Genomic DNA, 71100 nt, shown 5'->3' on the forward strand with positions numbered 1-71100 from the left:
CTTGCCCCCAACACTCTGTTAACTGGTGTGTAACGTCAAGCACATGCAGCCAGCAATTATCCTGTAATTTAGACTGCAATCATGAGCTTTACTGTGAACATTGCTTTCAAAGGCACCATTAACCTGAGCACATACAAGCACATGCTCAGCAGCCTGCTGCTGTGGTTTGCTAAATATGCTAGTGAATTCTCACCCACGCTGGACACAAAGGACAGCGTTACAGACAGGGGAGGCGACCAAGGAAACGGTAGAAGCAGAACAAGCACCTGCCTTCACCGTGGCTCACAGACCCTGGAGGCGGGATGGCAGCGGAACGTCCTCCCAGAGCGGAGCAATGGCCTGGAAATCCAGAGCTGCCGTCCCCACCGTTGGACAGTGCACAAGGCGCAGAGCTCTCCCCAGCCCCTGCGCACTGGGCAGTTTTAAGCTGAATTATGCCTCGAGTAATGGTTGTTTATACTCCCCTTGCACAGTCCTTTTCTATTATAAATATCTCCAATCTGTTTTTAATCTCAGACTTCTAGCATACATATTTCTCTCAGACAGTAACCTATAGCAGTTTCATCAAACCTCAGTTTGTTGGCTTTTTGGAAGAAACAGGCTGATTTTACCTTCTCCAGCTCTTTCATGCAGAAAAAGAACAAGACAAACATTTAGAGATCCATTTTCTCCACTCTTTCATTAGATGGTATTTTCCATCCTTTTATGTTATCTGAACCATATATTTTAGAACCCATTTTTTCAATACTTTTTGGAAATAAACCACCACGCTTTCAAAAAGTGACTTCAGAAACAAAATCATTCCTGTTTGTGAGACACGAGCATCTAAGAGCATGTACGGAGATGGACAAAGCCAAACCAGTGCTCCTCTGCCCATCCGCCAAGGTTGGCAGGGTCACTTTGATCCACAAGACACTTAACACCATTAGCATTATAATCCAGCTGATAAACCCAACCCCACCACAAGTCATCACACACAGCAGGTCACTAGGCTGCAAGATGAGTAGAGGTTAAACAGTCATTATTTTTTGTTTAGAAAGGAGAGGAAATTGCAAAGCCACGCTTGACTGCCAGGGGAAGAAGGTGGGACACACAAGAAAACCTGAAGGAACTGGCAAAACAGTTCATTCTCTGCACACAGCCAACATTGCACCTGAAAATGATCCAGCTCTGTGATGGACACAGTTCACTTGCAGCAGAACAACAGCAGTTGTCAGCTTTGTAAGCTTATCTTCCACCCTCCCTTTTCAATCACTCGGAGCTGAGCAGCAGTGTATGAAGCAACTCTGGTTCCAGAGGAAGTGGTAAATTTAGTCATTGGGGTTTTTTTAAGACACTTCTGCATTTTCAACAGAAATGACAAAGACTTAAACCTTGTAAAGCAATGCTGTGAGCCAGATGATCCCCTCCAGAGCACAGCCTGCCTCAAGGCAGCAACACAGTTAATCTTACCTAGACCATGAGAATAAAATAAGTTACGTGCAAACGCCTCTGTGAGCTACCAAGGCTCAGAACTGAACTTCAAAAGATACAGTCACCTGGAGACAAAGGATCTGCACAAAAGCCAGACCACGCTGATACTTCTGTTAAGCGTGCTTCATTTCTCCACCAGTCATTATAAACACAGAATTTCACAGGCCGAGCACTCACCGCTAACACAACATACAGGCCTGTGTAGCTTCATGGACTTACAAAGTGATTTGCTTTTAATTTGTCCTCTTAAGATCTGGCTCAGCAGATTTTTGCCTCACTTTCCATGTGCAGCTTTCCACCCCGTAAACCAGGCACTGCACTGTGAGAAGTCTTCATACAAATCCTAAAAGGTAACTCCAAATAATTCTGGTCATTCGCCTTTGGAAAACTATGACCCACTGAACAGGCAATAAAAAAAGACATTCAGGTTAATTTGCTATTATTACTGGATTAAATGCCAGGCAGACAGAACTAAGAGTCAGCAGGACAAAATCATTCATCCTCAGAATCATCACCTCAAAGGAACAATTCCCCTGAAAGAAGCCCAGCTGAATCTTCACATCCAGTTCATCAGAACTCGAGGTCTTCATCTGTCAACTTTATGAAACTTTCAGTTAAGATGAACTCTTCCTGTTTTAAGGCCATAAAATATCAGTGCAGGGTTTTCCTGCCCTCTCCCTCAGAGTTAATCCCCTTAATATCCCTTTTTTAATCACTGCTAATGAGCACCAAAACAAAGAATCAATTTTTCTTTTTTTTTTATTATTATTATTTCTAGCAGACAATTTACATAAAATTCCCCTTTTAAGTTAGTGATTCATAACTTCCTGCAATAAACTACTTAAGGAGCAGCTTTGGTAAAGAATGGAATGAAACAACCAACCAAAAAAAAAAAAAAAGAACAATCACAGCTGATTTTGAAACCAACACAATTCACCAAATTTAGATTCAAAAGAAAATCTGCCAAGCTGTATTTTCTCAGTGTTTCCAAATATTCCAACTTTCTCCTCCCTTTTCGGGTTTGTGCAGATGTGGGAGCTGCATTGTCAAGCAGTTTGTCCTGCTAGATCACGGAAATCCATCTTTACATGATTCGTAGACCTTGAATAGAGGACTCTAAGGTCTTGAAAGACAAAAAAAATCTTAATCACAGTCTGCTACAGTATCCTGTGTTAAATAATTCAGTGTAAATGCTGATGTTAAGAAAAAAAGAGTAAAACCCTGAATACTTGAGATTAGACTCTTATTCAAGAGCCAGAGACCACTACAATCATTCATTTCAAACTCATGCATGCATAGACCAATGATTCCACCCCTCTCTCCTGAAACTGCATTAAAGCAGCTTATACATCACCTCAATTTCTTATTTGGCTCCTGTCCCCACCAGAGTTTTCTGGCATTGTGGAATACAGACAAACTATTCTTCGCCTAAAAGGCAGTGCACAGCTCTCAGCAGCCTGGGGAGGCCAGCAGAGACCTCTGTGGGCCAGGCCTCAGCAAAGCAAGCACTTCCATTATTAAATCCTTTTAGGGTTTTCAATACAGCGCTGACTGTCTTTCCTAACTGTTTGAGGTAACTTCTTACTACTTTGATAAGTTAATTATGAGAGGGCAGGACCACATTCTACAGAAAGACAGTGAGCAGAGTCCAGAGGGATGGGCGCAAGAAGAGGCAGCAGGCCATGTCGTACCAATGACCGTTCCAGCCCAATTCTGGCTGAGGTAGAGGTCGGAGAAGGAAAGAATTAGTGGGATTCCTACAGGGACATTAAGCAATTCCATTAAGAAATTAAGTCTGGATTAGCATCATCTGCTAAGCAAAGTATATCTGCATTTATGCTGAATCTTGGATCTGTCTTCCTTATGGAGTTCACTAATGGTCTTGAATATTCCAGTCTGGATTTCCTACTTCTAATAAAACCTGCATTAGGGCTGAGCCCCAGAAGTGGATGGTAGAGTTCAAAAAACCCACCACCGCACCCAGCTCACACAAAGATGGTAGTAAAAGCGTACCTTGAAATCCCAGATGGTCATTGCTCCATCAATGCCAGTGGTGCAGAATTTACGACAATCTCGTTTGTCTATCTCATAAATAGACACTTGGCTGAAAACAGAGAGTGATAGCTGTAACACAGACACCCATTCCAGAGAGCCAAAAAGCTGGGAAATTTGGGCTGAATTCAACTCCTACTCCCTCAAATGGAGACATGAGTATAGCAGAACTTATGCTAGATTTTTGGTACAATGCTTCAGAAAAATAAGCAAAGAAAAAGGATGCTGAAAGCGCTTTTATCGCTTGGTGGCTGTAGCCTGAACATTTTCCTTGAACACAAATTGCTTCAGCAATGTTAGCATCCTCTAGGCTCACATACTTTTTTAAATGCAAGGATATTTTACTTGATTAACCTGAATCAATACTTTTGATGAATAAATACACATGGAAATAACATCTGAAATAGGAAGCTGGTATGCGAATTCCTGTTTCAGGTGAATTTTGCTGACTAGATTTTGCACAGTGCTACCAATCTCTTGTGAGCTATCTACATATTTGATAAGATAAACTGTGTCAAGTTACAAAACACATTAAACACAAGCAAACAGAAGTAGCATGCATGCCATGTTAATGATTAACTTTACCAGCTTCCATATAAGTCCCAGAAATTGACAGCTGTTAGTGAAAGGCAAAAATGGAAATGGGATACCAGCTACACCCATCTGGTATGGCAAATTTGAGCTCCCATAGGTTTGCGGTATATCCTGGGAAACCAAAGTGATGCTGAGGGCAATTCCTTCCCCTCGTATCGGTGGCCAAGACACTCACGTTATACTGTTTTGGTGCAGTGTCTCCAGGGTAGTGTTACGATCTTCTGTAGTGGCTCTTTTATCCATGTTTCGGAAGCGTTCCATAGCGGAAATATTGCGCTGGATGCTCTGTTTTGGAATGTCTAATTTGGAAACGAAGGTCAACAAGCCACGGTCATCACAGTTAAAGAGCATCGGGCAGCAGTCATGGCCCTGCAACCAGACATCATGAAAGCATGTCAAGAAACATAACCAACATAAATCACCATTTCGTTTTTCTGCTGCTGTTAATTGCAGAAATGTGAAGACTGACACTATGGAAAAGCTTGCTTATTACTAACTTCATAATGTATACTGTTTCTCCCTCTCCAAAACACTACAATGCTCTACAAGGAGAAAATAATAGACACTTACAGCTGCCACCACACTGTTCTCAGAGACAAATGACACGCTCAGGAGTGGGAGGAACTCTGTTTTCAGCTGCGAAACCCTGAACACAAGAACATTTGTTAGAGGACTTCACTGAAACCTCTCATCTTTGGCTCCAACAAAAAATAGAGACCGTTCCGACAGAAGGCTTATTGGAAAAGAAGTCAGTGTAGCTCAGTTGTCCTGAGGTGACACCAGAAGGTTATAATTTCAAATAAAAAGTTTTAACCTAATGAAAGTGTCCTGGAAGATCTCAAACAAACATGAAGTTTTCCAGGTGAAACACTGAAATTATCCAGCATCATGTGTAAACAGCAACAAGAGTTTACAAAGAATACACCCCAAAAAAGGTTCAAATTGATCAAGCTATTCATTTCATTTGCAATATAAAACCATTTGAAGTTTTAGTGCTTGACATCATCTTTCCAGGAGGAATAAGCCTGCATGTTAAATTAAGCCAAATTTTGTGATTCTGTAATAAATGAGAAAGGAATTCTAGAACACTTCATACTTGGCCATATCCCCAGCCAGGTACTTATACACCTAATAACTAGCAGAAAAAGCATACTCACATCATATTTTTTGAGGCATCAGCAACTGACACAGTACTATCGTGACTGACCCAGGCTAGGCGGTTACCGCTGGCAGAAAAACTGACGCTATGCACCCATCCGCCACTTCCAGCACCCCCAAATTCTGACATCAGCTGCCCAAAAGGCATTTTGGAGCCCCATGGTGTACTGGCTGGTTTTTCATCCACCTCCTTAATGTAAGCAGAAAACACCCTGCAAATAAAAGATTTCAGCATGAGCAAAGACAGAAAAAACCTCCTGGGAGCTGCATACACATTTCATATTGGAAACAACTAGATGCATTCTAATTCTATCAAAATAAAATACTACAGTATCTTTAGACAAGCCACTAGCAGCTGGGAAGCTTCAGTATACAGAGAGAAAGCAATACTACAAAGGGTGTAATGCATATAGGTTTCTCATAGATGTCGTGTCTTGTATCTTTCTCCTTTTTTCCAGAAGATGGCACAAAAACATACATTGTCATTCTATTTTCCACTGTGCTAAGATTTCCCTTTCATCCTTTTGCGGTGCTAATAACTCCCAGAGTCAATTCTTCAGTTAGAGAAAAAACACGAATTGCACTGTATAATTAGAAGCTAAGACAAACACCTACAAAATTACCTACTTTTTAAGAACATTCACTTTTTAGCAGGATTTCAAAGAAAGAAAACCAATGTTCAAATGCCAGCAAAGGGGCTCTGAGCTGTCTTGTTCTGGCTCATTATTGAAAGAATGCCTTGAAAACCTGAGTTACCACAATGTTTTTATAGTTTTTTTCCCAGCACTACAATTTTCAAGATATGTTTAAATAGAAAGCCTCCCCCTTTCATCAAATTCCTTCTGCATGATTCAGACATGCCACAATATGGTGTTCTTGACTGTTACCATGGCAGTTACCGGGACGTCACAAACATAGGATTAGAGTCCATTGAACAGGAGGAGCAAGTGAGCTATGCCATACTACTACCAGAGAAACATCTCAATATAAAAGAAAAACCATGATCAAATATTCACGGTTGTAGTCAAACACAAAAAGGAATTATTTTATAGACCATTTAAGGAAATGTTGCTCCCCCCTCCCTGTTTTTTAAATCTTTTACATGTGTGGGGTATGCACTTCAAAAGGTACCTATATTCAGCTTATTCAAATAAAGCTGTTCATTTGGAACAAGAAGGGTTTAACTGCAGCTATATTAGGTACAGATTCTCAGAGAATTAAGTATGAATTTATACTCTGCTCTATCAGTTTAAATATAATCTAATGATAATCCTTCAACAAACTTAATTTTATAGAGACATTTGAAAGGACGGTTCTCTTAATGTATGGAAATAGGACAAGATGTTTAAAGCAACAGCCTTTGACACAAGGCAGAAAAATCATTCCTAAGTAGTGAAAGACCTTGAAGATAACTGTTAGTTTAAAAAAAAAAAGTCTTTTCCCTTACTAAAGTCATCCTCTCTTTTAAAACCAAAACCATCTCAGCTTGAAGGCCCCAGCCTTCAAAGAAACTGGGAAATTACTTTCATTCCCACAGCAACATTGTTCCAGCCAGAATACAAAATCACCTATGCGGTGCTGTTAGCTATATATATATATATATATATTTCTAAAGACAAATGTAAGAGAAGCTCATCTAGGCCAGCCACCAGAAAAACTCTGCTGAATACCCATCAACTTGGAGCCTCTTCTGCCCTCCATTCTTTTTCAAAAACCTCTCCCACTTAGCTGCTTATTAGTTGGCAGTGGCTCTGGCAGGTGCATGTCCTAATTTTCTTCAGAACCACCTATCAGAACAGATGCATATTTCAGGCCCAGTTAATATGTAACTAAACGTTCCCTAGAACTGGAATTCTAGAGATCGATGTTAATCAATTAGCAAAGAGAATTCTCTTTCATGGTTTTTGGGAAGAAATAGAGACATAAACCCAGTACCAATCTCCACTACTTTTCCTTTCTTCCTTTAATGTTTCTGTGTGGAGATTTCTATGACAAAAGCAGCAAAATTATTAAATGATTCATCTCAAAGTACTATGTTAAGCAAGAGCAGAAAGTTTCCCAAATGTTTTAAACCAAGATCTGTTTTTTTTCCAAATACACCCTATTTTCAGAGAAATAAGATGCAGGACAAAATGAGTTTTCTGATGGGAAACAAAAGACTAAGCAAGTCTTCTAGAGAACACCCCTAGGAAATCGACTGAACCACATCTTGACTTTCTTAAAAAAAAAAATCCAACCCAAAACCTATACTGCACAGAAAATAATTCAAGTCTAACTTCTCAACCAAAACGGGAAAGAGGAGATAATCAGGAATGCAATGTACATACAACAAGCACCAAAGAAAGCCTGTAGCTGAAGTCCAAAGTAAGAGAGATATATTTATCAGCTGACCTAATGTCAGAGTCCTGAGATGCTTCATGAACACAGATGAAAAAATTTCCACATGTGAAAAGCAGCTGTTTCTGGAAGATGAATGGGTACGTTTTACATCACATTTTTTGTGAAAGGAAGTGAACACGTATAGTTTATCTAATTAAAACTGGAGATAAGGCACGGAAGGAAGAAAACTCTCTTCTTCCCAGCTTCGATTTAACATCTCTCCTTACATAAAAAGGTATCAAAGGATCGAATTTAGATGCACAGGTTTCATTCTGAAATAAGGAATGTAATAGTCAGTCCCACCTCCCCCCTCCCACTCCTTCTTAGTCATTTTTAGTACACACTTTGAAGCTTAAAAATTGCCCTATTACATAAATAATTTAAGAAAAGAACCTTTCATTATTATTCAAGGTACAAGTGATTAAGTAAAACATGAATTAAAGCCAACCACTCTGCAGACAGTTTCCCATGCAGACTTCGTTGCAGTGACCCCAGTCGCTCAGCACAGAGCAACCTGCAGGACCCATCCCTCATGGTGTGATTTCACAGTCAGTTTGAAAGACTACACCATCCATCTCATATGGCAATCTGTTTTAACCAGGCTTTTTTTTAATGCTCTTCAAAAACGTGTTTTGTTGCGTTGAGTTTCAGCTGGATCAATTCCTTGACCCTGCTCACCATAGGGCTGCAAGAACATTAAGGCCAGTACAGGTGAAGGGGAGAGAACAAGTGACTCAGGGAAGAAAAAGATGAGATACTGCCTTTGGAAGTGCCAAGTTACTCTGAATTTTGGAACTGCACCATTAGCGTAACTAGCAATGTTGGTGGTCTGTAAGATAGCACCTGCAAGCCTAATTTCAGCCTAACAACTAGATCTCAGCACTCAGCGCATGCATAGTAGTACTACTTCTGTGTACCGCTAGTAAAGAAACCCACCAGTTCATTAAATTCAGGCATGTCCCTCGACAGATAAATGTTAGTAGTCCAAAGTCTGCATGCAGTAGCACCAAAGCCAAAGTCTCTTAAGCTGGATATTTTATTTTGGTAACAACAACAGTATGCAACGAGCCACCTCCTATTCTGATCGCAAATGCGTGATCAACAAGCTCATACTACTGACTAACTTGAACCAGTAATCCAAATTGATTTACAGATGCTTTTTCTCTCACCTGCACTTGAAGTCACAGGATCCAGCAGCCAGCAAAACATTGTTGGGATGCCAGTCCAGGCTAAGGACAGTGGAACGAATGGGCTTTTTAATGTGTTTGCTCACCCACCTAAATGAAAAAGAGAAAGAAAATTTATATGAAAATATTTTACCGGACTCCCCCAAACTCCTGAAATACTCCTCAAAAAGATCACCCCTTGCCAATGACTAAACACATCAGTTTTGCAACAAAACTCACATTCTGCCCAAATCTTTCATATTCCCTTCTACAGTCTGTGAAGCCTATATGGTTATCTTAGCTAAAATTTTAAATATTACAAACAAATTCACGATAAATATATATGTCTTCACCTGAATTCTACTCCCCTTCTAACTCATTTTTATAAAGCGTCGGATTGAACTCCTTAATGTGAATTTTGCACAGTAATTGCCTGGTCCCTTACATTCTATGAACAAGAGCTCAGCTTTGACAATGATATTGAGCCAAGAAGTACTATTTTCTTAGATCACTAAGTACGCTTCCTCTCCAGCTCCTTCCAATTTGTTTTACAGTCGTGTCTCTTGCCTATCAACTTTTCTACTGTTTAATAATACAATAACTATAAAACGCAACAAGTAAATGGGTAAACTGCCAATGATATGACTGACGTATACATCTCAACTATGTGAAGTACAGTGAAAAGTGGTCCTGATGTTCAATGCATCAATATCAGCCTAAATACGTCTCAGCAGATTTAGTTTGTTTGATCTATTTACAAAGTAGTAATGAAATCTGTTATTCACTTGATGGCCTTTGGGATGATGGTGCTTTTTCTTTGAATTTACTTCTACCAGGCACAAGCAGTTTTAAGGATTGCATGAAATTATTTGTCTTCAACATATGGGGTTTTGATTCTTCTGCAGACAAGTAAGGCAGAGAAAATGTTAATAACTGAGTATGTTGGAAAGCACAGAAGTCCAAAACAATCTTTAAAATGTATTTCGCAGATGCTGTCATTGTTTACCATCTCCATGTGGAACACTGCATACGGAACGGCAGGCACAGACGCCTGTGTTTTTATGCACATTTATGCAGCGCAAAATAATAGATACTCAACATACTGATTTCACCTACAGGTGATATGGTAAATGTGGCTCTAACACATACAGCTACAAATGTATATCCATTAAAGATCAGAAGCACTAAGTTTAGATGCCAAAGAGAAAAAAAAAACCGTTAATGGTGGAAAGATTTGTGATAATCCTGTCTGAAATCTAGAACTGTGACAAGAATATATGACAGAATATAGAACAGGTATATGACAAGCTTGAACATCTTCTAATAGACTACCCTGGAGATAAGTGGCAGACTTCAATTCTTTAATGACAAGAAACAGCCCAAAATAATCTATACGGAAGAAAGAGTCAAGTTGAGATTTCTTCATTCATTCTGGAAGGAGGTGTGGGGAGGTAACATTTCTCTTTTTTCAACCATACAGTTGTGGTAAAGAAATTTTTACTCTGCAGAAATTCTTGCACTTTCAGTAAAGCAACATGTGTTTATGGAGTCAGCTGGAACACATCCACGACAACCTGTCTAACCTGAAAATAGGCTAAGTCAAAGGCCTTTAGGTGCTATACCAGAATAAAGTAGTAAAAGAGGGAATCTTTTCCCCAAGATGTAAAAATATCCATGAAAGAACTGATGAGGCCTATCTCTCTACAATTCCTGAAGATTTTAGGAATTGGGAAAATAGTAACCTAGTTACCACCATCAAACTCCAGGCTTTAGCTTTCCTGTGCAGGCGTTAGGGGTATAAATGGAAATTAAACCCAAACAGCTCACCAGTCATTTTCAGATTCAAAGTAGCACACAGATATAAGCCGAGCTCCACTTCCCACAGCAAATTTATTCTCCAAGGGAGACCATTTCACAAAGGTGGCTGCACGATTAATTCTCAGGATCACAAGGGTTGGTTTCCACACGCCATCTTTCTGACTCCAGACATAGGCATTACGGTCTGCACCGCAAGTTACAATGCGATCGCTTTTGGGAGCCCAGTCAATACCTGCAATTTAGAGTTCACATTAATAAAATTTCCTCTTTATACTGTTTGCTTTACAGTAAGCCAAAACAGAGACAATCTCACAGCTTACTACCACAGAGACAATTATTACTGTTACGTTAGCATTCCCCTTGTTCACTTATTCTCCAGGCACCATTTCAAACTGTCAGGGATATCAGTTTGTACCTCTAGCTTTCATCAAAACTGCAGATCCCAAATTCCCAGATTCCAGAGGGAATTTGTCTGCTGAGGAAGCCCGCTCTGAGCGCTGGCCAACAGGTGGAGCTCTGCAGACCGGCTACAGCCCCTCCGCCCGCTGACTTCTGCAACAGCTGAAACCCAGCGATTCTAGAACTATGCACAAACCTCTAACATAGCTGCCTGCTTGCTGCCAGACTGCAGTCGTGATCTAAAAGTTTAGATGGCAGGGGGTTTTTTTGGTTAGAAGTTATCAATCTTTATGTACTGATACAATCCTTACATTTTTTCCACGCCTATTTAAGCTGCCATGAGAAAGAAACATTTACCAAGCAAAAATAACAAATTCAAAGAATAAAATGAAGCCTTTGATAAGCCTGCCATTGATTCTTTCCCCTCCTATGCAATGAAGGATGTTCTCAACTGCAAAGTCTTATGGCAATATTATTTTTCATCTTTTCTTTAACATCCTTCTTTGAGATGCAGACTGCAATCCTGAACTCTCCTGCCACAAAACTGTATTTCAATAGTTTTCCATAACTGCATTCAGTATTAAAAACATTCCTTAAGCAGACAAACTGAAAAAAGAACAAAAGATACTGAAAGAGTTTGTACTCATTTTACCATATTATTCATATATGGTCTACTTCAAAATAGGCTCATGCTTAAGAAGTTCAATTTTGAAGAGGTTGGTAGACTGAAACCAGTTACACAAGACAATCTAGCACTGCCTTTGAAAAGGGGACCATCCTGCCTCTCTTTACTTCTCTTGCCCACCACCACACACCAGCACCGGTGTTATTCTGACCCATGGCAAGTTCAGCTTTTTAGCTTAGCAGAAAACTAAGGCAGCAAAAAGAGCTAATAATGCTCTTCCTGTAAGTGAACAGAAGCAGCTCACCACAAATCTCTGAATCAAGACACACAAAAGGCAAGAGAAGGGACCTTGTCCCTTGTGATCAGAAGCTGGAGCGGCAGCAGTTGAATCACTCCTCTCAGAGGCCACAAGTGGTTTGATCAGTCTACCTCCTGCGTCTAACCACAGTTTAAGTCTACTCTTTATGACAACCACAGCATTTACTATTCCAAAGGTATACGCTATGCAGGAAAGCGGAGAGAGCTCTTTTCCCAAGTCATGAATATTTGGCTTCTAACACTAACAGGTACAAGTAAAATGCAGAGAAATGGCTTTGGGGAACAGCATGTCATTTGTAAATTCAGCCCAAGTGACTCTTCACAAAAGAGTACGTACAGTTGTGCTCTTTGACAGCAAGAATCAGATAAATTGAATAAAGTTCCTGCAAAATGCTGTTGGGCAGATAGTTCTGCCCGTTAGTGTGCTGAGAACAGAATAAAGGATATTGCTGTTTTGGGCAAGTGCTTGTATTAATTGCTTTCATTTCCTTAGAGAATAAAGCCCTTATAAAAATATCACCATGAAAAAAAATAGTAATAGAAAAGACTACCGCAGGACAATCACATTTTAAAAATAACACCTTGTGACTCATCGTGGCAGCTCTTCTTAAACTTTCATTGTGGAGCTACAGATACTCTGGGCCTGCAGTAAAATGCAGTCACTGATGGTCTGTCACAAGGCCAGGACTGACCACTTCAAGTGTTTAGACAGTCGGTAAGAGGATATTTATTGCTGTCAGAAACCACAAACCAACGCAACAGTTGTATACCTGATAAGTTTTAATACTAGCACTTGAAAGGGAGCAGCATGTATCACCAGGAGGGTTTGTGACACAACCAGATTACTTCAGAAGACTGAAAATTTATTCTTATTATGTCATTATGGATGAAAAATAAGCAACAGATAAGAAAGGAAGGCTCAGTTACTCTACCAAAATGTCTGGAAATGAAATAGGGCTTCTCCTGCTAACATTCATTGCATGCAGTCCAGAAAAATGCTGCAAAGCTCTCTGTAAGCGGGAATGCCAACCTATAAAAAGATCTATTTACTCAACACTTGCAGATTTCCTGTTCAGATTCTCAGCTGGGGAAAACAGGGGGCGGACAAACTTAATGTCTGGCACAGCACAATCTTCTCGTACCTGTAATGTGTCCATTGTGTTCCTTTAGCTCATGAGCCTTTACCCACTGGTTCCCGCTCTTCTTGTAGATGTGGACTTCATGATTATTAGGGCTAATGGCAATCTCTTCAAGAAGAAATAAAACAATCCAATAGTACAGAAGACTTTTTAATACCAAATGCTTTACTTGGAAAGACTTTGCAATCTAAAACTTGTATTTTCAAATTTCAGAGCATTACATGGGTTTTGTAAACAAAGGGCGAACATCCCTGAATAATCTCAAATAATTACGGTCATAACACAGTCATGAGTATACTGCACAGAAAGACAACACATTTTGAACATGACAATCCATGTTCTAGTACAAAACTAGGCTATTAAATGAGAGGGCTAGTTTGGGGGTATGGAAATAGTGTCAAAGAGGGTAAGGGCCAGGTCATATTCTCACGAGGTGCAGACAGAGAGGCGAAGTTTTCTACAACACTAACGGGTTTAGAAAAGTTCCAATTTAGGTGATGTCTGTTTTTTGGATCATAAGTGGAATATTTAACATGCAGCACCATGTATTTGACCATACCTTCCCTAAACATGATCTAGAACATTACAAGATCACAAACTGACAGCAAAGAGAAAATAGCAATTGAAAAAAAAAAAAAAATTAAAACTAGCGTATTACTTACGAGTACGGTCTCTGTTCCATGCATGGCAGGTGATTGGCTCTAGTAAAAACTGATGTAGAGACATTCCGAGTTAAAGATATTCCTATGTTGTAAAAATTGAAAAAGCTGAAAGGTGTAAAATTGAAAACAAAACACTTCAAAATTAAATAATTATTAAAACAAGATCAGCCTTCAACATTTACCAAGTTTGTTTCAGTCCAGTGTTACAATTTACTTACAGAAGATCACAACTTAGTAAATATGTTAAGGCCGCTAAAGAACTGCCTTTGCCATATGCCCTGATATCTTCAGTAGGCTGATGAATTTTATCTGTCCTGCTTACTACAGCTAATTGCAATCACCATACAAGCCACATGTGCTTGCTTCTTAGTACATCCTCACAGGCAAGAGAGCAGGTTCTTAGGAAATCTAACAAACCTAATAGTTTTACTATGGAAATAGAATACTTGGGGGAATAAAAAGTCTAGGGACATATCTCAGTGAACTGATTCAAAATCCTGATATGTATCAAGGCTCACAGGCAGCACTACAATAAAATCTTTTTCTTTTAATACATATCAAGAGGTTAAATTGCTGTGTCCAGAACATTGATATGTAACTGTAATCTGCTGATGTATTATTTGATAAAGCCATTTATATGTATCCTAGGGAAAAATTAAGATTAGTAATTAACTAATTACTAATTTCTTCAAATTAATCCTAGCACTAAACTGTTTTATACTTAAGACTTTTGCCCCCCAAACACTAAAAGAACAAGCTGAATCATTCAGCATCAGTCCGTAAGTATTTTTGTTTAAAAAAAGCTAGACACCTAGTTTTTTCTTTAACTTATGACTGCTACAAGAGACAGCACTGAACATCTGCAATTGGAGGCGCACTGACCCACAATCACAAAGTTGTTTAGAATACCCTATCGTATTCTATGTCCTGTATTAATCAAGGGCAGCGTAAATGGATGGAAGATAACATCGTAAAAACTCAAGGTCACCTGCAATAATTGAAACGTGCATAGTTCAATACATACAACTTGGATTTGTCAATTCCTTCCATATATTCCACGAATTTTCATAGCAATTTATCCCTGGCTGATGGATCAGTGTCTTTTTACCCCTACATATACATCTAAAAAGCAATATCTCTGTGATGTCATTCCAAGACATCCACACCCATTATAGCCTGAAATTACAACATACCCAAGTATGGCCATGTTAGCAGAGGGTGGAGACTTCACGACAAGGTAGGAATTTGGAAGCAAACAGGAAACGAATGGCAGTCCAACAGAAACTCAGGAGTGAATGAAAGATGAGTACGTTCTTACGGAGCTTAGCAATTACTATCACACCACTAGTTTAACAAATACACTGAAAGTGCTGAATCTTGGAGTAGAGATGACACAGTACTTCATCAGTGCAAATAACTGGACAGACTTTTTCTTTTCTTTTTTTCCCCTCTTTTTTTAAGAAATCAAGCACTGCTATTTTAAAGAAATACACTTTATGGTTACATTTCAAAGGTACTTCAAATGTAACTTTTAACTATATGAGATTGAAGTCCAGTTCATAATTTTAACTGGCATGATTTTCATAGTTCTTCTAATAATCATATTCTTCCAGTGAAACAAAGCTATTAAATATATGCAGTCCTAAGCAAAATAATTAATTACCTTTTATTAATGTGAAAACGTTGAGATAATCCAAGTTACCTTTGACCTTGGACAGCTATGATTTGAGATTCCATGTGTTAATATACGCAAAACACAACTGCAAATTGCTTTTTCCACAATCTTGCTTTAGTACATGCCAACATTCAGTAGCAGTACATTTCCATATACAGGAAAAGTTGAAGAGCTGTTCTACCAACAAGGAATGCTCAGCCTTTTCTACTCTTTCCGAAATAAAATGTAAAAATATCCAATCTCCCCTCCCTAAGGAACGCAGCTATTTTGAAACACTTTCTAATACAACCCTAGTATTTTCTTCACAGATTGGCACTACATATAAACGATACGGCCCCATCCTAACTTCTAGTTCAGAGATTTTTATTAACCTACACACTGTTCCCAAAGACAGCCTACACAAGCAATGTGATCCATTCCTTCCCATTGATTGAGTTTCTTGAGCACCGTAACTTGTAGCAAGCGACTGTTTTCTGTTTTGGTTTGGTAATAAACTCAGAACAACAGTGATGATAATCTCAAAAAGCACTACTATTTCTGTCATTTGACAGGTACAGTGTTATTTTCTTCAGGAAGATAAATCTTAATGAAGTCTTCCAGTTATATTTATTCCTTACCAATACATAGACAAAATCAAACTCACATTTCACAAGAGAAAATGCAACTGACTCTATGATTCTTGATGTAATTCATGTGGTAAACCCCTCAATGCCTTCCTGTCAGCCAACCTCAGAATCTCACATAGGAAAGATACTGTTATGGTAACTTTGTTAGGCAAGTGCTTAACATAGCTATCCCTGATCTTTTTTTCAAATGCAAAGTAACTGTCCTTGAGTTTCAATAAAATTTAGAAAAAAAGGGGAAAAAAGGAAAACTTGCACCTTTGTACAGCAGGAGTTCTTTCAGTAGGTAGCCTGAAAAGATCAAGGTTGGGAAGTACAGGACTCAGCTGTTGTCATCCCTCAATGGGGTGAAAAATATGTAGTGTAAGGCCATCCCTAGACAAGCAACTAGGAAGGATGCAGACTCAGAAGTGGAGATAGCATGTGTGTGTGTGTGTGAGAGAGAGAGAGAGAGAGAGAAGGGATCTTTTTAATCCTTGCCTATTTTCAGAGCACCTACATCACTTTCAAACATCTGGAAGAGAAGTGCCTATAATTAAGCACTGCCTCCTCCTACTGTCATTCCCTTCCAAGTCACCCAGCGCAGCTTTCCCAAGAGAGTGACTCCTCACAGGCAAGCTTACTGACACAGGACACCATTAGCATTATAAAGCCGACCGGTTTGGGATGGATTGCGGGCTGCGGCCCTGCCCCACGCTGATAACACAGGTGCACAGCGCTGCTGCGGAGGCCACAGTGGGTCAGGGGCAGGAGGGAAGACAGGGGCTGCCCCGCCGAGGCCCACCCGGCTGCTCCCTCCCTGACCCCATCCACCCCCCTGCGGCCCCGTCCCTTCAGGGCGAAGAGGCTGAGGGGTCCCCACCGCCTCACCCTCAGAAGGGTGCCCCCAGCTCCCCAGCGCAGAGGCAGGGCCGGGCACGGCCCCTCCACCGCCGGGCAGGCCAGGGCTGAGGTGACTCCCCCCCACCATCCCCTCAGCACCGGCGGGCCTACAGGCTCCCCCCGCCCCCCCATCCCTCTCGAGGCGGGGGCAGGCCGGCCCAGAGGCGCCGCGGACAGCCGCCCCCGGCGCGGAGACTCACCTGAGGCGGCGGGAGCGGAGCGGGACTCGCGGACTCTGGTCAGTCAACGCGACTCCGCTCCGGGCGGCGGGAGAGGGAGCGGCCGGCGGCGGAGGCCGAGGGGGGGGGGGGCCGGCACTGACAAGGGAGCCAGGAAACGCGCTCTGCGCCTGCGCGCCGCCCGCCGGCCGCACCGCGGGCTGCGCCTGCGCCGCCGCCGCGCTGCAGGGGCGGGGGAAGCCGGGGCGCGCCGGGGAGCCGCCCTGCGCCTGCGCGGCGGGAGGGCTGGCGGGGCCGAGCGTCGTGCCCGCGCCTCACACAAAGGCGGCGGGCGGGGGAGGAGGGGGGAGCGTGCGCGGGCGCGGTGGGGGGAGTGCGCATGCGCAGTGGGGTGTTGTCCTCCTCACAGACGGGCGGGAGAGCCTAAGTGTGCCCGGGGCTGAAAGGGGAAAACGTTAACTTCTCCCAGGCAAAGGAGTTCTTGTCACCTCTGGTGCTTTCTAGCCATGTGAGATGAAGGAGGTTATGGCTGCTTCTGTTGGAAGGGGTATGAGCTAAGTGTCCGCAGGTCCTCTGGGTTTAGGGAGGCCCAAAGTGTGCTGGAGGGGCTGGTTTGTGTGAGGCCTCCTGAGGTGGGGGTTGGCAGGGCTGCAGGTGGCAGTGCCAGGGAAGAGCCATAGGCTTGGGAAGAAAGTTGTGAGGAGTTGAAGGGCAATCATTTGGGCTTCTTCAGCATAGGGTGACTTAGAGTTGGAGAGTTACCACGTGAGGAGTCTTTGTGACCTTCCTTTTGGAGGCTGAAAGGTGGAAGGGAGACGCTCTCCACTGCAGGGGATAATGGTCCTATCCTAACTCATTCACATGCTGTAGGACCTTCCATCCTATCTGCCTGGAATATGGAAATAAGTGTGTTTGCAGTACTTTGCCCTACTCTTAATCCCCTTAAGGAGTTGTTTGCTCTTTGGAGTCTCATGATTTGGCTCCTGTAAAACTTCAAACTCCATTGCCTGTGAGGCTTTGTGAGCTCAAGTACAAAAAAAAAAGGCACGTCTGGGTGGAATGGAGGGAATTAGTGACTCCCAGATATACTGAGGAGCAATAGAGTAGTGAGATTAATTTCTAGTCTGAGAGAAAATAAACAATTTATAAGCATCTAGAAGGAAACAAGAAGGTGAATGCTAGCCAGTATGGCTTTGTTGTGAATGAATTGAGCCAATCTAATTTCCTTTTCTGGCAGCATAACAGGGCTTGCAGATAAGGGCGAAGCAGTATATGTCATATATCTTGATTTTTTTAGTAGAGCTTCTGACATTGGCTTGCAGGGTATTCTAATAATAAACTGGGAAACCAGTCTAGATGATACAGCTCTAAGGGAGTTGCAAAACTGGTTGAGGAAAAATGTACTTGATATCTGTGCTTGTACAGGGAATTACCCTGGGTCCATTACTCATCCATGATGAAATAAAGAATGTAATTACTGCATTTGAAGATGAGATCAAGTTTGAAGGCAGAATAAACACAGTCACAGAACTAGGATTCAAAATGGGAGTTCTGTAGAAAAAATAGGATGGGGTTCAGTAGCAGGTGCACTGCTGTAAACTTCAACGTGATCAAGTTCAGAATTATAAGATGAGGAAGAATTGGACAGCTGACTGTACTGGAGGAAAGGATGGAGGGGCTGCCGTGGGCTGTAAGCTGAACAGGAGTCCATAACATCTTGCTGTTGTAGAAGCAGCAAATGCCATGCAGGTCCATATAGGTAAGAAAATGCTAGTGACACCTATGCAGGAATCCTGCTCTGCTGAGCTGTGCTAGAAGAGGATGACCCCTCCTGGGCGCCGCACAAGAGAAATACGGATATTTGGAGAAAAAGGTGGCAATAACGATCAGAGTCTTTAAACACATGACATTTGCTCAGCCTGTTGAGAGGACAGAAAACTGAGGAAAGATGTGGTAAGTCTTCAAATAGATAAAAGGCTGCTGCTATGAGGAAAGGAACAATTTGTTCTCTTGTGTCTGCTGGGGGTAGGGCGAGAAGTCATAAGCTAAGATAACAGCAAGGCAGATCTAGGTTACAGAGAAAAAAATTCTCAGTGATACCTTTGAAGTTGGACTGACTTGGCAGGATGTAGGGCTCTTCTTAGAGGTTTTTAAGAATGGATCAGACAAATATTTGTCAGAATGGCAAAAGTGCAATATAAGATCTTGCATTCGGGAAGGAGGCTAGAGTTGATAGTCTCCTGAATCAGTGTTACTATGGTTCTGTAACTGTGAGATATGTAATCATTGCAGCCCTTATTGGCTTAACGATAAAACTAGATCAGCTGCACAGATTAAAGATACGCAACTAGGCCAAGTAAAATTGCGTAACAGGAATGACATTAGGTTTAAGTATGGTTTTATGTTTACAAAATTATTTTCGCCAGATGGGGTAAACGTATCTAAATGAGGAAATCTGCAGAGCTTTTAAGCACTAAAAGTTAAGGCCCTGTCTCCAGCAAAGCTTTCAGAGAATTTTCCACCTTTGCTGCTGTCATATTGCTGAAACAATTATGCCGTGCTAATCCAGAAAGGATGCCAATGTTTTTGAGATTAAGGCATCAGAAGCAACTGATCTTAGTGAAAGTAGTTTAGATGCACTCAGACCTTAAGATCTGTATTTTAAAAAATTGAGCTGGGACATCCTTTGAGGTTGTTGTTTTTATTTTTTAAACAGCGAATGCATGCAGATGGGTGGCAGCTAGTCAAAAAGAGGTCTTTTGGAAGCAGGCTGTTGTATGTACAAACAGGTAATTGTGGATGAAAATACTTGCCTTGAGAGGCATTGTAGATGTGCATTGTTCACCCCAGTATTTGAAAATGTGACAGTTGCCAGCACAGTGTCATATCATGCCTGATGTTTAAAAGGAAGATGCAACAAATGTAATTTTTTCCCCTAATGGTATTCCCTGCTTCTCTAGAACTGTCATCTAGATCACAATAATTTGTCAAAATCAGTTTTCATCAGTAGGATTCTTGAATTATCAAGAACATTGTCTTAAGATCAGGTAAAGTCACTGATGATTTAAATAACTGCAAATCCGGGATTTTTAATCAGGGAAAGTCCACGTATCCAAATGTCCTGTTTTTTTGCTACTTAATGCTGTTCCCCTCTTGCCAATTCTGGTTTTGACTTTGTGGGAACGAGGAAGAAGCAAGACTGCCTGCAGCTTGACCAGACTTTTATCGTGCAGTCTTTCTGCATACTGGCTTTCTAGGTAATGATGAGCTTGACACTGACTGCTTTTCCCCCCTGCCAGAGAAGACCTGCGGTGAAGCAGGTAGGAGCCTGCATGCTCAGGCCGGCAGGCCCCTAGGCTCAGGCTCTAAATGACCACCTTCAGAGCAAAGTGTAAACTGTGGGACATCTGAGAGCTCTTTTAGCCTGCTTTTCGAAGGTTGTGTGCCTAAATGCCTTTGTTCCAGTTGTCCAAGCAGGGCTTGGTGAACAACAGGAGGGTGTTTGGATGACAGCAGTGTTTTACTCTAGCTCCTACAGAAAATGATCACTAGAAAAGAAACAGCAGCAGTGTTTATCACCATCATTTTAGATTATGACAGCAAAATTGTACATTGGCATTGTTAACATTGGCTAGTTCAAGGCATTCCCTAGGGGTCAGCCCTCCTCGTTCTGGACTAATTCTCCCACAACCAACTAAGTCTCATGGCCTGCAGACTGTACCCCACTGTGCTGCCACAGGAGCTGTTGCTGCCTCCCGGCTTGTTTGAATTTGCTCTGCCTGTGCTACTCTACCCTCCTGTTGCAGCTTGTCTTAGGTTTGAGCAGCAACGCCGAACACTGTGTTCGCTGTCTTGCTGTGAACAAATTCAAGTTTTTCCCCATACAATAAGCTTTATTAAGACTATGAATGAAGGCTATTGATGAGAGGAATTATTTCCAAGAGGTGGCCTAGATCACACCTCCTGTCCTTGACTTGAAAAATCCCAAATCTGTGTTAGCACAGATCCTTTTGAAGTAGTGTTGGCTGTCTTCTGTCATTCCAGGTATACTTGAGAAGTAGTATTTGCAGATTTTCAGGTCTGACACACAGATAATTCCTCTGTCTGCAGATCGTGGCACACTTTTTCTGTCTTCCAGTCTTTTTCCCATGTAGGCCACTTCTTGATATCTCAGACCTGTTGTTTTAATTAGTACTATGGCATTTTTTCAATGGGCAGCTCTTGGCAAGATACACAGTCTTCTGGAAGAAAAGAGGAGATTGAAGCAATGTTGCAGCAGCGTATTATTTACCTTTCAAAGCCTTGCTAAGAAGGAAGGTAGAAATGCTGTAATGTCTAGGCACATTTGATAAGCAATGATGTGCAATCCCTTGTTTTTACCCCAGGGGAAGGAGGAGAGGGAGTAGGAATTGGGTGGTACTCACTTTGTATAGTTTTGGTCCCTGTCTTCCCTGCTAGACTGCTGGAGTGTACAGAAATGTCCTGGAGTACCATGCCAGGATGAGGTGGGCTTTTTCCTAAGAGACGTCCTTGCTGTGCAATTTTGGTGTCCTTGAGGAAAGATTTAGCCCTTAACATGCATCCCTTTTGGAAGTAGAAGGATGCTGCACTTTTCCCCTTTCTGTGTTGCCATTTGTGAAAACACATCTGTACTAACCATTAGCCATTTTGGAACTTACCTCTGTGTGTAAAAAGACTTGTGGAATATCTCTGTTCCCTTTTGTAGGGAACTGCATGAGTCAGCTGGTGTTGAGAACACACCTATGTTTTCCTCCTCTCCATCCCACACCCTTTTCTGCTCTAATAAATTCATGGCAGGTGGATTCAAATGTGTGAGCTCCAGCTTCAGTGCCTATTCCTGAGGCGCTGACACAGAGGAAGAGGATTGAGGCACTTGGATAACCTCCCCAAAAAGCGAGCCCTTTGCTTGCTGAGGCACAATGCCTGGCGTGCAGTTTGTTTAGAGCTGATTCAGCCATCCTATCTCCCTCTCATCTGCATCATCCAGTTCTATGTGTGGTCTTGCTGTACTTGGCCAGGCTTTGGCTAGCCTCCTGTTCCTGTACCAGAAAGGGTTTGATTTAACAAGAGAAATCTTTGCACTGGAAAAAACTGACCTAGAACATGTCCGATATCTCTGTGTAGCGACATCAAGATGAAGAGTACAGTCATGACCCTAAAGAATGGTAGTTAATAGGTATTTTTTAAATTGTGTGTTCATATCTGTGCACATATTAGAGACTGTATTTGAGGACAGAAAGTGGCTGCAAAGAAGGGAGAAGAGAGTAATCCTTCGTAGAGAATGATGCACATTTTTGGGTGACTGTCTCAATAGGTGCATGCAAGTCTACAGTGGGCCACATGTCTAGGGATGCCATCAGTAGAAACTGAGTATGTGCTCCCTGCAGTATGTGTTTTGGAGAGGCAAAATGCCCCTGGGGCACAAGGTACAATTGTGTGATGAAGCTAACCTGAAGTAGGGAGTATGTACAGCCTCCTCAATTTGCCTCTGTAAACATGTAAGTTTACAGATTGTTCTGCGTCTTTTCCGGCTGCTCCTGCACGTGCTGGTTGGTTTTGTGGCCATCTTTTGTGGAAAACCAGCTCCTTTAGAGGCCGCCTCTTCTTCTGCAGAATTTTCAGTCTCCACATGGTGTTTCTGTTTGGTGCCTAACTCCATTTCCAGTTCCTTCATCTGAAAAGGAGCAGAAGGATAAATCATTATGGAAGGGATTTGAAGTGTTGATGTGGAATTATGAGGATCAGAAAAAGAAACAGGAAGATGGTGTCTGCCCCAGGAATTTGAAGCTACTTGTGCTCTAGAGTTTTGTTGCAGTTGAAAAATAAATGGCAAGTCATGCCGCTGATGACAGTATACCTTGCAAATTCTCTTTCGTGGGTGTAGATCAGCTGCTGATACTAGTGGCTTGTTATTGCTGTACTCAAGCACCATAAAGATTCTGATTGATGAGTTCTGCGCGGGGTGCAAAGTGCTGAAGTTCTCTTGCGCTCCAGTGGGCTGAGAGTGTCCTACAGGCATCTTTTCTGCCTAGTCTGGATTTCCCTAAATTAGTGCATTCCCTTGGCACATCTTGGCTGTTAAATGAAAATGTTCCTTTTCAGGTATTTGTGCTGAATGTGGAAGCTCAGGTGCAGGAAAGAGTTTTGTAGCTGCTCTGTTGGAATGATCTTTCTAATATATTTGTACATGTTTTTCTTACCCTGGAGTTTCATGATGGTGCTTTTTTTTCTCCTTTCAGGGCTAACTGCTCAGCCTATTCCATCTTGACTTACAGGTCTTTTATTGCAAGTTAATAGTTCTTAATCTTTTCCAGGTGCACGCAATGATCCTGCTCCTGACACAGATCTTTTGCCACACTGGAAGCCTGTGAGGAAGGTATGAAACAGATTGACAGCACAGCTATTTATGCAGAGCGTTGAAAGCTAGGATATGTAGACCCAATATCCATATGTTAGCTTCTGAGAAATTTTGCCATATGTTTAATTTTTCTGTGTATCATAGGCTGCCTTTCTAAAGACTGGATCCACAGTTCACTGAAATCAATGGAAGTAATCCCAGCTGACTTGGACAACTCTAGATTGGACCATAAACCATGTGGTGGTATGCTGACTCAGTACCACCTGAGTAGTCAAAGGTATTATCCCCACCTGTTACTGAGTCAATAGCTTTAGTTCTGATGACACTTCAGGCTTTGATTTCTACCTTTCAATGGAAAGAAGGTGGCTGAGAGTGTGCTGTAGATGGAAGGTGAAGATATTGTCTGAACATGCAGTAGCTGAAAGCACAAAGGTGGCAGAAAGCTCAGCCGCACTCTGGGAGGAAATGCTGTGCATTAAATCCACAGCTAGCTGTGATATTTCGGAAGTGCCAGTTGTCAGCACAGTGCCAAAGGAGCAATCTGCTCAGTGCTGGCAACTTTTCTCCCCTCTGTGCCAATTACGAATGCCATTGACTAGCTAGAGAGGGAAGCTGGCCTACTCTTTGTTGGAGGCCTGATAGGTGTGATGAGTGGAGTTGTGTAATAAGTGAAAGAAAGGATAAATCAAGAGGAAATGGAGGAATTCCTCAGGGTGCCATCTGTGATGTAGATTACCAGGGAGGCAGAGAGGAAGTGGATTTCTTCTTTTGTGGATTAATTTTGCCAGGCTGCAATCAGTGAGCTAACATGCATTCTGCTTTTCAGAATCATAAAAAGCAATGCCAGTGCTAACATGTATTATTAGTAGTGTGCTTTCAAATCAGCACTGGAGAGAAATAATGGAATATATACCTTAAGGTTTCCAGCTACCAATGTAAAGGGCGGAAAGGTGGGGAGATGACTTACATCAGCCACAGCTTTCTTTGCTCTCTCATCAGCTGCTTAGTACTTACTGATGATTTCCTCATGCTCATTAGTAGTGTGTTGAAGGTCAGGCTCCAGCTTTCATTTAATAGTAAGCAGACTGATTCTCGAGGGCAGAAAGAAGTCTTAGAGGCCCAGATGTCATATCTGCTCAGCTCTTCCATTTGGCTCTCAAAGAGATGATTTGTGCATCACAGTTTTCTGTAGTTTGTTTTTTTCTCTCTGTAAAATTGTGCACTGTTAAGCCAAGTGGGATTCATCCCCACTGGATCTGCATTACAGAACATTAGGACCTGTATGTTTACTTGCACGCTAAATGGGAGCTAAAATGATGATACACCTCTGAGGCAGAAATAGGCCCTGTTGTTTATGAAAGCCTTGAGTCTGAGTCTGTTTTCCTGAATTTCTGTGTGTGTGGATTTGAGTTTATATACCAATATTATTTATTTCAAAGTTATGCTGCAGTAGCAGCAGCTGGCTTTAGACCCAACTGAAACTGTATTTGATTGCATTCTCAACAAACATAGTCTTTGCTCCAAAATTTACAGTATGTATGTATCTCTTTATCTCATGGAAAATATGAGCCCCACAGCTCATTTAGTGCTTACTGTTTACTGATATGAATCACTGAAGGACTGTTGTTGTTGCTGCTGTAAAAATAGTAATAATGAAAACCCCACCACTCTAAGGAACGAGATCTACAAAGGCTTTAATAGAAAAACTGCATTCTAGCAACACAAGCTGCTCTTCAGCAAAACAACATCAAGTAAATGTGCCATTGTGTTCCAGAATGCTGCACAAGTTCTGTGCTGTGTAGGTTTCATATAACAAATAAGTTTAAAAACTCAAATTTGCTATAGAGATAGCAGTTCACCTGCTAAAAATGTATCCTTTTATCATCAGTCAATTGGAAGTGAATGTACTGGTTGCATTTTTTTAATCTATTTGAATAAAGCCCACATTTACAACTCACTTTTTGTAACTGATGTCCCATAATTGCAGCTGAGAAATGCTTCTTGTGTTATCAGTGCTTTCTAAAAGTTATACTCTTCTCCTTGGAAATGTTAGCCTGTGTGGTCTTTATGGAAAAGAACGACAGACTGTAATGGTGAATGTTAAAGTAGCTTTTTAAATGTATGAACAAAATGAAATGGCAGATATGTTATTTCATACTGCAATCTGTAACGCAAGGATGCTTAAAATTTCACTAAAATGGATCTTGCTGTGGGCTACATGTGTATATAGAGAAAGAATCTTTGTTGTTACTCTTTAAGTTACTAAAATTGGATTTTTGGCAGCAGTAGCACCACTTTGTTCCAACAAAGAGACTAGCCTTTTGCTAATTTACTTACTTAGTTTTATTTTAGAAAGGAGCTTCCTTGGCTCTTCATTACTTCTACATATCTGTTAGTTTCTAGTCCATTTCTTGGCTATCCTGTTCAAACAACAATTACAACTTTTCTTAAAAGCAGAACTTTGTTTTTATTACATATGAATAGTTCTTTGGGTTTCTGGTTTGACAAAAGCTGATAGTAATGCTTCTCTTGTATAAGGTTTGTTGGAACTACTGAAATTGTTATGAGTGGGAGAACCAGGGCTTTTGAATATAAATTCTCAATTTGTTCAAGATGTCTGTCTAAACAAGAGTACATAATCTACTGCTTTGTTGCTTAAGCTATAAAATAGAACTGGTATGCATTTCCATCCAGGGACCTGCTTCCACCCTCTCCAGTTTACCTTGACATGCTGTTGAAGTTTATTCAGTGTCCTGACAACCTCACTGTTGTTCCTGTTGGCATGATCTAGTTGCATTTCCATTCTGGTCAGGTCAGTGTCCATCTTCTTAAGCCTGAGAGCTTCAGCATTCCCCTTCGCTTCAGTCTCCAGACTCGCCTGCAGAGACTCAATTGCATGCTGGTGATTATTTCTGCAGAGTCCAGTGAAGCATATGGTACAGCATTCTGTTGTGTTGAGTCTGATCCAGCCTTTGTATCAAATCATTGCCCACTGAGTAATAAAAATACAGTAACTTTTCAAACCTGTTTAAAAATGAGATATCAGGATTTTGCACCAAGCCATTCATGAATACCTTCTTTTAAAACATAGGGCTGGGAGAGCTTTCAAGAGGTCATCTTAAAAATCTACTGCCTAAAATCTGGATCACCTCCTGCTAAACCAGTCCCACTAGACAACGTGTGATCAGACTGCACTTAACTTCCAACAATGGAGACTCTACAACCTCCAGACAATCTGGTCCAAGGAATAATTCCCCTTAATGATTATAAAACTTTCCTAGTGTCTAACTTAAAACCTCCATGCTGCACCCTTCACCTGTGACTTAATGTCGTATTATCGCTATACCCAGTTGTTTCAAATTCTTCCTTCTCATATTCTCCTGTCAAAGCCAGCTTTAACCTGAGCCTGTTTGAGCTGAATGCAATTCAGTTTACTTTCTTCAGCCTGCAAGGAAGAGTGCAACAGATGGACAAACAAATGCCCTTTGTGGGGTTAAACATACAAAATCCATCTGATGGAATGTGGGCAGCAGCCACCGGGCTGGCATGTAGCTCTCACATCTGTAGCATTGGTACCTCCAGGGAAGACTCTGCTTCCTCCAGTGCCACCTGCAGTTCATCCCTCTCAATCTCCAGTCTCTTCTCTAGCTTTTGCAGCTCCTGAATGCACTTCCCTCCCTCCCCCAGCTGATTGATTAGATCCTTAATTTCCTCTAGGGAAGAAAACGGATATTTCATATGATAGGTTTATTTCAGGACTGTGAACTTTACCAAGTGCACCAGACAGGTTCTTTGAATGGAAATGACATGAAATTATTCCAGTCACTTTATATCAGATGCCCTTTTCTTCCATTGCTAAATATTATCCTGGATTTCTGAATGAGCCCTGCTGTCTGCATGTGTTCATGGAGGTGGAAGAACAAAGCCCATTAAATCAAGAAAATTTTTTTCCAGTTTTTATCCAGGTTTCCCCTCTCCCCCTTTCAGATGGTTGCTCTTACAAAACGAAAACAGGATGCCACATCGTCTCTGTACAGCAGAATGGGGCTCTCTGCCAACTGATGTAGGCCAGAGCAAGGGGTTGGGGGAGACAGCCCGGAAAACACTGGGTCTCTGCCAGGGAGTCCATCGCTGTTTTCTGTTGGCCGCAAGGGCAGCAGATTGTAGCATCTTCTAAATATTTACAGTGTCATCTTCCAGCCTCCTGTAAGAGATCAATTTTTGCAATTTACAGAAGTGCGTTTTTTTAAAAAAAAAAAGCCAAGGCAGCTGGTCTCCCTGTACAGCCAGTGAAGGAGAAGTGATGGAAGGAGGGAGACTCTGAGCAGGAGTTCAACTGACTTGCTCTGAACTGATTCCTGGAGATGCCTAATCCTCCCCACTGAGGTTAGAGGGAACATCATCTTCCCAGGGTAAAGCTGGCCATTGTTAATAATCCCTTAAGTTAATTGCTCAGAATTAGAGAGAATGCTGGTAGCCAGAACTGGGACTGCAGCCTGTGTCTTATTTAAGCCCAATCCTGTAACCAATCCATTATTCCCTTATGTGGAGCTCTAGTGATGATACGTGGCACAGCCTGGAGTGATGATCTTCTAGTAAAACAGTGAGTACAACCGAGCTGCTATTGTGATCTTGCTTTGAGGGTTCAGAAGGGTCCTCAATCCTGAATGTTATCCCCAGAGTTGGTTCCCTGGAAGCAGTACATTGGTGCTAGTTACACTCTTGGGGGTCCGATAGGGGTGGTGTGTGTGTGAGTGCAGACTCCGTCCCAAGAGCAGAATCTAACCTGCGACTTTTAAGTGCATCAACTGTACGTTCCCAGAGAGTGAAAGCACTGCTAGAAGTAAGTGGAATTGGTGCTGGAAGACACCACAAGAGATAGTTCAGTAGGAATCAAGGGGCTTATGATTTGCAGAGTTTTTTAATATCAAACCAGTATTTACCCTGAAGGGCCCTTGTTCTCCTTCTTCATAGATTCCAGGTGCTCTGAGGATTCTTCATAGGCTGTCTTAAGCTCAAAATTTTCAATTGTGTACATTCCTTCTGGGAACTATCCATTTCCACCTGCAGCTTTTTGCATTTTTTGTTTCCGTTCTGCCAGCATCTTATCAAAGGCTCTCTGCTTCTTGTCCAGGTCAGCACAAGCAGCATTGGCCTGGAAAGATAAAGCCAAGCATTCACCGGACACAAGTTTTCTTTACACTTCGCTTCTCTGCGTGTCCTGCCAGCTAGTCCCAGTTAAATTGGCAGCCACTCTAATGACTGGCAGAGTTTCTCTTGGTCACTCTGAATGGATGATTAAAATGTTTATGAGGCTTTCTTTCCTCACCATTAGGAATTTAACAAGATCACCCAGTTCCCATCAGTGTGATAGTCTTCCTTGCTCCTGCGGTTATAATGATGCTGCTGTGGAGCAAATGTTTTCCACTTCAGATATTCCTTGTGCAGATGTGCTGTTCGTAATTGCCTGGGTTGATTAGTGTGACTCTTCCTATTTCAAAGACAATTCGGTTACAAACAAGATGTTATTCAAGACTATTTTAGACTGTGTTTGACTGCTTGTCATGAAGGGAAAGAATAAAGGTACATTTTTCTGTCCTAGGAGCTTTTAATCACAAATATTCTACATATCCTTATGATCCGCACATGCGTTCAGATACCATGGTGACAAGCACGCCACAGGAACCACAGAATAAAGAACTGCTTCATTAAAGAAAGTGATGGTGAAACAGATTTTCAGCCCAGTAATGTAATGATATATGTGGGATTTTCAGCTCTTGAGACCCTTTTCTAAAGCCGACTGCAGTCACTGGCAGATACCCAAGGACTGCAGTGGATTTGGAGCAGCCTTTGTGCCTATTTTAAGTAACATTTTTATTCAAATGTCCCACAGTTGCACTACTATTCATGCTCTTACACTAACACTAGCAAGAGTAGAAATACTAATTTAATGAAGGAGCATTTGTTGCTAGTGTTTAAACTACATGTTGTTTAGATCTGCTTTGAGCATGGTAGTTAATAACCAGTGGCCAACCCACTGGTACTGCAACACTGAAAAGTTCAAAGCAGGATATCATTATTCTTAAAAAGAAGATGAATACCTTGCCTTGCTGTAAAGGAGGGCTTTTGCTTTAGCTGTACTCTTGTTTCTGGAAGTCAGCTAATGAGCTTACTAGAAGCATGCTGTGTGCTCTTAGGAATTAGCTGCGGCTCTCATCTGGGTTTTCTCTTGATGCGATAAATCCTAGCCTTGCTTCTCATGGCCAATACAGATTACTTGATGTTTAATAGACAGATCTTAAAATAGTAAGAAATAAGGGACCAGTCCAAAGCTGACCTGAGTAAACAGAAAGACTCGCAGGGCTTCCAGTACCAGGTCTTAGATCTTGCTGGTCAGGCTTGTGCTAGGTGCACTCTTGAATGGCTGGATTTCTTGCCTTCTCAAGGTCAACAGTGAGGTCCTCCACTTTTTTCTGAAGCCTCTGCTTAGTTTTCTGTGTGTTGGCAACGCAGGCTTGGACTGATTCAGCTGTCTCCTCTGCTTCTTGGAGCCTCTCAGCCAACTTTGTCCTGAGGGAGGGAGGGCAGAAATATCCTGGTGAGTAAGTAGTTCCTGGAGTGAGGAGCCGTAGGAGTCAGCAGCCCTCATCTTGAGCGCCATCACTATTTTTACCAGTGAAAAGATGAAATCCTGGCAGCAGTCTCAGAAAAAGGACTGTAAAACCAGTGGCTGGTTCTTCCCCTCCACTGGTGGATATGGCATACTGGGCCGCAGCTCAGCTCTTTATTGCTGGATTGTAACCTGGTGGTAGACACTTCCACCTTCCATTCAGGTGTCTCAAGGACTGGGATAGTGTCTAAGAGCAAAGTAGCCTCCCTCCCTTGTGAATATCCCTGGGACTCAGTACAAAGTCATGCAGATACGTAGTAGCTTATTCCATTTCCCTCAGCTTGCTCAGGCGCACAGTGAAACCCTCCAGATGCCTTAACTTTTGTTGCCATTACGTGAAAGCACATTTATGTTAGCTCTGTTAGACTGCTGCAAAGATTGGCTCAACTTCTAGCTTGTGATACCAGCTCTCAAGGACCAGATTCTAAGGGGTTTAATCTGATTTGATGCTTGCTTTATTCTTAGGAAATGCTAGTGGCTTTTGTAAGACTGCTGGAAGAGTAAAGTCCTTGTTGGAATAAAGGCTATCCAAATTCAAGCCTTTATCAGAAAGGATTAGTGTTGTTTTTCTGTTGTCAGTGTACAAGTGTTAGGTTGTCTCAGTAGTCCCTGTTTATTATTGCAAGTATTATTTTCTTTCTCTTGGCTGGAGCCCTTTGCTTTCTCTCTGTGTTACCAAATTGAGTCCTAACAGATCACATCTATAAGCTGTGACTCAACAGCCAAACTAAATAATGAGACTGCCGTAAGTCCCATCCCAGACTCCTGGAAGCTGAGTGCTCACTTGGTTTCTTCCAGCTCTTTGGTTCTTTCAGTGGCATCAGGCTTGTACTTAGTCCTCCAGATTGTGACTTCAGTATTGAGTTTAGGGACCAGGCACTGCAGTTCAGCTTTGCTCTCCTGTTCTTCTTCCAACTACAGTTTCAGTGGGTCCAAATCATGCTTGGTGTTGGCCAGGCTCACTACAGCAGCAGTGCAGGACTAGAGATATCACAGCCATTACCATGTGTCTGTCCTATTGGAAGTACGAATGCCCTGACCTCACTTCCCAGAGCTGGAGTGCTCCACTTGAACAACTTGGTTCTGGACCAGCTAGAAACATCTCAGGCTTCAAAATATCTTCCTGGTCAGAAGCCAAGTTTCTGTTCTCTGTACCTGTTTTTTTGCTGTACTGCAGTGAATTGAATTGAGCTCATGCAACTGAAAACAGAACTTGGCTTGTCGTCACCACTGTTTTCTCTCAAACAGTGTTTCAAAAGAATTATGACAGTAAACCCATTTGGCGATTGTTCTGAACGCAGAGACAATTCTTGCCAGACTTTTGATATACAGGTGCAGCACTAGAATGACTCTTTGGAGATAAGCAGAAATTTCCAAGACAGATGTGTCAGACAGAGACCTGAAATACTGGTATATTTTGAGCCAAACTTGTGTGATCTATGCAAATAAACTGCTGTATGATCCACTGAATGGGCAGTGGACTGAGTATCAAGAGGTGTGTGTTCTGCTCTTTGCTGGTGACTCATGGGAGATTCTGTATCCTATTTTCATATCCATACAAGGCTCATGTCCCCCAGACTGCCTCCAAGATCAGCTGGTAACAAGCCCAGAGATTAATTTGGGTGAGAAAGTTTTCCTTTGTGAGAGCTAACACAAAAGATTTGTTACTCTGAAGTGCGCGATGTGCAAAAGAGCTGGGGCTGTGTGTCCCAGGACAGCAGCAACCTCTGTAGGCCGTTGCTGGTCCCCAGTACCTTTGACTCTTCATCCAGCTGCCTCATGAAGTCATCTGCTTGCAAGGTGAGAGAAATCTTTATGTGGACAATCTCGTTAAGCCTGCTCTGAACTTCCTCATGCTCCCAACTTGTCTGGCTGTTTTTGGCTGTGGGAAAACTGCGTGAAGAAGCAGGAGAGGAACTAATTCAGTCTGACTGGAGAGGAAGAGAGGTGAAGGCTAGAAGGATTGGGCAGATTTGCTAGAGGAGACAGGGCAGGACTGCAAGATCTAGATGAAATGTAAGGGAAGAGGAGGATCAGAGGGAGGTAACATTGCACAAAGCTGTCAGGGAATTTACCTTGGAGCCTGATGGCATTAATTTCAGCTTGGCTTTTCACCTCAGCCAGCTGGGCATTGGCTTCAGACAGTTTATTTTCCAGTTTATGAACATGAGCATTTGAGTTCAGCTGTAAGAGAGAAGTCAGTCATACGATGCTGAGTAAGACTTGAAGGGCCAAAATATCTTCTCTCTTTTGCAAACTCAATTTATTCCAGTTGGTTGTAATTATAATGGGATGACTGTAATAGCCAGGGGGAGTGCAGAGTGTCCTGATCTTTACTGAGGGGGATGCCCACTCCATCAGCCAGGGCAGGCAGTGTTCAGCACCACCTGCAAACAGCTGCTTTCTCGTATCAGTTAGCTCCCACTGGAGAGGGCTGAGTTCTGCCTTGCACTGATGGCTGCACCTGTGGCTGCATTGGTGGTTTGTTGAGGAATTCCCTGATGGCCTCTCACCTTGGATTTCTGCAGAGACTCCATGCTTGCACCATCTCTGCTTTCATGACCTGTTTGTCCGTCTCCAGCTTTGCTTTCACTCTGGGGATTCTCCACAAGCCCTGCCAGCTCAGTCACGGCAGCTGTGTGCTTCCTGCGCAGGGTAGAGCCTGTGGCCTCGCTCTGCAGGGCTGCCTCCTCCAGCTCAAGGAGCAGCTTCAGCAGCCCAGTTTTCCACTTGCAATTCTGTTAGATCTGAGAAGGGGCCAAGTACGTGTTGTCAGCTGGGATCTGGCAGCCTTGGAGTCTCAGTAAGGCCCTCGGGGATGCTTTGTAAGAAAGGCTTCTGGAAGCCTTTTATTTAGCTTTAATAGTCTCTTTATTTGGGACAAATCCCATCTTTGGTATTAATCCATTAGAAGGTCAGTGGCTGGTATCTTCCAGAAAGATTAACCATCTCTAGGCCTCCTTGCTAAAGCTCAGAGTCTTGGGACTGCAGGCTGTGTATTTTCCTTGCAAAACAATCGAAAATACACCTAACAGTCCTGCCTCCTTTTTTTACTGCATGCTTCTGAATTAGCAACTTTCTAATGAATCTCTGATCACCTTCCACTCCAACTCTACAGGAATAAAAAAACTCACAGTGAATTTCATGGAGCCTTGGTGCTTTACCCCTTCCAAGGTCTGCAGTGTGAGGGGAAGGTTCGGTAAGGTCTGCAGGATCTGGCCCACTTAAGAGCTCAGAGAAGCCGCTGAAAGAAGCTTCTCTTTTGGAGAGTCCCTGTGACGTTTCTCATTCTCTGAGGAAAGAGACAAGATGCTTAGATGTGGGGAAGGTGTCTGACCGGAGCAGTTGTTGCAACACCAGCTTCTTCCAGGCCATCTCCCTTGTTTCTCCACCTAGTGGGAAAGAGGGGAAGAAATTCTTATTTCACGCCAAAGAGCCTGTGTACACTTAGAAGCATAACCATTTTGGAAACAATGGTAGCAAGTGTAAGGCATAATCAGAAAGGGAACAGGAACTCCCAAATGCTATGCTCTGCTTTAACCGACATTGCTGGTTTTTGTGTCACTGGACAAGTTGCTTTACCTCTGTTGTCCCACCTGTGCAACGTGTCTAACAACACTGACCTATCTCCTGATATGGTTGAGAATTAATTAGCTGTCATTTCTAAAGTCAATTGAAATGGAAATGTTACTTCTTATTGATGCTATCAATTTGTATTAGTCATTAGAATGTGTTCAGAGCATTCTATTAAAATATAACCTTTTGGGGACTAAATTATCTTCAGGCTTTTCCATTGTTAATGAATCTAGTTATATATTTAACAACCACACCCTGGCAATTTACGTAAGATTTGTTAGAGTAGATCCATCCATTGCTACAGAACTGTAAAAAATGGATGGGGTGATTTGATAGCTGAAGCACAGGACAGAGAAACGCCCATTTTTACCCTACTGTCTTGCTCTGTGAAGGACTGCCCCATCAGTAACTGGCTGCTTCAGAGGTTTCTGTGAAAGGAGCAGCGTGTGCAGTTTATAACGGTGAGTTTTCATAGGCTGGAACTAGAGTTCAAGATTGTTGTCCATCTTATTACTCTTTCATGAAGAATTTTGTTTTTTAATTAGTAGTTTAATGTCGTCAGGTCTTTTCAGAGGTGCAATCACTCCCCTGAGGAGTTTTTTCCTCCTTAGATACTGTTACCTGTGTTCTTATAGCTTGCCCAGCTTCCAGGTCTTCTTCCAACTCTTCAATATAGGAGCCTGGAGGGCACACACAAGCACAGCAGTGTCTCTGAGCAAGAGATGTAGGAGAAATTTGTGGAAATACAACAAGAACCTTAATTTCTTCACTCCTTTCTCTATATGTTTGTCAGCTCTACTGGGTTTTCTTTCCTGGGATAAATCTACAGCTGGGAATACTAAGCCAACATAGCAGGAAAGACCTGGCCAGGTGTCTCAGTAGACAACTGATGTTATCTGCAGCAGGGTTAGCTGCCTGTATCATGTTGGAATTTGGCCTTCAGGAATATAATCAAGCTGATTTGGTTACTTGAGGGAAACAGGCTTGTTTGTAGAAATAGCTGCAATCCAGCTTTATGCATCATGTTTTTATTAAAATGCTGAGTTTTAGTTAAATATTTGGCCACTGAAATACGTCGGATGAAAGAAATATTTGAATTCAGAATGGTAACACTGTTCATCCTCTGAGCTGTGGCCTCATTTCTGGTTTTGTTTACCACCTTTCCCTCCATGGTGAGGGGGTGAGTGCCTTGCAGGAGCCTTTGGCATTAACGTGGATGAAAAGGTCCATCAGCTGTATTTGCTGGCTGCCTGCAAGCAGAAGAGGAGGTCCCTGCAGCAGATCACCTTTCTTCTGGCCATAGCAGCATGGCAGGAGATCTACAGTGAGCCTGCAGTTCCCCAGACTTCAAAGAAAGCGAGTTTATAGTGAGTGGATAATAGACAAGACAAGCTGGATCTCAGAGCTGGCTGAACTGTTGATTCACTGGAAGCTAAAAAGGCAAATGTTTCTAAGCCGAGGGGTTTGACAAGCTCATAGAGAAGCAGTCAGAATCTGCTGTAGAAAAAAAGTGAAGATCTACCTGGAGAAAAAGAAATACTAGATCTCAGCTGGTTCTGTTATTTAAGGGTTTAAAAGGTGATGGGCTACAGAATCCATTTTAACAGGGTAGGCTTAAAAGGTCTGTATTAATCTTTTATGCCAACTCAGTCTTAACAAAAAGATAAAGCTGTGCAAGCAGGCTACTGTGGGGTAAGAAAAGGTAGGATGTTACAGCAAATGAGTTAAGCCAAATAAGTGTTTCTACTCTGTAGTGAATAGGTTAATCTTTGTTGAAAGTGGGTTGAGATCTAGTGTCCTGCTCCTTAGCAGGACTGGCAGGGAACTTAAGTTCCCTTTTCCTTTGTTGAAGCTCCTCCTTACCCCATCATTAACTAGTCTGCAAGTAAAGGCACAAGCACCCCAGGAAGTTGAGTTGTCTGTTTGCAGCTCTGAAGGACTAACACCAGCACTTAATTTTTCTTCTGTCACTTGAGCATCCCAGAGGCCTTGCTCTGAAACAGAAGTATCTTGTACTCCCTGTGGAGCGCTGTGTTCAAATTTGAATTAGCAGAGCTTGCCAGTATTTATTAATGATTGTACACATTGCCTTAGCTACTTAGCTCTTTAACTAGGTAAATTAGTCATTTGGATAATACAGAGTTGGATATTTGTATTCTGGGAAGTTAATTTCTAAGGGGATGTTTGTCAGAGAAGTGCTGGCAGACCCATCACTAAAGTAGTCAATAGTGACACTAAAATAAAGTTCTAATTTGTGACAATATTTTGCATTTCTAAACCAGTTTTTATCTGGGGATCATAAGGCCTTACATAAACATGAATCATTTAAGCCTCATAACTTCCCGGTGATTATACACATTTTATATGTGGGTGAGTGTGGAAGATGAATTACAAATATCAGACAATGAGTCAGAGAAAGACTTAGGAAACAAAATCCTGTATTTCTGATTCTGCTTGTGTGAACTACTGAACTGTACTTCTGCTTGTCATTAGGTTAATACTGAAGAGATCAGGGTATGACTGTGGATTTTCCCAGTGACTTTATGATCAAGTGACTTTTCAGGTGTAGCTAATGCTGTCAGAGCTATGATGTAGCACAACTGCACCCAGTAGGATCCTGTACCCTGGGAAATTTTGTTACAATTGGCACTTACTTCTTTAAAACCTCTTCCAAGTTTGGCTTGTTTCATCTCATTGAGGTTAGCAATTGTCATTTTGAGGTCACTCTCTGCTTTATGATAAGCCTTTTCCACCTTGCAATGGATCTTCTTTTCTTGTTCCCAGTTGTCCTCTAGCTAGTTGAAAAAAGTGGAATTGGTGTGAAAAAGAGCTCTTTAACACACATATAGGTGGTGTTTATCAGAAGGGCCCAAGAAGTCAAAAACAGACGAAAGAGGGCCATCTAAAATAGAGACCATAGTAACTGCACCTCACCTCATGCATCTGAGTGGTAAGTTTGCTGTTGTTCTTGCTTTGGTGGTTCACTTTGTTTTCCTCGCCTTGTAGTTTTCTGGGAAGGGAGAGCAAGACTAGTGCACAGAGTTGGGTGAGAAACTAACTACCCTCCCGTGGCAACAGACTGAAAACCCAAAGAATAGATTCATCTGAGGTGCTTCCTGAAAGCAGTATGCGCTTTGTGTGTGCATTTTCAATAGGCCCAGAGAAACTTGGTCCAGCATTGACTCAGAAGAATCCTGCTTGCCCTTAGCAATTCACATAGCTCTTTTGGGCAGTGGCACAAATTATCAACACTTCACTGTGCTGCCATGAGTTAATACCTAGAAAAACACGTCCCCCTTCCTGTTTGTGCAGTACACTGTAGTCTTGCAGTATTTAAGCAAGCAGACAATGGGGTTTTTTCCTTTCCCCAGACTGGGAGAATGAGAATGGGAGAGAGTAAAGAAAAATGGAACAGTTATTTCTGCCTGATGAACTTCCTCCAAAGCCTTCTTTTCCTTTTGGAATTTAGTGACTGAGTCATTCTGAGCAGAGAGATCTGAAGTCAGCGTTTGAACTCTCTGGTCTAATGCCTGCAGACAGAAAAGGGAACGTCACGCAGGTTTTGTGGTTCACACAAGCCGTTAGCAGCATCAGGACAAAATGTCACTGGAAGCTTATATTTCTTCAGAAGGAATCTGAGATTCAGTTAATAAATTCTGAGACATAAGAGGCATCTGTGAGTTTAACATCCTGTGGATGTTAACACTGACTTCAGAAGAAGCAGCAGACAGCCACATGGCTGCTACAGTACAGATTTAAAACTTCTCCAATTACATTACATAAAAAGCAGTTCAGGTGCAGGAGAGAAAGTATTCCCCAAGGCTAGGTGGAAAGGAGTTACGTGGCTGTGGAGAGGGGCATTTTATAAGTAGAGGTCTACCACCATTGCCATGTAAAAGTGGGTATAATTAATAAAGAATGTAGAGGAGATGCAGATGTCTTTATGTAGAGGGATCCCTAGAAATTGCTGTGAAATTACTATTACTGTGGGGTAGAAGGGTGAAGTGTAGAATTAAATCCATCCCAGGTTATATGAGATACTGGAAGACAATGAAAGAAACTCTGGGGGAGACCGGCTCAGTGAATCTGAGCATCCCAAAGGGTGCTCTGACTGGAGGAGCTGTAACGGTTGTCGGGGTTCATTTCCCTGAAGAATGAGACAGAAAAAACCTCTCTGTCGTGCTTCATACCTGCTTTTCCTTCTCAGTGTTAGCCAAGGTAGTTTCCAGCCCTTCCAAGTCACATTTCAAATTGCTGAGCTAATGCTCCAGCATCCACTTGCTGGCATTCGTGTCAGCTCCTTCATATCCAGGATCTGGCTCAGTAGGTCCGTCTTTGATTTCATTATTTGGGCCAGGTACTCCTCAGCATCCAACAAGTTCTATTGTTCCTAATGAACGGGGGGGAATCCAGTGTTCATCCTATGAAAGGCTGCTACAACTCCTGCCTCTTAGGGCAGCAGACTTCAATAGCAAGAAATGCAAGATTTTGCCTATTCTGCAGAGTTTATTAAGATTCCTTTAAAGGACTTGTTATTATAGTTGATCTGAATCTCCATGACACAGGCCATAGCTTTTTAAAGTTAAGCATCAAAACATCTGGTTGTTTATATACACACAGGTCCTTAAAGAAGAGTTTACATTTTAAAAAGATGCCACCCTGACTTGCCGTAGATCATGCCGAGCAATAGTGGTTGACCAGGAAGAGAACTCGGGACTTGTGACAACAGCTCATTTGCTTTAGCCATGAGGCCTCTCAGTCTTCTCTCTTTTCTAAGGACTTAACTTTATTTAGGATACAGTCAGGCTGTCTGTGAATCTCATGCATCATCCCCATATGCTCTTTATTCATTCCATATTCTGAAAAGGAGCCTCTTATGAGCATTTTAGAAAGCCAGTGCCTTGCCTAAATGAATACTAAGCCTTTAACCATCCCCTATTGATAGCGCTCGGCCTGCAGTTGGATGGGGAGGTTTTTCTTCTCCTGGCTGAGGGTGGCTGTCTGCTCCTCTGCTCTTTTGCATGTTCTGTGAGCTCCCAAGTCTTTGACATGATGTTTAGCAGCTCCAGTTCCTTCAGTTACATTTTCTTCTCCTGTTGGGCCTCATTCAGCAAAGTCTTCACCTGGAAGTAAGGAGTTCAAGCAATGAGGTTCCCAAAACAAGCCTTCTCTATTATAATGGTCCCTGAAAGCCCTGAGGTGGTCCTTTTATTATCAGATCCTAGTATTTTTTGCATACCAGTGGGAGGCCTGGTGTTTCCTGAAATGCCTGTTTAGTGCAGTGGGTTTCATATCTGTAATGTGAGTAATACAACTCCTAGAAAAGGTTGTTATGGTGCACAGCAGCAGGTCTGCGTGCCAGCATAGAAATCAGGACTGTATTCCAGATTCTGAACTGATATAAATGTAGAATGATTCTTATAATGATCTAGATTCATGCCAGTCCAAGTGGGACCAGAACCCCTTGAAAGCTCTTTCTGTCTAAGGCTATGGAAGTTCATTTGATTTGCACTGGAGTTGGGAATGTGTGTCCCCAGGTAAAAAGGCAGATTTTGTTTCACCTCTGTCTGGAAAATTGGCTTTAACATAGTTTTGTTTCTGTATTGGGTTTGAGTGGCAAGGTTTTGGTAGCGGGGAGGGCTACAGGGGTGGCTTCTGTGAGAAGCTGCTAGAAGCTTCCCCCATGTCCAATAAAGCCAATGCCAGCCAGCTCCAAGATGGACCCGCCGCTGGCCAAGGCCATCAGCGACAGTGGTAGCGCCTCTGGGATAACATAGTTAAGAAAGGGGGGGAAAAAACTCTACGCAATTGCAGCTGGAGGGAGGAGCGAGAATGTGTGAGAGAGACGACTCTGCAGACACCAAGGTCTGTGAAGAGGAGGGGAGGAGGGGCTCCAGGTGCCGGAGCAGAGATTCCCCGGCAGCCCGTGGTGAAGACCATGGTGAGGCAGGCTGTGCCCCTGCAGCCCATGGAGGTCCACGGTGGAGCAGATCACCTGCAGCCCGTGGAGGACCCCACGCCGACGCAGGTGGATGCCCGAAGGAGACTGTGACCCTGTGGGAAGCCTGTGCTGGAGCAGGCTCCTGGCAGGACCTGTGGAGAGAGGAGCCCACGCTGGAGCAGGTTTGCTGGCAGGACTTGTGACCCCATGGGTGACCCACGCCGGAGCAGCCTGATCCTGAAGGACTGCATCCCGTGGAAAGGACCCACGCTGGAGCAGTTCGTGAAGAACTGTAGCCTGTGGGAAGGACCCACACTGGAGAAGTTCGTGCAGAACTGTGTCCTGTGGGAGGGACCCCACGCTGGAGCAGGGGAAGAGTGTGAGGAGTCCTCCCCTGAGGAAGAAGGAGTGGCAGAAACGACGTGTGAGGAACTGATTGCAATCCCCATTCCCTGTCCCCCTGTGCTGCTCGGGGGGAGGAGGTAGAGAAAATAGGGAGTAAAGTTAAGCCCGAGAAGAAGGGAGAGGTGGGGGGAAGGTGTTTTTAAGGTTTGGTTTTATTTCTCGCTATCCTATTCTGAATTGATTGGTAATAAATTAAATTTTTTTCCCCAAGTTGAGTCTGTTTTGCCTGTGACGGTTTGGTTAGTGATCTCTCCCTGTCCTTATCTTGACCCATAAGCTTTTTGTTGTATTTTTTTCTCTCCCCTGTCCATCTGAGGAAGGGGAGTGATAGAGCGGCTTTGGTGGGTACCTGGCGTCCAGCCAGCGTCAACCCACCACAGTTTCACTTAACCTTGAGTATCGTGGTCAACACTTTCTTTCCTCTCTTACCAGAAAACCAACTGAATTATCCGTCCTGGGAATAAGTGAAGGGAGCCTGAGCTGGAACTGCCCCTTCATGCTGACAATGTAGTCCTGCTTAAGAGAAGTGAAGCAAGCAGCTTTGTTTCAGCTTTTAAATGTTAATGAATAGTGTGAAATCTTGTATTCCCATGCTCATAACCTCACCACTTCTCTCTGTGCTGTTTTTAGAAGTGGGAAGTCCAGGTCTTGAATTTCTAAGACACTCTCTTTCCACTCCCTGGTGGTAGCAGGCTTAGACTCAGATTTCAGGGCTTTCTCCATTTGCTAACTTTTCTGGCATTGATTTGGAAATAAATCATTCAGGGCTCTTGCCCTGTTAATAATTAACAAGAAAGTCAGGAGCTTTCTCAGTGTCTTTACTTAAGTGAACATGGCCGTTATTTTTTCTCCCAGCCCTTATCTTCCCTACCCAGACATCCCAAGGTTCTCAGTGCCTGTAATTGCCACTGTTCAATTCTGCAGAACAAGACAACCTCAGAGTAGTTTCCTCATCCTACTGTACAATTTCCACCATCCCCAGAAAATCAGCTGCAGAAACTTCTGGACATTCCTGTGAATTTCCATCCTACCCTGTAGCAAACAGGACTCATGTGGCTTACAAACAATTCTGTTTCCAGGCAATGTATGTAGGGGGACTCAAAGTGTTCACGCTCAATTGTACGCAGCAGAATGCTGGAGTCAGTATGTAGTCTCAGTCAAATGGGTTAGGCCTCCATGCTTTACAATGTTTTGGCATGCAAGAAGAGTCATAGCAGTTTGCTGACATAGGAAAAAGGACAACAGAATTGAATTTGTTTAAAAAATGCTACTGTGGATGTAGAAATTGAAGTTTTCATGCACTAGAAGAGACAAATACTGCTGGAAATATACAAATAAAAATATACAAAATATACAAGTAAACTGGAAGCTAATTGAAAGGGTATTTTTTGCCTCCCGTCTTTCCTCTATCCTGCAGCCACAGATGCCATAGGCAGTGACAGAAAAAGTGCACAGATCAAAATCAGAATCTTGTGACTCATACATATGTATTGTGGTTGAGTTCCAGGAGACTTACTGCATCGCCATGTGAGTGAGGGTTCCTGGACAGGGGTAAGGCTCACTACCAAACTACAGAGATCCTCCAGCTGTTGGTCTTTGGAGTAGATGCACAGGAGGTAACGGTCTGGCTGCAATATTGTTTTACTGCATGGAGCCATGTGGAAAAACCAGGAAAGCTTTATTGCTTTGCTGTGTACCAGGATGTAGAACTTGGAAGTCCCAGTTTCATTTCATGGTTCTTGCTAGTAAATGAATTACATTAGTGGTTGGTTTCTAATGCCACCTTGCATTCACAGAATAGTTTCTATTTTTTCCCCAAGGATACCTTCTTTCCAGCATCTTTTTGTACTCAATCCTCATCAGGAAGCCATGAACACAACATTGCGGCATGGTCATGATCTTTGACAGAGGTTCATCTCTCATGTCTTCCAGCGTGGCCAGGATCACAGCACAGAAAATTTATGTTGGAAGACAGGAGACTGTTAGAACCTGGAATCCTAGGTAGCCTTCAGGACTATGAAACTCTGGACATGCTGTGTATTAGCACTCAGAAATCAGGATATTTTACTTCTTTGATCTTTACATGTTGATTTATCTTGTCTCTTCTCTGCTTACATTTACAAAAAAGGATAAAGTTTGGGGAGGTTATGGAAATGATGACTAATATTTAGGAATTGGATTCCATTCACCTTCAGCATGGATTTGCCCAGAGTTCTTCAGCCTTTTCTGTGCCCAAGGTGTCTAGCTATAAAAAATGACATCAGGATCATCATAAGATCCAGCTAAGTGGCATATAGTAAAGCCAGAGTGGAAGTCTTTTCCTTGATGAAACTCAAATATACCTTGTGCTCTCCTGTGCCAGGAAACTCACTAAGTCGTTTCAGTGACAATGAAAAAATAATAGTACTCTCGCAGCTGTTGTCTTTAAAAGGAAGACTGGGGCTGTGTCTGGCCCACTTTAACCTCCATCCATAAGTTGAAATTTAAGGGTGGAATAGGCTGGAGGAGTGATGAACATTGTGTAATTATTATAAAAGTTGGGAAATGCAGATTTTAGGTTCATGCAAAGAACAGAACGCTCCCTTTTGCGTGGCTGTTACAATAGCTACTTTCATTATGTTATGACAAAAACATATGTGCAAAATTAATGATATATGCTGCTAATATTAGCTACAGCAGTCTCTCTCCATTTTCCTTTCCACTCTTAAATTGGATAAATGATCAGTTAGTAGGCTTTTTGCCTGACTAAGGAATAGTAAAGAGCAAGTGAGATTTATCGCATAGCTTAAGGTGCACTTCATTTGCATTATATTAACTGTACTGTCTGATTAAAAGTCAGTTTTGGGAGCCTGTGTAAGAGAGAACATTATATGCGTGAGGAAGTGGGTTGCTGTAGAAACTCTAGCTCTGCAGCTATACCTACACCAAAGGCATGCTGAGTCATAACTGCCATCAATTTATTTAGCTCAATTTGGTAGGAGTAAACAGGACCTTGTTATATCCAATTCTGTACTCTTTCTCCCCCAGGTCAGTAGAGCCAAGCAGCAACTCTGATGCCTTCTTATTGTCCACAAACCCTGGAGGGATTATGCTGGGATTCAGGCTTTGGTATCTAAAATGAGAAAGACAGGTATAATGATATAAGAGCTACAGTTAGCGGCAGTGCAGAAAGGCTAATCACTGCTTAAGATCTTCTCTGGTTTAGCTTACTAGCCCCACGGGCATGGCACTGAAATACTGGTGGTAAGGAAGCTTGTGGACATTTCTACCCGTCTGTGCGAAGTGGAAGTTCTTGGAGGGCGATGCAGAAACATTAGAAGTAGGCGTTCATACGCACTCCCTCTGATTTTTCATGGACAAGATCACTGCACAGGATGCATACCTCCGTCATCTGAAAGTGGAAGATGTGCATTCAGTAATAGTGTTGGAATTCAAACAACGTGAATAACTGCCTATTCATAGCAGATTTGTTTGCTGTTCACTGCTTTCCGTTACTTGCCCTTCCACTTTGTTACATATCATAAGTGAAAACGTATGTTGCTCTTCCCCTCTGCAACTCACTGTTTCTGTCGTTCATCCTGCAAAAATAGTGTTGCGGGAGGCAATGCAGCCTAATAAATAATGGTGCCAATTTGTCTAGTTCCAGTTCATGTATTTCCTAATTCTTCGTGCTTCTCTCATGAAATGAGAGGTTTATTAGACATCCTGTCTCTAGCCTGGCGCTTGGAAGCGTCTCTCAGACTAACATTCCCTTGAAGGGGTACAAGGTAGTCTGTGAAGTGATGACCCAACTTCTTTCATTCCTGAATAAAGATCCGCTGTTCAGCCAGCCACACAGCTTGTGCTGAAGGCACTGTGTGGCTTTGCCTGAGGGTTGCTCTGCAGTGCTGCAGACACCTACCAGACTGTTTGAACTCATTTGGAACAATGCAGTGGATGAAATGCAGGGATGTGCTGTGCAAAGCGGTCATTAGCTAGTTCAGCTGCTCCTGGAATGAGACAAAGAGGAATGGAATGAAAAAACTAACAAGAGTTACCAAGGCTGGAGAGAGAAAACCTTCTGTATTATAAAGTCATTTGCGTTTCACAGCTGGGAAAAAACAAAACAAACCCCACACAACAGGGTAGGAAGTGAGCATGGTCCTGTGTGGCCCAGGGGAACAAGCTTACATGCATGGAAGCAATTTTGGGCATGGTGTGAACCTGAAACAATTTCAGGTAAATGTTGCGTCTCGATTCTAGCTTATAGTGTTAAATAACAATTCCTTCGGGGATTACTGTCATATGAAGAGTTAACAATGACAAGACTTGCTCTCCACTAGCAAGCCTAGAGGAATAGCTCCATGAACTGATAACAGCAACTAGCTTTTATGTGCTGGGTGGACTAGCCCCTAGAGACAGAAGGGTGCTAGGAGGACAGGCACAGTAACCTAGTTTAGGCTTATGTGAAAACTCCTGCATATCAAGAGTGGGTGAAATGGCAGCACAGTGCATAATACAAGCAAACGAGGATGTCTAAAAGGACTGGATTGAACTCCTCCATAACTGTATCAGCTGGCATTCAGCTTTGGGTGCCACAGAAATAGTAACACGGGACTTTCCCCGTAATGTATTTCCCCCCTCTACATTTGTGACATTCAAGTCAAAATACTAACAGGCTTCTTTAGACCTTTCTTGTCCTGTTTCTAGCAGTCATGACAGCTAATGTAAGTACTGTGACACCAGCCTCCGAAAGATATACTACATCCTCCAGGCGCTGGCCTGCATCTCAAGAGACTGGGATGTAATTCCCTGCTCTGCCGTATCCTTCCCATGTGACCCTGCAAGTCTCTTAGAGGTGCTTCAGTTGCCTAAACATAGTGACATTTTCGATGTATTCCTCTATCACAGCCACACCTCCAGAAGAGCACAGGTCTTGTCTAAGCCCTGTGTTGTATCTTTTTGCCCTTTGTGGATGTCCCAGATACCCAAGGACATTTTAAATGACAGCAATGACACTAGATGCCAAAGTTTCTGTAACTGAATGCCACCCTTCTCTCTTTTAGTTCTGCGTTGGTAAAATCGCAGTAAAGGCATTAGCCAGCCTTGGGCAGGGTTGTAGATAAACTAGGGAGACTGAGCTGCTGCTGGAATACAAAGACATTGATGGCAGTTTACATACAAAGGCATGGATGATGGCTTACCCTGTAGAAGTTGGAGGCAGTCACAAAAGAGGACCTTCTTTCCTCCCTCTTGCTCCCACCAGCTAAAATCAATATTCTTGCACTGAATACAGGAGAGATGCTCTTGAAAAGGAGTCACACTGAAGTAGTATACTGTAGCCTCCAGTGTAAATCTGTCTTAACTGACTTAAGTTAGCAGTTCAGTGCTGTCTGGATAAGCTACTAACCAAATAAAAATATGCATCATTTTACCTACATTCTGCCTCGGTTTAGAGATTGTTTTTTCATTGTTTGCTACTCTAAAGAAATCCTCAAACCGGAAGTGAACATAGTCCTTGGAAAAGAAGAGAAGTTGCATTCACAGGAAGTAGAAATAAGATCCCACCCTGTCTATTTGATAGCTCGAAATCTGAAAAGCAGTTTCCTAAACTGTTTCCCATTCACCTTTCAACTGCAGAGTCCTGGACTGGGCTGATGACGATCCTAGCAGGCAGCAAGTTTTTCTGGTTGATAGAAACCTGACATTTGTCTGGGCAGCAGAAGGCCACTGACTGCCAGGAGGGGATTATGTAGCTTGTCATTAAGCTGCGACTGCACTCACGCATCCATCTGTGCAAGCACTGTTTCTGCAGCAGTGCTTGGTGGTGCCTTCACTGAGCAAAGTGAACACAGTGTGTACCGTCTGCCTCTCTTAGTGCTGGAGGGGCAGAATTTTCAAGGACAGAGCTAGATTGTCTTTCAGCATGGAAGAGAAGTATGCAGACGCAGACACAGGCTGGATGACGAGAGTATTACAATGACTGGCTTAATCCTTTCCACAAAAGAATGACGGGGAAGCACTGGGCACCAGAACCAATGACATTTGGTTGCCAACACATTAAGCTGACAGTATTGATTGTACTGCGTGATGTTCACTCTACCTGCAGCCTCCTCCTCTTTAAAGAGGACCCAGAGCAGGGGGCATGCTGGATTTCTGGAGCAAGCCCACCACTGCTTCATTCAGGGGATCCTTGTTCTTCTGCAGCCACCCTGTGATACTGTGTCACACCTGGAAAGGAGCAGGGGAGAAAAGGCGTGACCAGTTCAGATACAGAGAGAGAATAGCCTAGTAGCAGTGCATGAGAAAGCAGATTTCTGATTGTTAACCTGCATAGAGAGAGGGAGAAATCCTCTGTGGGTTTAGGGAAAGGAGGCGAGTTAATGCTGGCATGGGAATAGCATTAATGCACTCCGTAGATTCTCAGGACTCACGGGGGGCCTTTGCCATGGAAAGCCCATTTGCCCTGAATAATTGATTCTGCAGGACTGCCAAAGGAAAGGATGTTGCAGAGAGATTGTATTTTTACCTTTTAGACTCATACTTTGATAACACTGACAGAGGGGACAATGTGTTTTATAGACGTGTAACCAAGCACAATCAGAACATATTTTGGCACAATCAAATGTCACTTTCAAAAACCTGCTTGGTAGCAAAGAAAGAAAATAGTTGCTGAGTGTAAAAAAGATAGAGCAAAGGGCCTGTGATTCATGCTCTGATCATGTTCTGTCAGTATGTCTGTGCAGTGGAGTATATGAATAACTGGTGGAGTTTGATAATATGCTTAAATACTGTTCCCGCTGCTAAGCATTAGCATGGCTGCTTGACAACACAGCAGAGAGGCAAGTCACATACACCAGGAAAGCTGCAGTGAACTGCAGGACTCTGGCTCTTCCAGCAACACATAGGCAACAGAAGTAAAAATGAATTTAATCCTTTGGCTGATGTGCCTTTTGGGTAGCTTTCCTACAGCTTTTGTTACTAGAAACAAGCCTTGGCTTGAGTTTTTGGGGTTTTGTTCCTTTTCAGAATATCTATAAGGATTTATTTTCAATCAAGGCCAGTGGTAACATGTTGAAGAGTCATGAAACAGCCTTGCTGTTCTTTGTACGTTAAAATGCTCAGCTGTTGTGTCACTGGTCAGACATTTGCACAATCAGTGTTTTCAATTAATTGTTACTGGAAAGGATTTCTGAGATGCACATTTCTGTGAGGCAGAGCCAATCTCTGGCTGCAGTACTTCTTTAAGGCAACACAGACACATGAATTTACTTTTCCCAGTGTTGCTGTACCTTAAAAGCTATGGAAGTTTGATGTGATCTATTCGTGCAGAGGGCTTGGCCTCTATGTCTTGCCCTCATGTCTGGCCTCGCTAAGTGCATGTTCCAGCTTACTCAGGGCTAGAGACAGGCGTATGGCAGAAACAGCACTGGTCTGCACTTACTGTGCCAATGTAATGCACCGCGGTGCTCAAAGTGAGCTTCTTCCCCTTTGCCTTTGCCTTTGCCTCCCTTGGGCTTGAGGAAGTAGGGGGATTTGCCCAGATGGTTGTTATAATGGCAGCCTTCAATGGCCATCAGCGGCCTTGGGGAACATGCGCATCCTGGCCAGATCCCTAGTTCTGGCACTAAAGTGCTAGGAGGGCGACTTTCTGCTCCAGCTTGTTCCCTGCTTTCACTCTGGGCCTGGTGGTGCCCCCTCTGGAGCTCTCCAGACTTCAGACCCATGAGCTGAGTAACTTTGTCAGCCACTGTTGGAGGGAAGATTAACATGTTAATCTGAGTAACGGGAAGAAAATTGCTCATTGTCCCCATCCCCTTGCTGCATGCTCAGAAAAATGGCTCTGCTTTCAGGGGCAGGCAAGCTCTTCAGCCTTGCTGGGAACTCACTGGGAAGCACAGAAGGGAAGCAGGTCTCAGCTCTGTCCCTTCACACACACCCCCTATTCAGCAGAGCTTGCTGGATGGAGCAAAGGCAATAATACACACCTCAAACAAGGTGTTGCAGCAACTGCTCTGCGTCTGGGCTCCCATATGCTCTGGGAGGTATGTGCCTGTTTGCTCCACCATGGCTCCAAAAACATCTGCAAAGCAGGGCTGTTCAACAAAGAAGGATCAAGCCCTTAGCTGACAGCTCAACCGTCTGGCTAGGCCTGCTGCCCTGTGGCAGCTGTGAATGCCAGCTCTGACTCGCAATAGCACATCTGTTCATTTAAAAAAAAAAAAATCAGTGTGTTGTTTAAGGTCATTTTATATTCCCTGGAAACAAGAGTCTGGTTTTAGCAGCTTTTCCAGTCTTAACGAACTGGCTGAGCTCTTAGCATGCTGGCTTTGTCCTGGTTTGCTGTCACCGAGCGTAAGATCTCAACCTACCTCCATGTTTTCCACCTCTGCCTGCTTCTCTCTTGGCTTCTGCTTGAACTTCATAGTGCCCAAGTGCATGATACCCCTAGTCAGCTTGTAAACACAGATCCCCTCTTCTGGACTGGAGCCCAGGACATCAAAGGCCACCTGGCAGAAGGGACACAGACCCACACAAGGGAATTCTTAATCTGCACCATAAGCTGGAAGCCAGACCATAGTGCTAAACATCTAAAATAATTTTCCAGCCCACTGAAATTTGACCAGCCAGGTCCCTTCAGACTAGCATGGGACAGAGCAGATTAATGTTGCTGTAAACCAGCACTCCGCTTTTCTTTCGTATACTGACTTACGCTAGCTAAGAACCACATGCTTTGACAGCAGTTGTTCTAAGTGTCTCTGATACCATGAGCAAAATGCAATGTATCATCTCGGATATCAGCTCATTCCACTCTTCACCATGCTTTTTAAAATCAGCAGGACATGAGCAGCAACATCCCCTTATAGCAATTATCCCACATTTCAGCTAGCAGAGATATGGAGGAAGTGTAGCCCTGCTGGGAACGTTGTGCTTTGCTCTCACAGCATGCCTGGAGAAGGGAGAGCACACGACTCTGAGCACGCTAGAGAATCTTGCAGTGTGTTACTCATGAGCCATGATTTGGGACTGCCTGTCTTAGTGGATATGAAAATCATATCTGCTTTGTACAAAAGGCTTGTTTGCAATGTACAAATTCTGGAAGCTGTAAAATACCAACAGCTGCTAGAAAGGGCACTGTAAGTTCAGCAGCTGGAGACTGATCTCTCTGTAGCTCAAGTCCTGCTTGTAATAATAGTCTCAGGAGCCAGCAGATATTCCCAATAAGCTCTTTTCAGTAACAGATAGTATTCAAAATGATATTAAAAAGGAAAATGTTTGTCAAAACCAGACAAAGGGTCAAGTCTTCCTCTTACGAAAGCTTCTCCTTGAGATTACATATGTATGCGAGATGAGCAGGTTTTAACCCATGGTCTCTGCCACAGCTTTCAGATCTGTCAGTTTTCAGGCTTCAAACAAGCCCTATAGCTAGTTCTTTTGAAGTCCTGCAAACCCCAGGCCATTGAACGTCAACCAGAAACTCCTACGTCAAGCTCATTTGCTCGGGAGCAGATCTTTTATATTCAGGCTTCAGCTCACAGACAATTGAACAAATCTTTAGGCCATCCCTAGCTGGTCTTTCAGTAGACTATTAACCCTCAGGTTGAAGAAGCTGAGTTTTATTCCTAGGCGAAACTTAGGCGGGGGTGGGGGCAGCATCCTGTTTGCTGTATTTTCAATTTCACTAATGTTTCTCCAGACTTACATTAGTGACAAGTGGCTCTTCCCCATCACCCATGTTGTCTGCTGTGATCACACCTTGATGCACCCAGTGGTAATGATTAGGATTTGCACAAGAAGCGGTTTGTGCAGCAAGAGACAGACCAAGAGGTGATTACACCAATTGCCATCAGTACAATCAAGGCATAACATGAACTTTTTGACTGGAGACTGAGGGTTCTTCTAGGCTTCAATTCCTGAGCACATTTTGAGTGTATCACTTAAGAAAAAAGCCTTTTGTGGGATGAGTTGCTTAGGCTACCGAGGAGATTTTGACATAGCAGCCACGTCAAAGTAAGTGGGATTGAACACCTAAACCTTTTCAACAGTATTGAAAAACTTGTCCTGGCTGTCTTTCCTGTCCTGAGGAGACATAAGCAATTGACATGAAGCAGCTCAACGCTTCAGTTTGAAAATGATCATTTTTACCTTAGTGGCAGCCCTGCCAGATCAAGTGGGACCTCACCATGCATTGATCAAGATAAGGGAAGACAGCTTTCTTTTCTCACTCTGACCTGCCTAAGGAAAAGTGTCTTGCAATCCTCTTCTTCCTGGGTATTAGTAACAAAACCCTACTGCAGAGAACCTATTTCAATCTCCAGCCAAGTACAGTTCTGGTGAGCAGGTTTCTTATTCTAGAAACAGAGGATCGAGCAAGGATGTGTGCATTAAAGGGAGTGAATAACACACACAAAGTCCCATACCAATAAGTTCAAGTTTCTTCTTGGAGAGAATATGATGGAAAATATGATAATATCTCTTAACTACTTCCTGGGAAATGACACGTGACTTCTCCAGACCTGGAACACAGAGGGGAACACATCCAGGTGTAGGCAGCAGCCAGAGATTGAAAAATCATGGCCCTATGGATGTCAGTGAGATTTTTGCTTTTGATATCAGTGAAACCAGCATTTCACCAGTGTCCTTGGGAAGTCCTGTGAGTGCAGCAAGAACCATAGTATCTTTCAGTGATGCTCTCAGAGCATGCTTTTAAGCTTCACAACATTCCCACTGGCACAAGTTTTAGTACAGCTATTTTGGCAGCTAGTGAAATGGAGGCAATCACTTGTCCAGTTATGTCAGTGCTGGGTTCAGGAACAGATCTCCAGACTAACTCATCCTGCTTCTAAGGATCCTCTGAATTGCCAGTGCACAGTTTGCAATATTGACCTGTGAAACATGTCCTTATACTGCCCTTTCTTTCTGAGAAGAGCTCTGGAAAAGATGTTTTGTACCCTGTTATCACTCTGTCCATGCCTTCTGTCAGGCACTAACATGCTTAGTTTGGCTTCTGGTCTCCACAAAAACATCCTCCTCTAGACCTCACTGTATCAATTCATTCAGCTGTACCAAATCACCAGACCTTGCTGGCAGTTCTGACTGGGCATTTTTCATCCTTGCCTCTCAGCTGAAGTCTTCTGTCCATATAGCTCTGCTGGTGAACGGCATCATGTGAGTTCTTCAGACAAATTTGGGTTGACTCAAACCACCTTTATTGTCAATTTTAGTTAGTCCAGGTGACTTCAGGGAGCACTTGTACAATCCTGCCTGCCTGCAGAGCTCCGGTGAGGGTACAGAAGGACCTTGAGCCAGTGCTACTGCTTGCACAGTGAAGGTCTGTCCATGCCCTTGCTCTCCAGGCCAGGCTGGAAGAAGCTGCAGCCTGCCAGTAAACAACCTGAAACTTGCCTTGGCCCACTGTCCAGAGGGGCAAATCCAACATATGGTCTCTGGGTGTGATGCAAATCTGGGATGAGTTGAAAGTAGGAGGGATGCAGACAATCCCACATTAAAGAATAACCGGTCCATATGTTTCCTCTCTGCTTTTTCTGCATGCTAAAGGGCTTTAGTCAGGAAACATGGTGGGGTCTTTCTACCTTGAGAGCTGGGATTTGTGGTTCTCAATTTAGTCTTGGATGCACGTGCGCAAACAAAGAACAATGCACCTTCCCTGGATAGCTATTTTTAGGGTCTTGGTTGCAAGACAATTATAGTGTTGTACTGATAAACATGAGTAATGGTTGCAATGTAATTGTAGAATGAAAAGTGTACAGCTTTTGGGGGAGGCATTGGGCTGTTTATGTGTTCATAGAGTCTCACAGGCAACTAGAGAAAGAAGAAATAAATGTCATCGTCTAAAGCACATCACTGTGGAAGTAAGGGCAGATTTTGGTTTCGTTTACAGCAGTGCAGATCCCTCAAGTTAACAGAATTCCTTTCAGATTTGCACGTGTCTGATGTAATCGGAACAGGGTCCATTCAACGCAAGAAAAAATCCAAAGCAAATTTAATATAAAGAATTATATGCTTACTTACAACTCACAATGTTAGCCCCAGCCAGCTTGCCTGTGCTACCAAAGTGAATTCAGATAAATTTGCCCTAGATGAGAAAATAAAAGATGAGTCTGTTAATCAAGATTGCAATATCTGTAGGAAAACAGAAAGTAGCTGAGAGGTTCTGAGCGTTCATTGGGGACAGACAGCATTGCCTGTAGGGGCAAATTTGCAAGTCAGTGAGAGGAAATTTAATCTTTTCAAAGATCAGATCTATAAAAAACCTCTTTCTTCTTGGATTCTGTATTAGAGCTTAAAGAAATCCTCCTTTCTCTGCAGCATATGGCAGAAGTATGTAGCACACAGAAACAGAGGAATGAGACTACAGTTGAAAACCTCTATGTATGTTCTACATTTTCACTGACAATTTCAAAATCAAAAATAATCTGTGAAAAATGAAAGCATTTTGAATCTTTGCAGAAGTAAACAGTTGAAAGGGCATTGATTTGGGGTTGATGAAAACTGTTTTTTTCTTTTGACATGTAAAAATATGAAGTCAAAACAAATTGGACTGACAAACTTAGTTCAAGAAAATGGGAACCAATAATGCTTCATGTGAAATGTTAGTAAATATAAACTTAAGTGTAGTGCTTGAGGAAGCATTTTAAAATAATTTTTGTTTTTATTTCTTCTGAGGGAACATCTTTGTATGACCTATCAGTGACCTATCAGTGAAATCCAAGGAAGGGCTGGTACTTAGAAAATGGGAGGAATTGTTCTTCCTCGTAGTTTTAGCATTATCAAGGGTCTCCAGAACAGGATTCACCTGGATGATTTGATCTTCCAGGGATTCCTACAAAAAGAAGATAAAAGTCAGCATCAGCAGGATGCTCAACACTGAAGACTTAGGCTTTGAGCACAACTGCTTCTCACCATCCAAAGAAACCTGTTAAATACATTTTCTGTCAGTCAGCTCCCACAGAAAGCTGAATTACTGCTGTGAGCAGTAATTCCTTTTCAGGTTCAGGCCTGCCAAAGGCTCTCCAAGGAGGTCCAGCCTTGTGGATTTGGGGCAGACAGGATTCTGGCTAATCTCCCCAGTTCCAAGAAGCAACACCAAATGCGAAGTGTGATGGAGTTTTCAGTGCTTAGTACTTCAGTCTTCCAGAAAAGAGTTTTGGGATGTGCCAGGATTGAGAGACCCGCAGGGGAATGGTAGGGCAACGGTGGGATCTGCCAGCAGAAAGCAAGGAAAGAGGAGTGAGGTTTATTGCTTGTAGGAAGAGGAAGGTTATTCCAAGGATAGAGGGCAGCATAAGACAGGCTAGGAATGCGTGTAGGGTAGGGACAGCCTCGGGGGAAGAAGTTGTGGAGGAGGAAACAGGCGCAGAGGTACAAGCTGCGACATGACAATCCAGAGCTCTGGCGGTGAGGAAGCTGGAAGGAGAAATAGGAAGCCACCGAAGGAATCCCACAAGGCTAGAATAACAGGATTTTTGCTGCAAGGCCAAATGTAGCTGCTATTTATGTCTTTAAATTCTGAATTGTTTTACTGACCCCCATAGTAGAGTCAGAGGGGAGAGGAAAAAGAAAGAGAAAAAGAAAAATATAGAAAGAAAAAGAAGAGAAGGAAAGAGAGAAAGAGAAAGAGAAAGAGAAAGAGAAAGAGAAAGAGAAAGAGAAAGAGAAAGAGAAAGAGAAAGAGAAAGAGAAAGAGAAAGAGAAAGAGAAAGAGAAAGAGAAGGAGAGGAGAGGGGAGGGGAGGGGAGGGGAGGGGAGAGGAGAGGAGAGGAGAGGAGAGAGAGGAGAGGAGAGGAGAGGAGAGAGAAGAGAGAGAAGAGAAGAGAAGAGAAGAGAAGAGAAGAGAAGAGAAGAGAAGAGAAGAGAAGAGAAGAGAAGAGAAGAGAAGAGAAGAGAAGAGAAGAGAAGAGAAGAGAAGAGAAGAGAAGAGAAGAGAAGAGAAGAGAAGAGAAGAGACGAGACGAGACGAGACGAGACGAGACGAGACGAGACGAGACCACTGCTTTCAGCCTTAGAAGCTGAAATGCTTCTGCATGCTGAAGCAGCCATTAGCATGGAGGGCTTCTTTGTATTTGCTACCAAACAACATACTTCTTTGCTATCATGAGAAAAAAGACCAGGTCTCCCTCCCTGATTATTGATGCTTATGTCTCTTTTATTATTTGGACAACTTGCTCTTCACAATGTTTTACCCAGATAAAACGCTTTTTACTATGTTTTGTTTTTGCAGGTGGCAGGAAATAAAGTGCTGGGAAATCTCACCTGGCCGAGGATCCCTGAGGCTGCTCTACAGCACTGTTCTCTCAAAAATCTCCATGCTGTCTGCAAACACTGTGATTATTCCTCCCACTGCTACTTATTTCAGTTTCCAGACCACCTGCAGGCCCCCAGAGCTCTGTGTGAGGGTAGATTCATTGCAGCCACAGATCAATATCACTCTCTGTTTTATGAATGGGAAAAAAGAAATGCAGGGAATTCATTTGAAGACAGGGCAGAGCAAAGCAAAGAACTCAAATGTCCTGGTGCTTTGCCATTTGCTTTTAACAAGTGACAGACAGGCAGGGAAAAGGGGCTTGGGCATGAGCTGACGATGGAAGATTTAAGTCACACACACACACAATTTACAGCAGCACAGGCTGGCCCTCTGTGTCAGGACCAGTTCTGTCCTGCCATTACCCCATGCTGCTTTGCTATTCCCCTCTGCCCTTCCAAATCATAGACCCTCGTGTGGGTGCGGTGCTGACGTAGGTTGTCCAGGACACTGGCCTTGTTCAAGGAGGTCATGTTTGCCATGTCGTCAGTCTCGTTGAACTTGGGCAGGTTCGTCATCCACCGTTCCATCCATCTGCTGGACATTCTTCACCATGATGGTCTGCAGTGTTGGGGAACAGGAAGAAGGTGGTGTTATCCCAGATAGGTCTCCATGGACCACATGGGAAGACACTTTCTTGGACGTGCTTCCACGTCTTGTTCTAGCTGCCACTGCCCCTGGCTGGTGGCCACAGGAAAGGAGTCCCACAAATAGGCTGTCCCACAGAGCAAAATAGGTCTGGACTCAGATGTGGTTGCACTTCCTCTGGGGGCAGTAGGCTGCTGCTTTCTTGTTGAATCCATAAAGTAGAGCTTAGCTGGTTGATTACCATCTTCACCATGACTTTGTCATTCTTTTCAGACTGGATCTCCCCAGCAAGGAAATCCCTTTTTTCTTTCTCAGGAGGAGCCAGGAACTGCATGGGGTCAGCATCATCCACACACTCTTTCTTATAACCATCAGACATCTTGGCTTCTCTTCTAGGCAGAACGTAAAACTAGAAGGAAAGGAGAAGGGGAACATTGCTTCCCACATTGCTGAGAAAGCGGAGATTGAAGAAGCCTGGACTTCCCTGTGGTGCTGTCCTGTTCACACCAACAATACCTTCCAGTTCAATAGGAACCTGCAGCAGAATGAACAGGCAAGTCAACATCCCAAACCTGGGTGGTAGTTCCTTAGAGAGGCCAGAAAGTGAGAGATAAACTGAGGAGAAATAGGGAGAATATTCCCCCTTTCTCTTCCTCCATGTCCAGTGCTGGGCCGCTGGGAACCTGCCTGTAGCTGAGAAGGAGGGCCTTTCTCCCATCTTTCATTCCTGAGCACTGTAAGACCCTAAGGCCTGATTCTGGTGAGAGCAGTTCTTGGATGGGGTGTGCCAGTGGGATTTTGGGAGTAGTGAGGATGTTGGTGGTTTTCTGTGGTTCCCAGAGAAACCCATGAAGTAGATGTAAGTCAGAGCAACCACGGAGCTTCTCACTCCCTCACTGGGGTAAGGCAAGTCCCGTGCAGAGGCCTCTTGTGCAGTATGGGCATGAACCCTCTTAGCCTGAAAGGCTACAGCAGTGCACAAAATAGCACAAATGCAGGCACAGTTGTAAAAGGGGTTCAGAGGAACCTGAAAGGGAGGACCTGGTTGATCAGCTCCTGTCCTCAGCCATCAAAAACCACCAGGGTCATCCAGGAGAGTCCATGGCACATCCACCTCACATGCCCCTTGGTGGTTTTCACCCTTGTCACAACCTGAGACCATACTTGTGGCAAAGCCATTTCACAGGAGGGAGCAGGGAAGTTCAAGGCCATGACTCATGTCCCAAGGCTTTGCATTTTTGGGACCTGTTCCATGTTGGGAGCAGACTATGTCCCACACTCCAGGCAGTTTTCCTTCCCCACCCACACATCTGAACTAGCTTTAATGTTGTCAAGGCAACAGTCAAACTGCTGATGGTGAGTACTCTTCTCATTGTCCAGCTACCTAAAGACGTGCCTCCTGGGGACCTACAATACCTGTTGAACTTGTTGCTCCCTGCAGAGGCAAAGCTGATTTCATCACTACTATGCATTACTTAGATTAAAGGGAACACGGGCTATGCTGTGGCTTTGTTTCGCTGTGTGGACACACTGCCCAGGCCAAGGGCTGCTCTTCATTCCACCTCTGCAGCCCCCGTGAAGACAGCCCCAAGCAATGCTTCGCGCCAGCCTTGTGAGTCACACCGCGCCGTCTGCCCAGGAGTTAGAGGAGTCAGTCTGGGGTAAGTGGGAGAAGCCCCTGGGGTGGGCGGGGGGACTCTGTGCCAGCAGGGTCTGGTTTTAGAGGCTTGGCCTGAAGTCAGAATAGCTTGGCACTGGTTAGAGATGATGATGGTGCTGGCCCTTCTGGTGATCTCATTTTCCCCACTATCCTGAAAACCTTCGTGGTCTAAAAATACATGCGTGCAAGGAGTCCAAGGCAGCAGTGCTGCAGCTTTGGAAACCGGTTTCAGCGCTCAGGAAGGTCCTGGTGTAACACTACCAATTGCAGTCTGCTGCTCTGGGATGAATTTCACCCATAAAACGGAAAGGAGAAACTTTCCTCTGTCTATTTCCACTTCTGATCAGGCAGAGATAAGGAACTGTAGCAGCTCAGCAATCATTTCCCCCCTAAGTCTATATAGTCAAATCTGTAGGCTTGCTGTTTTTAGATGCCCATATTTGCAATGTATTTCTGGGACTTGATTCTGTGGCCCCCTTCCACAGAAGGCTCAGGACTACACTTTATCCGTCACCTCCCTGAAATGCATGGACTAGCATCGTCACTGAAACACATCAATGAATGTCAAACCAAATACCTACAGAAGATAAATGCATGTGACTAAAAATAGTTCCCACTTGCATCAAACAGAGTTCCTTGGGTGCAGGTTTCAGACCTTTAAGGAACTTTAAATTCTTTATGCTTCAACATCCTTTTACAGCTGGGGAAACTGAGGTACAGCATGACTACAACTTAAATCTTCAGAGTTGTGCACCGATTGTCAGTCTGGTCTTTGGCAGTCAAAGTACCTACAAAAAGTCTGTTTTATTCTGGCCTTTCAGACTGAAGTCAGTAGGAGCGACTGGTGCTTAGCTTCTCTAAAGGCAGCCCTCAACTGTGTTGTTTAGGTATCCAGAAACAATACATGTTTTTAAAAGCTTAGGTGTAAATGTAGTCCCAAAAGCCATAGGTCAAGAAAGTGGTAAGGCCATGCTAACAATTGGGGGTGAGTTAAAATTCTGATATTTCATTTTCCAAAAATCACATGGAATTTAATAAACTTACGGTTAAAATACCTGTGAGTTCAAGTCTACTTGTTATAAAACACAGTGAATGTAGATCCAGACGGGCTTCATGTACACCTGCAGACACTGTGCTTTTCTCTTTCTGCCTCTGCTTGCAGTTTCTACCCCATGGAGGTATAAGGTCCTTGCTGATCTCCACCCCACACCTCTTCCCAGCAATCACACACAGCAGGTACCTACCAAACTAAACCCATGATCCTGCAAGATGTGTGTTTACAGGGGCTGACCAGGCTCTTTCATAGCTGTCCAAAGGGCCTGAGCCAGCACTTCCGTTTTAAAAGAGACAACACGTTCCTCATCCCTAAGTTCAGCAGGCTGTAGCGCTGGGAGCCTGGTTGGGAAAGCTTTGGTCCCTCAGGAGAGATCAGATAATGCTTTGTTTCTTGGGGATTTCTCCTTGTCTTTCCTTATAGGGTGTTTATGAACTCAGCTGCTGGAGTATAGGGACAAGAGGCTGAAACAGCAAGACCGTTTAGTGAAGCCTTCGTTCAAAGTCACGTCTTTGGCTGTGCCCTTCTTGCCAAGGTGGACTGGCAGATTTCATCGGCGAAAGGAGCTGATCTTTGGCAGACAAACCTCAGACTGAATCCCTGGCAGGAGCAGCCACATTGGTGATGGAATTAAAGTTTTGTTGTAAAACCATTTCTAGGGCCCATGTTTATGATGAATAAATTCTGTGTGTTTGCTACAACCAGAGAGGATAAAGACTCTCATTGTGTTAGTGTCTTCCTTTTTTCAGTTGCTCAGTGGATGGATGTGAATTGCCCTGAAAGACAACTGCTTCTGTATCAGCTTTACGTATTTCTCTGCTGTATTTGCCTCAGCTGGAGCGTCTGGGATGTGGTTACTCTGCAAGTATTGCCATTGTGGGTGTTTCGAGTGAATATGCTTGGGATAGAGTTTCCAAGCAGGAAGATTCAGATAAACAGCCGCTTTGAGGTGAAAATTAGAGAGCTCATGTTACACCCACCTCTTGAATTTGTAACTGACTATTCACCCTGAAAATCTGATTCTAAGAACTCAGCATGTCCTGTCAGGAGCAGAATAATACCACAGAAACCGTGGCCGGCTTGAGTCTTGAATATTGAGAATTGTGATTAACTTCTCAGGAATGTATCCAGAGCAAGTCATATTTTCTGGGCTTTTTTAGGTAATTATTTCAAACCTTGAATCTGTGAATGAAGATTATAAACAGTTCTCAGACAAACATCTTAGAGAAAGACGTGAAATGCATCAAGTAAATAATGGGTTTTGACCTGTTCACTCGTGTAATGTACATAAATGTCTGTTCTGACCACACAGGAGGAACGAGCTGCAAAGGAGCAATCGGATCTCTCCATGAAATGATACAGGTCAAAATGGCAAACCTTAAATAGCTACAAGCTCACTCAGCCCATGGACAGATCAGCAACGGCTAGAACTCAGCCAAATTGCTTCCTGAGTAACTAGGATGCCTCTTGCTGAGTTTAATGAAATGTCATTGCAGTTTCCATAGCACAGGCCCCGTCCTGTCTCGTCCCTGGCCATGCTCTTCTCCAGCACGTCACCACACTCTGTAAATCCCGCTGTGACGGCCCGGGTTGGGCTGCAGCTGGGTCATCCAGCCACAGCCCGTTACAATGATTGTATTATCTGGTAAGGAGGTTTTTGAAGGTCCTCTTAGAGAATGGAGACATGTTCTGCAGTGACGTGTCCTGATAGCACTGCACAGCGAGCTGTGCGGGCAATAGATCGGGGTGTGGGGGGGGAGTTGTCTGCTAAGCAGGATGTTTGCCTTTGGTGTGGGCTCAGTTTCTTGCTCTGACACAGATTTCTTCATCATCTTAAAGTGATACTAAGAGTCCAGCCTTCCTGCCTGAAGGGATGATAGGGAGCATAACTATGTTTCAGATTGGAAAATGGTCTTCAGATAAGGGGCAGATCCGCCCTATAATATAGACCATGTGGAAGAAAGGCTCTGGTCTCTCCCTCCTAGCGCTGCCAGGGATCCCAGGCTAAACACAGCAGCCCAGGTGTCCATAATGACATTCCCAGTTACAGAGAAAGAGGTTGTAAATGTACGGAGCGCAGGGAGAGGAACAGGCAGTACAAACCCACTTTTGACAGCTCGCTGTAGAGCCTCAGCCTTTGCGCTGTAGTGACAAGCCTTGGAGTAACAAGGAACTCCGTTCGGACGCTGCCTTTCGGAGTTGCGTTTCAGTAGCAGCAGCAGCAGCAAACTGATCGCTGGTGGTTAGGGGAGGAGTGGTATCTGGATCAGAGAGCCCTGCTGAAGGATCACAGGGTTATACAAAGGTCTGGCCCAGAAGACTGCAAGATGGTTTTGCATTTATTAGTCATTTAAAAAATAATGTTGGTTCTGTAATGAAAGCTGTATCCTCATTCTCAGCTGTTGTCTGTTGTTTGCTTGGGGAGGATCAGTGTATTCCTGTGAGGGCTGGAGGGGTATTGGCTGTACGGAGACACGACCAGTCTCTAACCAAACAAGGGCAGATCGCCGCTCGTGAGGCACAGGGGGTCTGATGGGGACAATGCCAAGTACTTTCAGATCTCACTAGGTGCTCAGTGAGTCATGGGTCCTGCAGAAGACAGTCTGTGCGATTATACGATCAAAAACTCTACAGGGAAGCGTATTCACGTGAAAGCAAAGGCAAAGTCTTTCTGGTGTCTAACTTTTCAGTGCTCAGCTTTCCAACTGTAGCACTCTTAATGCAAGGAGTTATGAAGGCAAAACAAACAGCCACAAAACTTCTGAAGTTTTTTTTTTAAAGAAAAAAGAAGAGAAAAAAATCCCCTGAAACCTCTGGCCTGTGGCATCAAATTGACCCCACACAGACCATTGGCAAGATTGGGAATTTTTAATCCGTAGCATAGACTTTGGCTGCTTGAGCTCATGGAGCGACACAGAGCTCTGCTGAGTGTCTCTGCCCTAGGTGGACCAGCTGTACAGAGGGCTAAGCCAACGGTTCCACCAGGGTTTAGCTGTGTCTGCCAACAGCAGAGGCGTGTTAACAGTCAGAAAACGGGTCTCTGCCCAGATCTGGAAGGGAGGGGGGACTAACAGCTAGCACGCCTGCCCGTCCCTTCCTGTCTGTCCTACCTTCGTTCTCCAAATGTATCTGACACGGAGGTCAGGGATAGCCAAAACCCTCAGAGCCCACCCCAAACCTGAGGCAGGTCTATCAGTTAGCCTTCCCCTAGACCCAACCATTGGCCTCAGGGCTCTATGTCTAGTTCTAGCCCAAGGACCACCACCAACCAAATCCTTACGCTTAGCGAGAGCCCATCGGGAGCCACAACCTCATCCCGGACAGGGATGTCTCCCAGTCCCCAGCCCTGGGACTGGGCCAGCCCCAACCCACAAAAGGGCTCCGAATCCCAGCCCCGTCCTGGGACTGTCCCTGGGTCAATCCCTTCCAGCACAGGCCTGGGGCTGCTTTCCACCCCATCTCTGGCCCACCACCCACAGCCCTGGGCGAGGAGACCGGTAACACCACAGCCCTACCCCTCACCATGGGCCGCGATTACCATGGGCTCAACGGGGGCACTCAGCAGCTTCATTAGCAGGTCCGCAGGGCCTTCGCCGTGTGTCTTTGGCAGATCACCTGCTGCGGTGCCGTGGGCACCTCCTGTTCACTTTACTCTCCCCGCAACATTCAGGAGCAGAAAAGACAGGACAGAGCAGGCAGGAGGGGGCTCTGCCATTCCTCCTCCCCTTGTTGCCCTTTTTCCCAGGGAGTTGTGTACCTCAGCTTCAGAAAAATGACCCACACCGATTACCTGCCCGCTCCGAGTGACGTGCAGAATTTGAGTACATATTTTTACGTAGCTAATCCCCAAATACAAACCGTCCCAGTTAAAAATAAATCTGCTTGGAGGATCGCACCAGCAGGACGGTGCTGCCCAGGGGCTGCCCTGGTGCGGAGGGAGCTGCTCCCACCGGCTTGTCCAGGACAGACCTCAGAGCAGTGGAGTGGCAGGGAGGAGATGGCACAATGAGATGTAATTACTGGGCTCCCCCCCGCCGCCTCCCGAAACCTCATTACCGGATCAGTCTGGGTATGAGATGTGAAGCCGTTGAAACAGAGATGAATATCGCCCCCGGGCTCAGCAAAAATTATCTTCAGCTCCTGGGATCAGATGGAATATGCATGTTGAATCCTCTTTTTAGCATTTCCTAAGCATGGCTTTCAAACAAAGGCCCTTAAATACACATTTTAAACAAAGACACTGATTTCTGTTGAAATGCTGTCCTCTGCTGTGATAATCAGAGGCGGTGGAGCAAGGTGAGGAGCCGTCTGGCAGCCGTCCCCGCGGAACAGCACTGTGGGCGCAGGAGAACGGGAAAGCTCAGCTCCTCTCTAATTAAGCTGCACATGGACTCCCTGACAGCGAAGTGGCATCCAGAGGCTCAAGACCCCATGATTTATATGGGGTTTCTGGTCTTTTCATGGGGCTTCTCTCCCCTGCGTGATTCACAAGGTACTCCACTCCTTCAGGGAGTGCCTCAGCCTTTCTCCTGCTAGGTGCCATGGAGCAAAGTTGCGCATGATTTATACAAAATTATGTGGTTTTTCAGTAAGTCCATCACTCTGTTGTGTCTCATCCCCAAATCCACCGTAGATTTCTCTCTTTCAGTTCCCTGAGTTACAGATTCAGGGACTAAAGGAATAATTATTCCCGGGCCCCAACAGGAAAAAAAAAGAAGTACAATTTTTGGCCATAGGTGATTATAGTTTCTGCAGCTGAATAAATCAGTGTCCCATAACTGACAGAGGATAATGGATTTAATAAATAGCTATGATTAAGTCTGATGTTATTTTTAAATAATTTCAAAACCCGTTAGTCTAATCCCTCCGTGGCTGGCAGAAAGGATGCTGCTTCGAAGTTAAAATTAGTTCCTTAATGTTCGGCATGGTGTGGAGTTACAGCCCCTCCAGGGTTGTGCTGGTTTGCTGGAGCATCCGCTTACACTGTCTGTCTAACGGACATTAACAACTGCCTTTGGCAAGTGGGAGAGGGCTCCCACAGCTCACACCGTTAGCTGCTCTCCTTCCCGGGGCTCCCTTAGCTCCGCAGGAGCTCCCGCCGACTCCAGCCCAGCTGATGGGATAATTGGCTGGTGTTACACTTCACGGTGTTATCCACTTTACAAACTCTTCCCACACAGCAATTCCCTTCTCCTTAATTCCCAGGGAATTCCCAGTTCTGCTAGGCTTCTTTACCAATAAATATAGATCTCTTTTGTATAATAGCAACGTGACTTTTTTTTCCTTTTTTTTCAGCACCTACATTTCTGAGGGAGTGATCCCATTTCTTGGCTGGAAAAAGGCACTGAAGAACCCTTTGCCTTGAAAAGCACCACGCAGAGGGGCAAGTTTTCCGGTCCATGTAACCTCATAGAAGTGTTAGGCATGAGTAGTCTGTTTGCTCAACCAAATAAAAACTCCTAGCAAACTTGAACTAGGATTGGGGGAATGGGGATGTCCCACAGTGCAGCGGGCAACCACGGCAGAGTTGGTATTTATCAACCCTCTTTTAACAGGCCAGTTTCCCAGGTATTTGGGAGAAAATTAAGCCGCCTTTAAGACAGGCTTCCCTCCCCTTGGTGCCACCCCATCGCAGAGCCCTGGTCCCGTACCGACCGCAGGGACTGGACTGGGGACCAGTTTGCCCTGACCTGCCGTAACAGCCGGCGGTGCAAGATGCGATGCTGCGCGGCCACCCGCCCTCGGGGACACCTCTCCTCCTTGTCTACCAGCTCTAATGATCCCATGGCCACAGCAGGAGCTGTTTCAAGCGAATCGTTGGAAAACCATACTTATTTCTTTATTTTCGTGGGTTGCTTTCGCTTCGAATGAGCTGTTTGAAGTGACGTATCCCCACAGCTCCCCGGCTGCAGAGGAGCGGGAGGAGAAAAGCAGGGGAGGGGGAGAAAAGCAGGACCACTTTTTTGAGGCCACTACACTAAATTAGGGGAAACAACAAGCTGCACCTCGAGCCTGGGAAAATCCAGCTGTGGTGCTCGGCTTTGCCTCTGGCTCAGCAGTAAGATAGGGATAACAATAAATCCCTTCTCCCACCTTCTGCATGTCCTGATTAGATAGACTGTAACAGAGGGGGGCTGTCACTTATTATGTGCTTGTTTAGCGCCTGGCACAATGCAGCTCTGATCTCGGCTCAAACCCGCGGCTGCTGCCCGAACAATAGGACTGAAATGAATCTAATGGCTGGCGGTGGGGAGGGCACCCGCTGCCTGACGTCTGCCTCCCCGGGAGGAACCGGTGCAGGCTGCAGAGTTAGCGCTTCCTCCCTTCGGGATTGTGCGCCGGGAGGATGCATCCCAACCAAACAAAGGAGGATTTTCCAGGCTCCATCCCTGCCACACTTGGGACTTGCCCCGTGTCCCCCAGCAGTTACCTCGGCAGCGGGTTCAGGAACCCACACAGATATTTCCTTGGTGTTGCTGTAACTAATAAGTAAAATTAATTTGTTGATGTTAATGGACTACATTAGGGCTGACGGAGAAAATACGCTGCCTGAGAGCAGGCGTTCAGGGGGTTGGCAGGAATCCCTCCCTTTGCTCGCTCTCTGCCAGGTGAGGTTCTCCTTTCACAGAAGGGTTGCTCAGACCCACTGCTGCGGCCATGCAACCTCCCGCGACGGAGCCCGGGCTGTTCCTGCCTCCTCTAACCCCACCGCAGAGATGCCACACGCTGACATCTTTCCTGACCAGTGCCTTTCTCTGCACGCAATGAGGGTAAACCAGAAAAAAAAAACAGAAGAGGGAAAATCAGTGCTTTTATCTCAGGGCTTAAAACCAGTGTTTTCAAACCCGCCAGCAGTCAGGGTCTAACTAACCCGCAGCGCCCCGGCGGGAGCGCGGGGCGAAGGGTGGCAGGGTGGGAGAGAGCAGCCATAAAGAAAACCTCTAAACTGGAACCGCAGCTTTTCATACCTGTCACGATGTGGATTTTCAGCTTGAGCGCACAAGGCTGAGCTCAGGGGACACTGTCATATAGATTTAGGGTTTTATCTCCTTTCCTCTCCATTAGCTGTGATACCCTCTTATTATGCTGAAAACCGAAACGTTTTTTTTTTTTTTGCCTCCAGCGGTTGTCCCCTTTCCCGTTCGGCAAATATCGATCTGCCCGTGTCCTCAGCACGGGTTGAAATCAGCCCCGTTCATCCTCTGCCTGCTCGTGGGGCGAGGGCTCGGCGGTGCCACCGCTCATGCCATCAGGGACTGAAGCGAAGGCTGGGGAGGGGGGGCTGCTAATCAATTTGCACGTGTTTTTCTCTCCCCGTCCTCTCCCTCCCTGCGCTGGCAGTGACAGAGGACGGAAGAGGATGGGTCTGATTGCGCTTGGCAGGTGGAGAGGGAATGGAAAGGGCAAAGAGGGAAAGAGCAGCCCGGGATAACGATAAACTTCTCGCAGCCTTGTTGCACATTTGTACCCTGCAGCACCTTGGGCGAGAGAGCTCTCCAGGCATGGGGACTGGCCTATGCAGGAGGCTGCTCCCACTTATCTTGGGGCGTGATTTTAAGCCAATTTAATTAAATTGCTTGGCAAGGTTGTGAGGACTCATCTATTTCAGCTTGAGCCAGGCCTGTTTTGATTTAGCATCGGCTGATTAGGAATTAGCTGAAACAAACCGCTCAGAAAACAAAATTGGAGGGTGTACAGTAACTTTTGCACCAGATTAAGTTGCATTAAAAAGCAATTGAAATGTAATTTTCCTGTCTCAAGCAGCCAAGAAACAAGATAATGCAACCGGTGGCACTTGATGCTTAAAAATACGGCATCTAGGATTAGCACAACTGGCTTTTTAATGCCCACAAACAACAGATTTAGCTGAAGGTCTTCTCTCGACACATCCTCCCCATCACCTTCTGCACAAAGCTTTGTACAACTCCTTTCATTTGCCTTGAAAGGGAGAACTAGTATGACCCTGGGATTTGAATCCATGATTTAAAGCAGCCTGGATATTGCATAGCATATTTCCATAGGTATTTCCATGCTGGAAATAGCCAGACAGTGAACTAGTTGTTCCCTGTAACTCATATAATTTAGTTTGAAGTGGCTCCCGTGCACACGGCTGGCGGGGTACGAAGACCCAGGTTGTGCTCCCGGGGTGCGGAGGGTGCAGACCCCGGCGGTGGGTGCTGCTCTCGCCTGCCCTCCCCCACCATCTCCCCCCCGCCTTCCTGCAGTGAGCCCAGGCGCCCCTCTGAATGACTCTGCTCCCCATCTCCCTCGCAGAAAAAGATGTCAAGCAATTTAAAATCAGGTTTTAATTAAATATTTCAATAGCTGCTTTACCCACCCATTTGGCAAACACTGCTCCTCCTCTCCCCATCGGCTGGACCAGGCTGGCACCTCTGCACACACAGAGGGGTACGGAGGGGGTTTTATGGGGCTTTGCTAAAAAGGGCGATGGTTTGGAGGGCTTGCAAAACCAGGGTGCCTTCAGCACTTAGAGTCCCCAAAACTGCCCGCAGTGCTGAAGCCAAGCCCCGCTGCGAGTGGTTATTTTGAGGGCCGGGATGCTGCCGTCCCCCTTGGCTGGAGTGGTGGCACGGGCAGGAGGACAAGCTGTGCAAGCAGCCTGAGCATCGGCGTGGAAATGGCGTTAGGGCACCGTAAATGCAAACGATCTCTTGACAAAAGCTGATGGAGACTGCGATAGGCACGTAACGTAGCGTGATAAGAGCTGCACAGCAGCTCCTGGCCAAAATCACAGAATCACTAAGGTTGGAAAAGACCTGTAAGATCATCAAGTCCAGCCATCACCCCAACCCCCCCATGCCCACTAAACCATGTCCCAAAGTGCCACGTCCACATGTTCCTTGAACACCTCCAGGGATGGTGACTCCACCACCTCCCTGGGCAGCCTCTTCCAGTGCTTCACCACTCTCTCAGGAAAGAAATTTTTCCTAATATCCAGTCTAAATCTAAAGGACTCATGGAGGTAATAGGTTCCTGCTGGGTTTCTCTCCATGCTACCTCCTGCCACAGCCCTGCTGGGCTCCCGCCTGTGCCAACCAGCAGCTCAGCGCCTGCTGCTGCTGCTCCAATCCTGTTTCATCCCACTTGCAACCTCTGTGCGGCCGATTCCCCTCACCTACTGCCGGGCTCCGGTCCCCACTAACCAAAGGTGGCTGCTCTCCTGGCCTGCATCCCCCACGACAAGGACCTTCCAGCTACCCGGACAAAAAAGGGGCATCCCCAGACTGCCTTTCCCCTGCGCAGCGATGGGGAGGCAGCACCCAGACTTTCCCCTGTGTCACGGGACGTTGTACGGGTGCAGGCTGGCATCTCCCACGACGGCTCTGGCCACAAAGAAGACCAAAGTGGGCAAAGCCCAATGTCTGGAGGAGGTGTGGGGGGGTGAGCAGGGTGGCCCAGGCAGGAGGGCAGCTGAGGAGGGGACGCATCACCATCCATCCGCCTCCAGGTGCATCCAGGTGGCCGTGGCACAGGAGCAGCTGGAGATAACGGGGAGGTTGTCCTGGGAAGAACCAATCGTGGGGGGGAACTGGGGGGTACGTGGCTCCATGGGGGCAATAAAAGAGGCAGTCTGAGAGGGAAGGAGTATGAGAGAGAGTTGGGGTGAGTGGTTTTCTTGTCTTTGGAGTGTTGGGTTGTTCCCTTCCACCCTATGATGAGTGTGGGGGTGCTGGTTGGACTCTCCTGGCTGTTTGGGGCTGTGCTGGGTCTCCTGCTTGGCTGGTGTCAGTATGGGAGTTGTGGTGCACCTCTACTGGGGGGGTGAAGGAAGCTCCCCCAAAAGAAGAGGCCTTTTAGGGTGTTACTGTTCTCTTCTGTTGGAGGGGAAGCAGAGGCAGGGAGGCTGAAGCAGTCCTTGAGGTTTGAGCATAGGGCTTAAAGCTGTGGGCTATAATTGGCTTGAGCCAAGAGGTGGCTTGTCCTGGTCCCTCTGGGGGGGTCTGCAGCTTGGTGGCTGCTGTGTTGGGGTAAAGAGCTGATGCTGCTGGTACCCAGCCTTGCATGCTGGAAATAGGGAGAGGGAGGACCAAAAAACCCCCCCAAAACCCTTAAACTTAGAAAGATGGGGTAAGGGGAAGTGCCTGAAGGCTGATCTGAGCTGCAGGTGTTGGCTGTAATCCTGGAGGGAGGGTGGAGAGGAACCACCTGTGTGTGATCAGCCCCTGAGTGTGTTTATGCACAACCTGGCTTTAGGGGACCCTTGGTGGTGTCTGGCTGCTCTGAAAACACCTCTGCTGGGTGGAAGCCTTGCTTTTTCAGACAAAAACAGTCTGAAGGCCTGCTCTTGGTCTTATTTGTGTGTGTGTCAGTGGTTCTTACTAGGAGAGGCTTAGAAATTATTTTTACCTGTCCCTATTCAATGTTTTTCACCTGGCAATCCTTACTAGTAGCTGGGTTTCCCGTAGAACTCTTTGCTTAATTGGTCACTTCATGCCACTGCATGTGACCTTGTGTCTTTCCTATCGGGGGGCCCTGGTGTAGGAAGCCAAGCTGGGCTGTGTGGTGGGGTGAGAGAGTAGGATGTGGCCACTTGTCCTTAAATCAGACCTTAAGCTGACACTTTTGGAAGCAAGAAGCCTTGCCAGGCTTGGGCTGTGTGTCCAAGCCAACCTAAAAGCCCTGGGATCAGGACCGGAGGACGGCGGTGTTGCTGTGACGATGGGAAGTGTGTCTGGCTTCCTCAGGGCTTTGCAGCAGCTGTAATTTTTGTAGCCTGGTATTAAGTGGTAGTTTGTGCTTGTGTTTTGTTTGGTGGCTCAGCTGCAGTGTGTGAGCATCCTACTGAGCTCTGCTTAGGGCAGGGGACCTCCAGCACCTCCCTTCCTGACAAGGGGTGGAGGAGACAGAGTGGCACAGGCTGTTGGTGGGAGTTGGGGGGGGTCCCAGACCCCTCTGTGGATGGAGGTGGATGTTCCTGTGGACTTGTGACCTGACCCTACTCTGTCCTGAACCCCAAAAACACGTGAAGGCTTTCAGCTGGCACCGCTCAAACCTGCTGAGATGCCGGTCGTGAACGAGCACAGCGAGAGGATGAGGAAGTTCAAGAACAAGGGCAAGGATGCAGCTGTAAGTACCCACTGCCACCACCCCCTTCACCCAACGGCAGAGCCTGCTGGGGTTTGTCTGTTGGCAGGAGCTCACGTAAAGGCTTCTGAAGGGCGATTGCCCCCAAATCTACCTGTACGGGGTAGCAAAGGTGGGGGGGAGTATGGCTTTGCCAGCAGGGATGCTCATTAGCTTTTGAGAGGTGGTGTGGAGCTGGCTGGGCTGTGAGGAGCATGGTGGCACAGGCAAGGGGGATGCGAGTTCTGGGTGGGTGACTTCGAGCTGTGCTGGGGAAGGGAGATGGTTCAGCCTCAGCCTGCAGAGAGGGGGCTGGTATGGGATGTCAGACCATGGGATCTGTCACTTGCTTTAAGCCAGTAGAAGAGATGAGGGTTTGCCTTTCAGGTTCAGCAAATCTACTTTAAAAAAACACCCACTGGTTGCTGGTTCATCCGGCAGCCCATGTCCTTGGGAGGCACTATGGGAGAGGCTTTACTCTGTCCCATCTCCTACACAACCCTCCAGGCCATAGTAAGAAGCTACCTGAGAGCAGATGCTGGTTCTCTGCCCTCCTTGTGTAGGAAACCTGGGGCAGAGGGTTGTAGAGGTGAGCTCCTTGGGGAATTGGGTGATCCAGACACCAGTGGGGTGGTGCCCTTCTCCCCCCCTCCAGGCCCTGCGGAGGCAGAGAGTGGAGGTGAACATTGAGCTGCGAAAGGCCAAGAAGGATGAGCAGATCCTGAAGCGCAGGAGTATTTCGTTCAGTTTGATGGATGAGAGTCTCTCTCCAAGAGAAGACAAAAGAAATGAGGTGAGCACTGGGTGCTCTGCACCTGGGTGGGATCAGTGCTGTGGTATATGCAGTAGGTATCATCTACTTGGGGCACCACCAAGTCCAGCTCAGGTGACCTGGGTTAACTGGGCAGTGTCATTCCTGATTGCCATGCCCAGTGCTGGGGAGTCTTTGAGACTGCCCAGCCTCTTCCCGAGTTATTTTGCATGGAGATGTCCTGTGTGGCTTCCCTCAATGGCAGGTAGAACTGGCTGGTGCTCCAGCTCACTGGCAGCTGGTGAAGCTCCTGTCTGGCTCCCTGTGCAGCAAGGGGTAATTACTGAGCTCCATCCTTGATTATAAGGATTAGTTGCCTCGAAGGCTTTTGTGGATTCTCTTCCTCTGCCTCATCTCGAAACTGCATTGCATAAAGAACAGACATTGCTTAGATATGCGGTGGTGACTGACTTGGGTCTAGACAGCTGATTGACTGCGGAGATTAAACTGGAGGGAGTCCTGGCTTGCCATCTGACTCTGAATCATTCCCTGTGACACAGATTATTCAGCTGTCCTTGGAGGAAATCATTGAAGCTGTGAATGGGAGCAATGCAGAGCTGCAGCTGCAGGCTACGCAGGCCACCAGGTATGCTGCCCTGTGCTGGGAGGGAGGTGGCTGATGGAGCTGCAGTGGGTCCCATTGGCAGAAGGCTCTTGTTTGAAGAGCTCTCTGAAGAGATGACAAAGTGGGAAGGAGCCTGGTAACCCAAAGTGCCCTGAGGGACCTCAGCTGGTACCTGTTTTGTGCCTTGCTTGGCTCTACCGCAGTCCTGGGCAGTGACTGTTGCAGGGACTTGTGTGGTTGAACCCAACCGAGAGGTTGGCTGTGGCTCCTGGAGCTGCCCCCCCTTGCTGTGACTGTGCTGGAGCAGGGATTATCTTGGATCCCACAAGAAATCAAGTGCCAAAGGCTTGGGCAGGACAAGGGCTGGAGAGCCTGGCTGAGCAGGGCTGTCCCCACCTGGATGGGGGTAGGAAGGATCACAGGGTCCCATTGTCACCCACCTGGCACAGGGATGTCTCCTGAGGGTCCAGGAGAGGCTGAATTGCTGTTGGTGCTTCCTTGGTTGGCTTGAGCTGCCACATCAGCAATCTGCCCATGTGCTAGAGGGTGGCCGGAGCAGACCCTTCCTAAAGGGACAAGTCATGACCCGCACCCTAATGTGCTGCACAGAGCAGAGCTGGCTCTCTGCCTGCCCAAACCAAGGCTGCCCATGCCTGGGGTGCCCTGACAGCACACCGCACTGTGGTGGCTTCCCAGTGGCAGCACCGATGCAGCTCTGAGCTGTGGGTTCACACCTCTGTGCTACCCTCTGCCAGAGCTCGTGGCTGCTGAGCAAACCAGGCTGGGAAGCAGATCTGTCCAAAAGCATTTCTTTCTGGCTTTCTTTGACATGCTCAATGCCCTGATCCCATCTCCCTGGCAGCTGCACACGCTTCTGCACTGGTGTGAGGCAGGGAGCAGCAGTGGGAGAGTTGGTGATTCA

General features: G+C 44.8%; 2 protein-coding genes and 1 pseudogene across 3 annotated transcripts in view; 1 reads left to right on the forward strand and 2 right to left on the reverse strand.

The window, feature by feature from the left end:
- Positions 1–2241: 2241 nt before the first annotated feature.
- Positions 2242–17246, reverse strand: ARPC1A (actin related protein 2/3 complex subunit 1A). Of its 2 annotated transcripts, none has more exons than XM_059826313.1 (10): positions 17164–17246; positions 13784–13865; positions 13125–13229; positions 10650–10872; positions 8826–8933; positions 5277–5489; positions 4690–4765; positions 4295–4488; positions 3487–3577; positions 2242–2596 (listed from the first exon to the last, which is right to left on the reverse strand). In XM_059826313.1, exons 2-10 carry the CDS (start codon positions 13845–13847, stop codon positions 2558–2560), a joined length of 1113 nt encoding a protein of 370 aa, XP_059682296.1. In that variant the 5' UTR covers positions 13848–13865; positions 17164–17246; the 3' UTR covers positions 2242–2557. The 2 variants fall into 2 exon arrangements, with proteins under 2 accessions (XP_059682296.1, XP_059682295.1); XM_059826312.1 differs by having other exon boundaries at positions 13784–13888.
- A 4896-nt stretch (positions 17247–22142) lies between these two features.
- Positions 22143–47669, reverse strand: LOC104254327 (myosin-16-like; annotated as a pseudogene).
- Positions 47670–68739: 21070 nt separating this feature from the next.
- The window catches only part of KPNA7 (karyopherin subunit alpha 7), an 8278-nt gene continuing 5917 nt past the window's right edge, over positions 68740–71100 (forward strand). Inside the window, exons 1-3 of the mRNA XM_009814194.2 lie at positions 68740–68805; positions 69458–69595; positions 70114–70199. Coding sequence (XP_009812496.1) covers positions 68740–68805; positions 69458–69595; positions 70114–70199 — 290 coding nt within the window. The remainder of the gene's footprint in view (positions 68806–69457; positions 69596–70113; positions 70200–71100) is intronic.

Source organism: Gavia stellata, chromosome 18 (assembly GCF_030936135.1).
Source record: "Gavia stellata isolate bGavSte3 chromosome 18, bGavSte3.hap2, whole genome shotgun sequence".
NCBI classification, from domain to species: Eukaryota; Metazoa; Chordata; class Aves; order Gaviiformes; family Gaviidae; genus Gavia; species Gavia stellata.

What these genes read in the sequence shown, in the direction of transcription:
- ARPC1A (XM_059826313.1), bottom strand. Translation starts at nt 13,847, where the DNA reads ATGTCTCTACATCAGTTTTTACTAGAGCCAATCACCTGCCATGCATGG. An exon ending in TCCTGTGACTTCAAGTGCAG is followed by an intron (nt 5,490 to 8,825) that starts GTGAGAGAAAAA and finishes TTTTATTTGCAG; the next exon opens with GGTGTTTTCTGCTTACATTA. An exon ending in TGACCATCTGGGATTTCAAG is followed by an intron (nt 2,597 to 3,486) that starts GTACGCTTTTAC and finishes TTGTCTTTCAAG; the next exon opens with ACCTTAGAGTCCTCTATTCA.